This window comes from Lynx rufus, unplaced genomic scaffold, assembly GCF_022079265.1.
Source record: "Lynx rufus isolate CCGP_SWC_20201006 ecotype Redwood Valley unplaced genomic scaffold, mLynRuf1.p SCAF_1, whole genome shotgun sequence".
Classification (NCBI taxonomy): Eukaryota; Metazoa; Chordata; class Mammalia; order Carnivora; family Felidae; genus Lynx; species Lynx rufus.
Window position 1 is genome coordinate 199,674,112 of NW_025814823.1, and position 72,089 is coordinate 199,746,200.

Below are 72,089 nucleotides of genomic sequence, written 5' to 3' on the forward strand. Positions count from 1 at the left end.
GACAGAGAGAGACCGAGCATGAGCAGGGGAAGGGCAGAGAGAGGGGGAGACACAGAATCTGAAGCGGGCTCCAGGCTCTGAGCTGTCAGCACAGAGCCCGACTCGGGGCTCAAAGTCACGGAGTGTGAGATCATGACCTGAGCTGAAGTCGGATGCTCAACCGACTGAGCCACCCAGGTGTCCCGAGAAATTCAGCTTAAAGGGAATTGTACCTGGTCAAAGACTTAGACTACTTTAGTAATTATGATTTCTACTTCTCAGATGCTTTAAGGAATGACTTAAGCTGAATAATTTTTTTAAGAGGGTTCAACTAATGGGAGTAATGTGGGTTAGTGGATTAGGCAGGTAGATGGCAAATCTTTGGAGTGAAGAAATCTAGATACAGAAACCTACGTAATGATCAATTATGCTAAAACTGGGTGTAGCTATTCATTCCAAAAATATCTAGTGAGAGTTTACGATGTGCCAGGCACTGTTTTAGGTGTTGGGTGAGCTGTGATGAACAAGACAGGCATTGTTCTTGAACTTGGGAGTTTAGAATCTAGCAGATACTAGTATATTGAATAGAATGGTTGAGATGAACTTCTTAGTCTTAGCTTAGGTGACTAGAGTTTTGCTGGTACATGCAATGTTCCTTAGAGTGATGGCAAATAAAACATTGATTTACTTTCCTTTTTCATATTTCATTTGAAAGGAAATCAAGTTTTAGGTCAGGTATATTACATACTGTATCCCATAATATTTAGCTTCACAACGAAGGAAGTATGAAATCTCAAGTTCTTGGCTGGTTTGGTGTTTAAAGTACAGACTGATGTCTTGAAGGTTTGTTTAGATTTCTTTTCAGTCTAAATAATGTTTTATAATAGACACTTCTTTTTTTTAAGCTGTTAAAATTAGGCTGGGGGAAAGTGCATACTCTTTTTTTTATATCTCATCCTTCACACATTTCTCAGAACATCAGAAAAATATTTAAGTATTGAAAAAATATGGGGTGTTTTTTAAAATTATTTTTTAAGTCTTTAAAAACATTTTTAAAATGTTTATTGATTTTGGAGAGAGAGACAGAGTACAAGCGGGTGAGGGGCAGAGAGAGAGGGAGACACAGAATCTGAAACAGGTTCCAGGCTCTGAGCTGTCAGCACAGAGCCCGACACGGGGCTCGAACCCACCGACCACTACATCATGACCTGAGCCGAAGCTGGATGCTCAACAGATTCAGCCACCCAGGCACCCCTATTTTTTTAAGTCTTCATTCTTTGACTGAGACCCTTGGAAAACTAAAGTATTAAGACTAGAGTTAACTATGATGTTGAGGAAAGATGTTATATGCTTACAGCAAATAGATAACAAGTATCTCACAAAAACATTGCTAGTTTTATAATCTTTTTTAATAATTCAGATAAAACTCTATAGATATGACCTTCATTTGAATCTGAAGCATGTTACAAATCAGCACAGAGAGGAGAAATTCAAATAAATGTAAACATTTGGAAATTTAAGAATAAAAAATTCTCCTGTTTGCAGAAAACAGCCATTGCTTTGAAGTCTTTTTTTTTAGCAAGAGAGAGAGCATGAGCAAGGGAGAGGGGCAGAGGGAGAGAGAATCTTTTTTTTTTTAAGTTTATTTATTTATTTTTGAGAGAGACAGCATGAGTGGGGTAGGGGCAGAGAGAGAGGGAGAGAGAATGAATCCTAAGCAGGCTCTGCACTGTCAGCACAGAGCCCGAGGTGGGTCTTGAACTCGCAAAACTGTGAGATCATGACCTGAACCAAAACTGAGAGTTGGACACTTAACCAACTGAGCCACCTGGCACCCCAAGGGAGAGACAATCTTAAGCAGGCTCTAAGCTCAGTGTGGAGCCTGACATGGGGCTTGATCCCACGACCCTGGGATCATGACCTGAACCAAAACCAAGAGTCAAACATTCAAACAACTGAGTCACCTGATGCCCCTGAAGTTTTTTTTTTTAAGCAATGATCTAAGTAGAATCAAATATTTTAAAAATGAAGAAACCAAATGGAATTAACATTAGTAGGTGTATAATAAAAAATAAGCAGACATCAATTGTCTTTGCCAAGGGGGATCTGAGTCTAATAAGCAATGCTCTCCAGTCAATGGAAATGAAATAGTGCAAGTCACAATCGAGATGTAGAAAGAAAATACAAATGAAAATAAGGAGAACTTATAAGAAAGATAGTTGCCTTATTTCTACTTTCTCTAAAGAGAACACCAAAGAAATTACCAGATTATGGTCGGCATGGGAAGCAGCAATCCCTGTACAAGCAGAATTGAAGAAGACTGCAAAGTTTCCTCAAATAACCATAAATACAGCCAACAATGGTTGCATGTGTATTGAAGCCAATGCCCAGAATTTACCTCCCCTAGGCTAAGTCACTTTCATCCTTAACTGAGACGGTTCTCTCTGGCCTCCTCTACCTATTCCCATCCTTTCTCTTTCCTCCTCCTCCTCCTTCCTCCCCAATTCTTCTTCCTTAATTCTGCTGACAGTAGAATTTTTGAAAATCAAAATCTGATGATATCCTTGCCCTAACCAACTTCTTTGACTTCCAACTGGATAGAATTTTGGATAGAATTTGAAATCCTACGAATTTCTGCATATTCTGGTTCTTGCTCACCTCTTCAGCCTTATTTTCTACTTTCTTAGCCTCCCTCACAGAATTTCAAACTCAATGTCGTATTTGCCGTTTCTCAAATAAACCAAGCTCTTTGATCCCTCAGAGGATTATCAGCACCAGCTGTTTCTTTCTGTCTGAGAAGGTCTTCATCACCAGCCCCGTCCCAACCCAAGCCACCACTACTGGCTGGTTTCTCCTCAAACCCCAAGTCTCAGTCTAGGTTAGGTATATTTTGCCTTTACACATATTCCTTGTATAAGTAAAATTATTCAAACCAATACTAATTTAAATACAAATGTGATGAATGGTTTATTGCCTATGTTTCTCACTCAATTTTAAGGTCCATGAGGGTAGGGACTGTGTTTATCTTGTTTCTTACTACATTCTGTATGCCTGGCATTGTGCTTGACTCATAGCTGGTGCTTAATAAATATCTCTGGAATGAATAAGGTTATAATGTAGATATGACAGAGCTCAATGGGAAACCTTGTTGTTGCCTCTATTTTTGCCTTGAACTAGGACTCAGCTTTTTGTTTCCTCTAAAAACTTTAAATTGCCTAAGATGTGTGCCTGACTGGCTCAGTCATAGACTGTGTGACTCTTGATCTAGGAGTTGTGAGTTCAAGCCACTGAAGAAAGTGAATGATGTAGATTTTACTGAATACTTTTTTTGAGAGCTGAAAGAAGAAAAACATCACATATCTCACAGTAAAGCTTAATTGAAAATCCCTATTAGGAGGTGCCTGGGTAGCTCAGTCTCATGATTTCAGTTCAGGTTATGATCTCACAGTTCGTGCGATCAAGCCCTGTGTTGGGCTCTATGCTGACAGTGTGGAGCCTACTTTGAATTCTCTCTCTCTCCCTCTCTCCCTCAAAATAAATAAACATTAAAAAAAAAAAAAGATAATTCCTATTAGACATTTCCATTCTTCCCCTCAAGGTTCCTTTTTAGCTTGTTGTCTTACCTTTGACCTTCCAAGCAGCCTGTTCTGCTTCCTAGTCTCCTAGCCTTCGCCACTCTGATTTCACCATGCCAATGAGGGGCTTTCTCTATTTCTTTTCTAATGTGGAATATTTTAGCTTCCCTCCTCGTATTAGTTTGCTAGAACTGCTATAACAAAGTACCATAAACAGGGTGCTTTAAAGAAGAGAAATTTATTGTCTCATAGTTCTAGAGACTGGAACTCCAAGATCAATGTATCAGCAGGACTGATTCCTTCTCAGGGCTGTGAGGGTAAATCTGTCCCAGTCCTCTTGTCTAGTTCCTGGTGGTTTTGCTAGCAATCTTTGGCATTCTATGGCTTGTAGAAGAATCACCATGGTCTCAGCTTTCATCACATGGCCTTCTTGTGTGCATCTGCATCCAAATTTCCCCTTTTTGTAAGGACACAATTGGATTAGAGTCCACCCTAAATGGCCACATCTCAACTAATTACACTTGCAATGACTGTATTTCCAAATAAAGTCACATTCTGATGCATTGGGAGAAGGACTACAGCACATTGTTTCAACCTATACCAATTCTCCTACTCATCTTTCTCCATATGGAAAAGACTCTTAGACTAAGTCTATCTTCCTAAGAAAAGGGTTGGAGGATGTTTATAGCAGCGCTTTCAACAAGAGCTAAATTATGGAAAGAGACTAAATGTCCATCACCTGATGAATGGATAAGGAACATATGGTTTATATATACAATGGAATACCACTTGGCAATGAGAAAGAATGAAATCATGCCATTTGCAGCAACGTGGATGATACTGGAAGGTATTATGCTGAAATAAGTGAAATAAGTCAGTCAGAGAAGGACAGATATCATATGTTTTCACTCATATGTGGATCTTGAGAAACTTAACAGAAGACCATGGGAGAAGGGAAGGGGAAAAAATAGTTACAGAGAGGGAGGGAGGCAAACCATAATGGACTCTTAAATAGAAAGAACAAACTGAGGGTGGATGGGGGGAGGGGAAAATGGGTGATGGGCATTGAGGAGGACACTTGTTGGGATGAACACTGGGTGTTGTATGTAAGTGATGAACCATGGGAATCTACCCCAAAAACCAAGAGCACACTTTACACACTGTATGTTAGCCCTTTTGACAATAAATTATATTTAAAAAAAAAAAGAAAAAGAAAGAAAAGGAAGAAAGAAAAGGGTTGGAGGGAATTACAGGTAAGGGGAATTGTTAGTAGCAAATACATTTTGTCTGATCAAAATAATTTCCTCTTACAGGTGGCTGAAAAAGAAGCTAGTCAAGCTTTTCTACAGATTTATCTTTCAAAACTATAGATCAAGTGACACCATTCTCTTGCTCAAAAGACTGAAGATAGGCAACATCTTGTCTTTCTTGGTGACCATTGCATCTCTAGCACCTGGCTTACTGCCAGTCACATAGTAGATATATGTTGAATACAATTGTAGAACTTTAATGACTGCTTTTCACTTTCAGAACAAAGACCAAATTGCTAACCTTCAGCCATTTGACTCAACTTATCTTTATAGCTTATCTATTACTCTACTCCTTTGAACCATATACCTTTAGCTATCAAAACCATTCTGTTGTGGTTCTCTGAGTACACTCTCCACTTTCATCCACATTCTTTAATTCAAACTTTCCCCTTTGCCTGGAATGTGTTTCTACCTTCTAGCTAGCCAGCCTTTAAGGCCCAGATCAGACTGTCCCGTCTCTTCAGATAAGTCTTTTTCCTGTAGGCAGAATTAATCTTTTTTTCAGATAGCCTCATAACACTTTGTAAACTTTGGACAATAGAACTCATGGTAGAATTATTTAGAATTGTGTCTACCTCCCTCCCAAGTAGATTAGAATTCTTATAGGATGAAGGACATATCCTATTCATGTTGTTATCCTTCACAAAGCCAGAACACTCCTTTGTACTGTAGATATCAACCAATTTTAATTAGTGAGTATTATTATTATTATTATTTTAAGTAAACTGTATGCTCAACCTGGAGCTCGAACTCACGACCCCAAGAGCTAGAGTTACAAGCACTACCAACTGAGCTAGCCAGGTATCCCATAATTTGTGAATTTTAAATTATAAGACATGTTCCCCTAGGCTAGTTTTTAAATTTTTTTTCCAGTAGAATAACTCCTTCATAATCATATTTTTAGGCTTTCCTATAAAATTTTGTAATAACAAAAAAGATACTATCAATTCAATATTTTATTTTATTTTAAAGTTTATTATTTTTTGAGACAACATGCATGCGTGCATGCACAAGGATTAGCAGGGGGAGGGGCAGAGAGAGAAGGAGAGAAAGGATCCCAAGCAGGTTCCAAGTAGTTAGCACGAGCTGGAGTCTATGTGGGGTTGGAACTCATGAACTGTGAGATCATGACCTGAGCCGATGTTAAAAGTCGGACGTTTCACCGACTGAGCCACCCAAGCGCTCCTAAATTCAGTAGTTTAAAATAAATTTGTGTTCTACTTATCACCAAAACATCTACAGACATAGGAAAAAATGCGTGTTCACATTTTACCAGACATATTTCAAAGTTTGATGTGTACATGGGTTTGTAGACCCTTGCAAACTTAGTAGCTTACAAACTGCAAATACTTTTCTAGGAAATAAAGGCCCGTTGAAAGTTTTTGATTAGGTAATGACAAAAGAAAGTGAAACCACACAACAATGAGATACATTTATTTCAAAATACTCTGTCTTAGGGTTGCCTGGGTGGCTCAGTTGGTGAAGCGTCTGACTTCAGCTCAGGCCATGATCCCGTGGTTCGTGAGTTCAAGTCCCGCATCGGACTCTGTGCTGACAGTGCAGAGCCTGCTTCAGATTCTCTGTCTTCCTCTCTTTCTGCCCCTCCTCCCCTCATCAAAAATAAATAAAACTCTCTCAAAAAGAAATAAACATTAAAAAAAATACTCGGCCTTGGGGCGCCTGGGTGGCTCAGTTGGTTAAGCGGCTGACTTCGGCTCAGGTCATGATCTCGCGGTCGGTGAGTTCGAGCCCCGCGTCAAGCTCTGTGCTGACAGCTCAGAGCCTGGAGCCTGTTTCAGATTCTGTGTCTCCCTCTCTCTCTGATCCTCCCCTGTTCATGCTCTGTCTCTCTGTCTCAAAAATAAATAAACGTTAAAAAAAATTAAAAAAAAATACTCGGCCTTGCATTCATATCTTTAGTCATTCAATGAATATTTGTTCAGTATCTAGTATGTGCTAGCCAGCATTCTTGGTGCTGGGCATACAGGAGGGACCAGGTGGAGGTAGTCAGAGGTGATTGGATTCTGGATACATTTTGAAAGTGGAGTCAACAGGATTATGGGTAGATTAGATGGAGTAGGTGAAAGAAAAGAGTCAGTGATGACTCCAAGGCTTCTGGCTGGAGCAGTTAGAAGAACAGAGTTGCTATTTGCTGGACTAGAGAAGACTGTTGGAAGGGAGGTTTGGGGATGGAGCTAATCAGGAATTTGGTTTTGAATGTATTCAATTTGAGATGACTATGAGTCAAGAGAAGATGTCTGTAGATATACGCTAATGTAGGTACCTCCTCAGTAAATATAAACACAATTAGAGGCGTGTTAAAGTTGGCTCACACCAGCTCCTGAGAGGGGATCATTACATTTTCAGGAATTTGGTCAGCTAGTTGTTCAAGTTTAAGAAGCTGTTATTCAAAGTTAAGCTATATAAACGTATAAAGTGTATTAAATAAATTATAGTAAAACACAATTAATGAATTAATTCACTAATTATTTTGATTAAGAGAGAAAGTGATAGCGGGGTCGAGGCAATGAGAGAGGGAGAGAGAGAATCCTAAGCAGACTCCACACCATCAGCACAGAGCCTGATGTGGGGCTTGAACTCACGAACCAAACCATGAGATCATGACCTGAGCTGAAATTAAGAGTTGGACATTCAATTGACTGAATCATCCAGACACCCTAGTAGTACATATTTTAAAACTGATCACTTCCTAATTATTTTAATGCTGTGTATGATGATGAGGTTAAATCTTTTGTATCTATTCAGAGAGTCTGGGTTCAGTGACATCGCATTGGTAGCGAGAGATTAACATGATAGGATAGTTACCAAATGCCACAACTCAGGTCTTTTTCTCCCTGGAGAGCTGATTGTTAAATCACACTTACCAGCACAACACTGAAAAATCCTCAGTGGAAACAAATTGTCTCTTAACCTTTATATAACCTTCTATCATCATCATCATCATCACCATCATCATTATCACATTTGCTTATATCTTTCCTGCTATATATGTGAAAACAAAGCAATAAACCAAAAAAGTGGACAGAAAGTAAAGGGTTGGTGAGTAGCTAGCATAGGGCATCCAAAACAAGAAGGGTCTTACAAAGTAGACCAAGTTGTGGTACGTCTATGCAACTTAACACTTCGTCTTTAAATCTTTTTTATTTATTTCTGAGAGACAGAGAGACAGAGCATGAGGGAGGGAGGGAGGGACAGAGAGAGACCCAGAATCTGAAGCAGGCTCTAGGCTCTGAACTGTTAGCACAGAGCCCAATGTGGGGCTGGAACCCACAAACTGTGAGATCATGACCTGAGCCAAAGTCTAACACCGAATCAACTGAGTTACCCAGGTGCCCCAGCACTTTGTCTTTAAAAAAAAAAAAAAAATCACCCAGCTCAATACCAATGGGGTACAGTCTATAGGATATAAACAGTGAACAAAATAAAGTACACAATAGAATTTATAATATGATACTATTTATGCAAAACAAAACAAAAATACAGGTACATGCTGTTTATGCAGTAAATATGTCTCTCTTTTTTTTTTAAGTTCCTTTATTTATTTTGAGAGAGAGACAGAGGAAACAGGGGAGGGTCAGAGAGCAAGGGAGAGAGAGAGAATCCCAAGCAAGCTCTGCGCTGTCCGCACAGAGCCCCCGATGTGGGACTTGAACTCATGAACCTCGAGATCATAACGAGCCAAAACTGAGTTGGACGCTTAGCCAACTGAGCCACCCAGGCACCCCTATGCAGTGAATATTTCTGAAAAGTATACAGAAAACTGATAACATTAGTTGCTTCAGAAGAGGGGAACTTGGTGACCAGGGTATACAGGTGGGAGAGAAACATACTTTCCCTAAACATCTTTTTATTCCCTTTGAATTTCATAGCACATGTATGCATTTCCTAGTCAAATCAAACATGGCTTTAAAAAAGTTCTTAAGGGGCGCCTGGGTGGCTCAGTCAGTTGGGCGACCGACTTTGGCTCAGGTCATGATCTCGCAGTCTGTGAGTTCGAGCCCCGCATTGGGCTCTGTGCTGGCAGCTCAGAGCCTGGAGCCTGTTTCAGATTCTGTGTCTCCGTCTCTCTCTGACCCTCCCCCGTTCATGCTCTCTCTCTGTCTCAAAAATAAATAAACATTAAAAAAAATAAATAAATAAATAAATTAAAAAGTTCTTAAATGGTTTTAAGAACATGATGTGTAAATAACACAGTTTAGGGAGGGAAGAGGAGGAAAGCTCTTCCACTTTAAATTTGTACAAATTTTGCCTCATTTAAACTCAGTTGTGATTCCTTATACACATCTGTTAACATGATATACATCTTCTAAATATAAATGTTAATTTTTTGGTTAACAATCTTAACCTAGAATCTTAAGTCTATGTTAAGCTCAAAGCATGTTTAAGTATGCTTACTGTAAGAAACTGTATGTTAGGTGTGCCTGGGTGGCTCAGTCAGTTGGGCGTCCACTCTCGATTTAGGTTCAGGTCATGATCCCAGGATTGTGGGATTGAGCCCCGTGTCCAGCTCTGTGCTGAGCGTGGAGCCTGCTTAAGATTCCTCCCCTCCCCCTCTCTCCCCCTCTGCCCCACTCATATGCTCTCTCTTTCTAAGAAAGAAAAAGAAACTGTATATGTTAGAATACTTGTTATATAAAATTACATTTACTCAAAGTAATAAATATGTTTGTCTTACAATGTTAATATACTTATCTTCTTATGATAATGAACACATTGATATGATCTTACTGGTCTTACTGTAACTATCCTCTCCATTATGTAAATAGGATAAATTCCCTTGTTAATTATAAAATGCAGCAGATTCTGAGTCTAGACTTTTCTCCTCAGTTGTGCAAAGAAATAAACAGTGCTTATAGCGGACTCATTAGCAAAAACACAATAGAAAAACTTGTGCTTTCAAGCAAATTGGTACTGTGGTCCTGGAGACGAGTCTGAGCGGGGTGGGGGGGGGGTTGGGGGGGTGGAAGAGATTGCTTTAGTTCCCAAACTGGAGTGTGTTAATATAACGAGTAAACGGGCCACAATAAATGTCTGTTTTGGTTTTTGGTGGAAGCTGCCTGTCTTTGCTGCTAAGTCCCAATCCAAGAGCATGAAAGTACTGTGTTCACTAAATCAAGCACAAAAAACTAAATGCACACATTCAGGTATATTGCATAAGGATCCAAAGATTAGAAGCAGGGTCAGCAAAAGCAGGGTTGTTTTTTTTCCTGTTTTTTAAAATTTATTTATTTATTTTGAGAGAGACAGAGAGAGTGTGAGTGGGGGAGGGGCAGATAGAGAGGGAGAATCCCAAGCAGGCTCTGTGGGGTCAGCACAGAGCCCCAAACAGGGCTCGAATTCATGAAACTGAGAGTTCATTACCTGAACCAATATCAAGAGTTGGATGCTTAACCGACTGAGCCACCCAGGGGGTCCCAAAAGCAGTGTTTTTTTAATTGTGTGAAATGAGGTGGATCAAACTGAGAAGCAGTCACACCAGGCTGTGGTAGAGAAATTGTTTTCTTCCTCAGTGTCTTCTCCTTCCTTTTCCTGTATGAATTAAAGATTGCTTAACCGAAAATCGGGTCTGAAAAGGAAGTCTTAGATATCTCCCGTGTTAGTCAGGGTCCTGGCAAGAAGAGAGACTTCACCCCAGATAAGTTTTGTCAGAATGTATGTTCAGGACAGGACTGTGGTATGGGAAGAGGTAAGGGAGTAAACAAGCTATGTGAAGCACTTAGAAAGCCCTTACTTTCCCCACAGAAGGGACAAGGGAAGGAAGTAGAGTTTCTGGAACTCAAAGAGAGCTGGGAAAGTGTAGATAGGGCTGCCCTGCTTCTCGTGGATAGTCATGGAGGGAAGTGGCTACAGTCAGAGAGTTGATGCTGAAACGAGGAAGGAGCAAGGAATAAATAACCCCCATCTCTCTCCCATCCTCTGCTCTCTTCTCAGGATCTGGCTAAACTTAGAGGAAAACCAGCTCCCAAAGCGGGTATGAGAGATGCAATCCACAGGGTTCAACTTTCCAGGGCACAGAGCAGGAGAGAAGAGAATGAAGAGTGGATGGGGTAAAGAAGTGTAACAGAATAATTAGCACAGTCAATTTTCTGCAAAAATTCAAACGTGGAGCAAGATATGTGTTTCTCTGACAAGTAAGCTATTAGTAACCTTGGTTTGTGTAAACCCCAACCAGCTTTGGGTGATTATGGAAATCCTATATGCCAGGCAGATGCCCCCTTTTTTTAATGTATTATTTTTTAAAAATTAATCTCTATGCCCAATGTGGAGCTCAAATTCCCAACCCCAAGATCAAGAGTCACATGCTGTACTGATTGAGCCACCCAGGAGCCCCATAAGGGATCCCTATGTGATTTGAGGTAGGGTTTTGAGGAAAGATTCTCTCTGGATATCTGCTCATTATATATGCATATGCATCATTGCCATAGGATGTTGCATATCATATGTAGGGATATATAATTAATATTCTAGATAAACAACCAAGTGCTTGCATAAATTCTCAAGTTTTTTTTTTTTTGCCCAGAGGAATTGAATGATCATATTAAAATCTGGAGAGAAAAAAAAAAAAAAAAACACGCATCCAACTTTGACTAAAGAACAAGAATCTGAGTAAGATTGAAGAATTTTGTGAAAGATCATATTCAGGAGAAAAGAGATAGTTAATTCTTTCCTTCTTCCACATGCCAAAAAGGAAAGCTGCAATTTCAAAACTGTAATTTGTGAAAAATAATTTAAATTAAGGAAAATCAGCATTTGGATGGTAAGGTCTAATTTTGTATTTAGTTTTTTTTTTTCTTTTTTCAATTTTTCTACTTAGTTTCCTCTTTTTTGTTAAGATTTTTTTTCATGTTTATTTAATTATTCTGAGAGAGAGAGGGAGAGAGAGAGAGCACAAGCAGGGGAAGGGTGGAGAGAGAGAGAGGGAGAGAGAATCCCAAGCAGGCTCTGCACCACCGGCACAGAGCCCAATATGGGGCTCGAACTCATGAACCCGGAGATCATGACCTGAGTGGAAACCAAGATTCGGACACTTAACTGATTTAGTCACCCAAGCACCCTCTACTTAGTTTCGATGTGGAAAGTTAAAGCGTATTTATTTTGGATGTGAACATTTTTCTTAAAGAAGGAATTATTTGCTCTTATCAGAAAGAATGGTGGTGTATAAATATAGTTGCCAAAAAAAGTTGCAAACTTTTCATTTCTAAGATGCAGTACAAGTAAAAATAAAATATTGCAAAAGATTAAACTGTTCTATATGAATAATTATTTTTTCCAGTGATACTTTACATCGAAAACAGAAAGAAATAACTTCTGTCCTGGCAGCACACCAATAAGAAGCACAACATAAGGGGTGCCTGGGTGGCTTGGTCGGTTGTGCGGCCGACTTCGGCTCAGGTCATGATCTTGCGGTCCGTGAGTTCGAGCCCCGCGTCGGGCTCTGTGCTGACAGCTCAGAGCCTGGAGCCTGTTTCGGATTCTGTGTCTCCCTCTCCCTCTGCCCCTCCCCTGTTCATGCTCTGTCTCTCTCTGTCCCAAAGATAAATAAACGTAAAAAAAAAAAAAAAAAAAAAAGAAGCACAACATAATTAATGCTTTCAGACTATTTGACCATGTTAATAGCCAGGTGGGACCAAAATTATTCTCTCTTTTGGTAAAGTTTTTATATGAATTTGGTCATTGGTCTTTTAATTTGATGTTAAATGCTTTTAGTACAAAGAGGTATATAATAGGACTGGGATTTTTACCATTTTCCTAATCTGAAAATTTTCTTAGCAATATTAAAAGAAATGTACACTGGTAAAATAAATCTTTTTCTCCCCATAGAATTCTGACTCCTTTCCCCACCTTCTTTCTATTACAGGCGTAGTTATTATAGTCACAAAATGGTATGAAATTGTGACATATTTTTAATCCATGAAGATATTTAGTTTTTCTCCTGCTGAATATAAAAGGACTAAATTGTCTACATTTCTAATTTCAATGCTTGACTTAAATTTATCACCTTCAAAACTGGTATTTAAGAGAATAGAAATGTAGAGTAAATATCGTATAGAGTACACAACTAGAATGTGCTAAAATGTAATGATGTGTGTCTCTTTATAAACTGTAAAACTGAAGCAATTTTCAAGTGAAGTGGAACTATGAAATTCTTCCATTTAAATGATCTGGGTAATCAAAACAAACAAACAAACAAACGAACAAACTGCTTTACTAAGGATAAAATTCACCTACCCAGTCAATGTATCTATTTAAAGTCTACAATTCAGGGGCACCTGGGTGGCTCAGTGAGTTAAGCCTCTGACTCTTGATTTCAGCTCAGATTATGATCTCACAGTTTGTGGGCTTGAGCACCAAGTTGGGCACTGCGCTGATAACATGGAACTTGCTTGAGAGTCTCTCTGCCCCTCCCCCACTCACTTTCTTTCTGTCTCTCTCAAAATACATAAATAAACTTAAAAAAAAAAGTGTACAATTCATTGGTGTTCCTATATTCACAGAGCTGTGCAACCAGCACTGCAATCAATTTTAGAACATATTCATCCTCTGAAAAAGAAATCCCATATCCGTCAGCAGTCACCCCCATTTCCATACTATTCCTTCAGCCTCTGGCAACTACTAATATTTCTGTCTGTACAGATTTGTCTATTCTGGACATCTTGGCAAATTTTTAAAGGTGCAATATTTCTCTAACAAATTCTGAATTATTGATTATCTATTTTTATTTATTTATTACATATTGATATAAATTTATCTGTAGTTTCCTCCTCATTAACTATTGAAGTTTTGCATTAATTTAATAGGTCATATATAAGATTTTTGAAAAGCTTATAGTTGATCCCAAAACTGCTGTCATAAAATATAAATAAATGGCCCCTGTGGGTTTTTGTTGAGATGTAATATTGGCCCATAAAATCTAGAACCTTCCAGGAGAATTTTAAACAGATAATCAAGGAAGTAAAGCAACTTTTAAAATGTTATATTAGCCTATATTCATTCCTTCTGCTCCTGGATATTGGTGAAGGAAAATATTTATATATTTTTTTAATAATGTTTATTTATATTTAAGAGAGAGAGTGCGAGTGCCCACACATGTGTGGAGGGGAGGGGCAGAGAGAGAGGGGGACAGAGGATCTCAAGCAGGCTCCACACTGACAGCAGACAGCCCTATGCAGAGCTTGAACTCACAAAACGAACCAGGAGATCATGATCTGAGCTGAAGTCGGAGGCTTAAGTGACTGAGCCACCCAGGTGCCCCAGGGAAATATTTATTTTAACCTGTCCTTTTTGTTTTGTTACCTGGATCTTTGGCCCATGTTATCAGCACTGGAGATCTGACTTTCCCATATAAGGGTCTTTGCTAATGTCAGAACGTTCTTAGTTTTTCACCAGCCTTTGCTTGAGGTTGTGTTCAGACTCCTCAGTGATGTATTTATTTGTAAGCAGTAGCTCCTGCACTGTTCCACCAGAGGCTGGAGTTCAGGAAGCTTTCACTTGCAAAACATTATGCTAAATGTTAACTACTGTTTGTTCTTTGGGAAATTGCTTGTGTTTGTCTTTGCTTGATGTTGTTATTATCTGCTTTATTTCTCGGCCCTTCGCTTGTTCCTCTGAACCGTGCTGGGACAATGCAGACTGTTTGGGGACGGCCATCTTATTGGATGGGGCATTTGACTGGTACTAGATTGTGAATGCCTTCTTCGTCAAGTGCTTCTGAGAAAATAACCCTTGAACTGGTATTGATGAACTCTGTACTTTCCTTCTGGCTTGCAGTTCTACTTTTAACCACTTTATGCCTATTTCTGTTTAGACTAGTTGGTCGTAGGGCGCCTGGGTGGCTCAGTAGGTTGAGAGTCCACCTTCGGCTCAGGTCATGATCTCACAGCTCATGAGTTGGAGCCCCGTGTCAGGCTCTGTGTTGACAGCTCAGAGCCTGGAGCCTGCTTCGGATTCTGTGCCTTCCTCTCTCTCTGCCCCAACCCACTCGCATTCTGTCTCTGTCTCTCTCAAAAATAAATAAACATTTAAAAAAAAAAAAAAGATTAGTTGGTCGTATCTACCTGCCATTGTGGCTGCCAAGATCTTTGGGACACCCTCTCTACCTTATATTTCTCTCTACTGAATTCTATCCACCTTCCCAACTTAGAATTCAATCCTGCATTTCCCAACTTCTTTCTCAAGGGACTTAGTTTCACCAGTCAGATGTACTCGTGTAAGGTTTTGATTTGGAAGGAACCTCTGTGAGGAAAGAAGTGGGGTAAGGGGCATCCTTTTGTTCGAGGCAGTAGGTTTTATGGGCCTACTGTAGAGGTGTAATTTCTTTATCTTAGAAGAGAAAGTATAATCTGGAGCTCCATATGATGTCAGAACTGGTCATAGAGTTCTGCAGTCACTAGCATGTGAACTGCAGGGCAAACCATGATAATATTGGAATAGTGTTGAAGGTGCAGAAGACTGCACAGCCTGAAAAGCAAGGGAGTGGAGAATGGAACTCTTGGCCTACAAAGGGCAGTCAGAGCATATAGATGTGTGAAGCAAATCAGGTGAAGGACAATGGGGAAATGGGAGATGCAGTGAACTAGGGAAAGCACACCCATTTGAAGGAGAGAGTTGCCACTGTACGCTCTGTTCCCAGTAATTGTGCTGTGGTGCACAGGCCCAGTGATATCTGGATTTCAGATTTTTCAAGAGAAAGTAGAAATTCAGATTTTTTTGGTGGAATTTCATAAATTTTAAATATTCTCAATTAATTCAGAATTATTTTACAGGTTTGGGTGATCCATAAAATATAAGTCAGATATAGTCCACAGGTTGATGGTTTTTGATCTCTGTTACTGGTGAGAACACAAGCTCATAAAGAAGAATGGTGAGGGTGTGGGAATACAAAAGCCAGGGGGAATTGACAAGAGTAGAGTCTGGTTAACAGTGTATAAATCCAAGAGAGGTCTGTTAGATAAGGACAGAATAATGTCCATTGTGTCTATTGTATTGGGAGCTTGGAAGTCATTGATAACCTTTGTCAAACTTATTCAGCTGAATAATAGGAGAAAAGACCAAACTGCAGAGGGTTGAGGAATGAGGGAGGAGTGAGCCAATGGAGATGGAGTGAAGATTACTCCCAGAGACACAAGAAGGCTTATTTATTTATTTATTTATTTTGGAAAGCCTAGCCAAAGCTAAAGGTTTTTTACCTATGTGTTTGTGCAGGTATGTATATCTTTGAATGAGGCAAGATTTCCTAATTATATTATTTCAATTTTCTATAACTTTATTTGTTTATTTATTTATTTTAAGTAAGCTTTTTGCCTAACATGGGGCTTGAACCCATAAACCCGAGATCAAGAGTCACATGCTCTACAAATGGAGCCAGCCAGGCGTCCCTCTATAACCTTAGTTTTAAAAAGTTTATGAAGCATATTTATAGGTTCAGGTTAATAAAACCACTGTAGAGGGAGAAATTAAAAACTATGCAGGAAAAGCTGCTAACTGAATTTCTGGAGGAGATTGGGAGGGGGTGTGGTGGAAACACAGATACGAAAATGAGATTCTCTGGATTGGAGGGAAGACAATTAGAAATGGTTTGGAATCAGGCAGACTCCTGGGTCATGCTGGTGGATGTGGAGGAAGCTGAGGTAATTCTTTCCTACAGCAGCAATTTTCTAGTTATGCAGATGAAATACTGAAAGTGGGGAGAACGGGAGTGGATATGTTGTTTGAGCACAGTGGTGAGGGTTGGAAATGCCACAGAAGGGAATGGGAAAGAGATGTGTATATGAAATATTGTTTGGGAGGCTAAAGAACCCCATTTCAAATTAGATCCCATACTTGTGTAGGGGCACTAATTTGTACTTTTTGAGCATTTCATTCCTTGCTCAGCAGCATAAACATAAGTGTGAAGAAGGTGATTTCACTGATCCATAGTTAGGATTTTAGCCAGAGGACGTAGGTAAATGGGCTGGAATTCACAGAACCATGGTTCTGGAAGAGAATCATTGAGGTATTTGAAGTAGGAAACAATACGAGACTAGGAGGGAGTAAAATGGCAGGGAATAGAAACAGAGGTCATTCTACTCTTGGTTCAGGCTAGGAACCTTGAGACATTGCATCTGGATGTGTCCATCGGAGGATGTCACTTAAACTGTTTCAAGCTTGTATGTCTATTGCATCTAGTTGCTTAGATCTCCCTGTTCTTAGAAGAGGTGGGCCAGATGAGTAGCAGTTTTTGCTTTCTGATCCATGGATGAAACTGAAGTACTACTTGAAGAAGATGATGCAGAACTTCTGGAAGTTGCCAGCAAGTGCCCCGGAAGGGAAATGGACCAATGTCAATTTAAGGGAGGATCAGGATTAGAAAGTCAATACTATTCATTCAAAATTCAAGTCTCTAGGGGTGCCTGACTGGCTCAGTCAGTAAGGCATGTGACTCTTGATCTCAGGGTTGTGAGTTCAAGCCCCATGCTGAGCATGGAAATTTCTTAAAAAAAAAAAAAATTCAAGTATCTCCTGATAAACTTATTCCTTAACACATCTTGCTGGAAGGGATGGTGGAGACAAGTCCACAACTCTTAGCCAGCTCAGCTTAAGCCTCACTGGAAAGACCTCCCTTAATATAGTGGAGGATGAGAATATTAGGAAAAATGGACCTTGTGAATGTCTATGGCTAAGTGCTTTTATCACTAGTAGGCGCACTCCTGCAGAAGGCCACATTATGCGTGAGAATCCTGGCCAGGTCAGCCTGGGGGAACAGGGCTGATCATGGCTGCCCTGGAGTTCTACCAGAGACCCATTACACATGGGTTTTCTGGCTGCCTTTGGACCATCAGGTAGCCAGGGCTTACTTGGAACTTGAAATGATTCTGGGGCAGTAGTTCTCAAACTTCAAGATAAAGAATCACCCGAAGAGCTTGTTAAAAAATGTAGATTCTTAGACTCTAACTTCAGTGAATTTGGTTCAGTGGTTTTAGGGTAGCCCCTGGGAGCTTGTATTTGTAACGAGTTCCCAAGAAATGTTGATGCTGCTGGTCCAGGCACTACACCATTTATGTAGCACCAATTATGTTTGGGAATTTCATTGGCTGGATTCTGGTTACACATATCCAATGAATAAATTGCCCTAAGTCTATTTTGATGATGTCTCCTGGGTTTCTGATCCTGCAGAAGACTCTACCTTAGGAATTCTAGGTATTACTGGCCTTTTGAGTGATCTAATCCTTCTGTTACCTATTGTCATTGGGCCACAGATCCCAAAAGATCTCAAGAAACTATAGAGACTGGATTTTATGGGTTGTATCATGACCATGAAATTGTCCCATGAATTTTTTTGGTGCTGAAAAAGACAGCGATCTATCAAGATTTTTTCTTCAAACTTTCAAACTAGAAAAATCTAAAGCTCCCTCTTCCTCACCAGGATTGTAACGTTTCCTCTTTTTGCTTGCCTCAAACTCCTTTTTTTTTAAAAAAGTTTTTTTTTTTATGTTTATTTATTTTTGAGAGAGAGAGCAGGGGAGGGCCAGAGAGAGGGAGACAGAGGATCTGAAGCCGGTTCTTGCTGTCAGTGCAGAGCCCGATGCAGAGCTCAAACCCCATGATTCATGGGATCATGACCTGAGTCAAAGTCAGAAGCTCAACCGACTGAGCCACCCAGGCACCCCTGCTTGCCTAAAATTCTTGAGAAAAGCTTATACTCATCCTTTAGCCAGAAACCTGAGTCCTTAGGAAATGAATACAAGAGACTTTTGGTGGGAGTGTATCTGGCTTCCAACAGTACCAGTTGGTTCCTGGGCCATATTCTTAAAATAGAAAAATGACCAATTACAGCTTTGCCAAAACTACATTTGGTGTAATCCAGAGAATATGTTTTTAAGTGTCTGAAGGACTCAGCCACAGGAATCTTGATGGTACCAGCCAAGATATCTGAGGTCCAAGGATGGCAAAACCCAGGGACCATTTAGTACTCATGGGGGATTCCAGCTAAATAGAAGCTGGGATTTGGACATGTCTGGGCAGGTCTGCTGAATATGCAGGGCAGGCATGCCTGGAGTCTATTTACATGACAACTTTTGGCTGAAGAATGAGTGTACCCTGATCTGAATGGAAAGTGGAATGGGAAGAACAGAAATGTGTCTGTCTTAGGACTCAGGTTTTGATAAATGTTCTTTAAGAAATGAGTTTATTAATTAAATAATATATCATCTTTTTATTTCTTGGAATTATACAATTTACATTAGGATTTTTGATAGTTTGAAAATAGTTTATTGCTATCTTTAGGAGACTATAGATAGGGTAGGCAATCATATCAAAATGAAAGAAGATTGATTTAATTTAGTTTACTACCTGGGATTAAATTGGGTGTGTGAGCAAAAGGACAAAAGATATACATGTTTTGTGGCTTTGGAAATATTGGTGGATTAGTGAATCTTTAAAAATTTCTATAGGAAATAGTGTATTTAAACTTGCTATTTCCAACTGTATACTCTTTCTACACCACCTAGAACTTTGTGAATTTTGTTAAATATTAACATGGCTGAAGTACTTTACAATTATATTTACCTTTAAAAGTTTATTTTACATTTATTTATTTTTGAGAGACAGTGACAGAGCATAAGTGGGGGAGGGGCAGAGAGAGACTGAGACACAGAATCCAAAGCAGGCTCCAAGCTGTGCACAGAGCCTGACACAGGGCTCAAACTCACAAACCGTGAGATCATGACCTGAGCTAAAGTCAGACGCCCAACTGACTGAGCCACCCAGGAGCCCCTATTTACCTTTAATTTAAAAACTGTTCACAATTGTGCTTCTGGTCTTGATTAGTGCTATTCCTCATTCATTGCATTTTTAAGATAGAGTTTGGTTGATGAGCCACAGTTCCATCTTTGCTTTTAATTAGTAAGAATTATTATAATCTTAGAGAACGCTGATTGACTGACTTTTTAATGTGTCAGACACCCATCTAAGCACTTTACACATCGTATCTCATTTAAGCCTCACAGCATTATTATGAGGGAGACACTTTAATTATCCTGACTACATACATGGGGAAACTGAGGCACAGAAAGATTAAATTACTTGTCTAAATAACAGCTAGCAAGCAGTGGAGAAAACCAGGGCTTAGAGTGTTTGCGGTGTTTTAGCAAAGGTACTAATGACTCTAAATTTTAAGATCATTACAGAAAAGAAAAGGCTGTTTCTCAGTTTGGGTATGGTTTAGGTGCCAGGAACTCTCTCATTGCCAATTTTGATTCTTCAGGTAGCCTTGGTAAAGTCACTGGAATTATTTTCCAGAGACTTTTGTTCATACAAATGATTTTTTAAATGACTCTGAGCTGTCATTTGCTTTCCTAGAGAATGAGAGAAGCAATGTACTATGCACCTCTCCTTCTTGAGAATGATTTTAGATTTTTAAACTTTTTATTTGCATATAAGTTCAAACTTACAGAAAAGTTGCAAAAATAAAGATAGCATTAAAAATACCCATACACCTTTTACTCAAATTCTCTTTACTGTTTACATTTTACTCTAATTCTTTCCATTTGTGTGCTTTCTCTGAATACATATGGGGAAAAAACTAAAAAGTTATTTTTTTTCCTTTTAAATCATTTAAGGGTTAGTTACATACTTTGTGGCCCTTTCTCCTTAATACCTTGATGTGTATTTCCCGCGTATAGGGATAATCTCTTTTGTGACCACATTATAGTAATAAATTTTAGTAAATTCAACATTGATTCAATACTTTAATCTATGAACAGTATTCCAATTTGTCAATTGGCCCATTAACATTATTTATAGCATTTTCCTCCTTGGGTACAGGATCCAGTCCAAGGTCAGTTACTGCATTTAGCTGTCATATTTGAGAATAACTCTAATTATGCCAGATTTTATTTTTATCATATTCTAGAAACCATCTCCACACAGCATATAAAAATCTTAATTTAGGATGACAGCTGATGAAAATTAGACTTCTGATAGATTTTTTTGCTATTACTTGATATTTTAGAATCCCTAATGATGATTAGGATGTAGTCATACTAATTAAAACTAGTTTTAATGAGTTAACTAGCTACTAGCAACTGTTTCTATTATATTGTATGCCTAAGCTAAAGAAAGTTAGATTTTTTTTTAGACATTTTGAATCATAGTTGAAATTCTAACAATAGCTTAATGATATTGATCTAATTTTAAGTTTAGAAGAAACTTCTATTTTTTTGGTACTAATTAGTTTAATACAGGATTACTGAAAAACAGGAAACTCCAAGAAGGAAAATGTGATACTGTCTAGTGTCTGAAAGGAATGATTGATGCTAACAAATATAAAATATAAATTTTAAATAATCAGGATATTGTTTAAAAGGCAAGCTATTGACTTTATCACTCCCCCTTGCTAAGACACACATTGGTGCCTGTTAAATCTGACATTTTTACTCTGATCATCAATGGCAGCTTTAAAGCGTCTGTAGTATCCCAGGACAAAGTAACAAATCAACTCCAGGAAGGGCTGTGAAACTGTATCTGCTGGCTCTTTCCTTTCCCAAAAGCCCAACCCCAGTGGCATGCCAGTAGCTTCTGGGCACTGGAGAAGTTATGACCCTGTCTTCGCTGGGGTTAATGGCAGTCTGTTGGTCTTCTGCACCTCCCTTTCACCTTTCCCTGGGAAACTGGGGCTGAAGGCTAACAAACCCTACAGGTTCCCAGTCATTATATAAACTGCCTACCCAAAAGGCCTTTCTGCCTCCACCAAATTTGGTGATCACAGTTGAGAGCCAAGAGTCTCCTATAATCATTTTTAATAGTTATATTAAGGAGGGTTTTCACAAAAGGGACATTTAAAAAAAAATTTTGTTTTTAATTTTTATTTATTTTTGAGAGAGAGACAGAGCACAAGCAGGGTAGGGGTAGAGAGAGACGGAAACACAGAATCCAAAGTTGGCTCCGGGCTCCAAGCTGTCAGCGCAGAGCCCAACACAGGGCTCGAAACTACGGGCTGGGAGATCATGACCTGAGCCGAAGTAGGACACTTAACAGATTGAGCCACCCAGGCACCCTAAAAGATCCAAACTTAAAAGGATCTTGGGTCATGGTTTTTGAAAGAAAGATCGTTATCTACTTGTTGAGCAATGTTGGCAATATTGACTGTTCTTTGCTCTTTCCCTCCCACAGACCCAGTCCTCACTTCTTTGCATCTTGCATTCCTTTGATATTTTTAATATACTTAGGCAATGAATTAGCACTCAATGGATTGAAAAATTGTATTACCTTGTTATGTATTATGTGTAAGGACCACCAATTGATGCCAGTATGGAATCTTAGGCTCTAATAGTGGGACTCGTCTGTCTTAAAGTAACCTGCAAAATATTGACAACACGGTCGAGTGTCATTAATCCTGATGAACCATGCATGTGGTTGTGGAAATCCACCTCTGCCTCATCCTCACCCCGAGTCCCAAGAACTCCAACACTAATGCCTAGTTCTGTAGTTGATATTCTGATTTCTAGAATGTGCTTGTCAAATATTAGGCTATTTTCATTTTTCCTTGGGATGCACTTTGTTTTTTAAAGATCTATGATTCATTTTATTTAGATGAAGGAAGATAAAGAAAGGGTTCCCCTGCTATGGAGAAGACCATATAAATGGACAGGCAAGATGATGGTGCTTTTAGTTATGTAGTCACTCCTGTCAAGGGGTTGCTGGACCTCAGATCCCTTTATGTGTCAGACTCCACTGAGGTGATTTGCAATTTACCTTGCTTTGCAGCTTCTATTGTCCTGGCTCACTCTATTTCTTAGCAAATATATCATATGCACTTTAACTCAAAAGCCCAAACGACTTCTCTAACATCAACAATTGAGACCATTGGCTTTTTAAAATTTTTTTATTTTTTCACTCATCATTTATTTACAAATACACATTATAACTTTTATATACATTGCACATTTACATGGTAGAAAAGTACAAAACTATATATTTAAATGAATTTATATTTAACTTGCCATGTTTGAAAATATAAAATTGCATCAGAAAAAAGTATTATGAAAAGCAAGAAACTTGAACTGATAAAGCTTTGATATAACTTTTAGCGACACGTTGTTTGAAAAGGAACTAATTTAAAAGGTACAGCAGAGTAGCTTACAGGAAACACCTAACAAAAGGTTGAATGTATAGCATTCCCTTCCTTCAGTCTCCGGATACCCATATCAATTTCTTTGGATTTGTAACATCTTAAAAGTACATTATTAGAATTCTAACATTTCTATCACCCCTTCTCTCCCAAATCATGACAAGAGAACTGAACTAGGAGTTTCCTCAAAGATGTATCCTCTGTACCTTCTATTTGAGTCAGTTATAATGCCTTTTGGTCAGTCAAGATTCCTTGTAAACAAAACCCGAGGGATCATGTATGTACAGAACAGGCAGCAGAGAATCCAATAAATAAAAAACATGACAGAAACTGACATGCAAGTTTGTTAAAGTGGAAAAGAGTCTAACAACAGTGAGATGAAGGGAGACAGATGAGTGAGTGAATAGTAAGGAATGGACTTAAATGGTTTACAAGGAAAAAAAAAAGCTTTTACTTTACAAGCAAGAGACCTCACAATAAATAACAACTGCTCTTCCTTTCACGAATAAATTTCTTCAAAAACAAGGTGTACAGTCAACCAGACATTTTATGTATAAATTATAAAACATGACACAGTATAAATAAATGTCTACAAGTCTCAACTATGGGCCTCATCCAGTAGACCTCACAATGACTGCCTCTCCGTGTCCAATGAGTAACAAGGTGGCCTGGGAGAGAGCTCTAGGACAAACGTCCTTTATGTATAGTTTTCCCCCCAAATAAATAAGCATACACTTATTTACAGTATGGACAATATATTTTTTCTTTTCTTTTCTTTTTTCTTTTTTTTTTTTTTTTTTGCCCAAAGGCTATATCAACACTGAACATTGGTGGAGGGTTTACCACTCTAGAATGGAAGATATAGGAAAGCTGTAGTCCTGGTCTTCATCTTCCTCTTCCTCCTCGGTGTCTTCCGAAATGGCTAGATGGGGGAATACAGGGGAGCTGTTGTTTAAATATGGACAACAACAGCGCAGAAGCAGCTCAGTGTATGTTTTCAAAGCCCTCTGAGACAGCCATATTACAGCGTTGCATTTTTATGTGACTTGCAGTGAGATGCTTTGTTTTTGGCATCTGCTGTTATGCAATAAGTTTAAAAAACATTTTTTTTTAAACATTATCTATGAAGTCAAAAACTGCAGAAAGTTCTGAAGAATCAATGGCTCAGGTTTTACGGGCAGATTCCTGAAATTAGATAAAAAGCGCTCGTGTTCTAGGTATAACTGCTTTGGGTCCTTAATTCAGAGTTAGTAGAGGCAACTGCGAAAAGCAGCAGCCCATGTGTGGTAATATACAGCTGTCTTTGAAAAAGAAAAAAAAAAACAAAAAACTTTTGAAGCAGTTAGTTTAGATTCAAGTGTTAATAAAGCAAACGGCCAAGCACATTACTACAGCAAAAGAATTAAGGGCAAATGACTAGAGCTAGGTTTTTAGAGGCAAGCCCGTTGATGATCACTGGACAAGTCCTAACGCCGGGAAACATTCCAGGGAATTTTTCTGTGGACCACTGGATTGTTGGTGAAATTTAGCAGCTACCTAATTTAAATTTTTTTTTAACGTTTATTTTTGAGAGACAGAGACAGAGTGTGAGCAGGGGAGGGGCAGAGAGTGAGGGAGACACAGATTCGGAAGCAGGCTCCAGGCTCTGAGCTGTTAGAGCCCCATGCGGGGCTCAAACCCATGAACCCACGAGCTGTGAGATCATGACCTGAGCCAAAGTCAGTCTCTTAACCGACTGAGCCACCCAGGTGCCCCTAGCAGCTACCCAATTTAAACAGAAATGGGCTTATATTGGAAGGTTTTCGTGCTTTTGAGGTCTCCGTTCCCTAGGGCTTGCCTGGGAAGGCCTCACATTGCGGCGAAGGTTAGAAACTGTACTTACAGTTGCAAGATCCGGAGTGCTTGACTTCCAGCAGCACACCTGATGAACAGGCAGCCTCCTTCATGGCACACTCACTGGCGTAAGTGGCATTGTCACTGGCACAGACAGGCTCCTCGGACTTACTCTCGGGGCACAGCTCATCGCAGAGGGAACACCGGCCTCTGCCAACCTTGAAATCCCATAAACACTTTTTTCCACCAGTGCACTGGATATCTTCACAGGACTTTGCTTCTAGGATATAATACACCTGTGATGAGTAAATTGCTTTCCCTCCTCTCCCTGTTTTTCCCTTTCTTTAGTCCTCTGTCAGTAAAGACAAACATATAGCTTATGATTTACTAACAGGATAATGGAGATCTCATGCAAAAGTGCTTGATAATAAAACTGAAACTTAAACACACATGGCCCCTACACTCCCTACTAGTACACAAAAATAGTATTTTGGGGGAACAGGTTATCACAGTATCCTGGAATTAAATAAGGATTTCATTATTTCCCTCAAGTGAAATCTTTTGAAAAATAAAGAATTCCATCAGTATTAGAATCTGATAACAGATTTTCAGTAACTGTTAAGCAATTATTTCTTGCTTACAGCAAGTCTAGCACCTAAAAAATGTGTAAAATTGAGTGAATTCTAAGTTTTCCAAGACAGAAAGTTGTTTCCCATTTCTTGCTGGCATTTCAACATATATGCCAATGCTTCCAGAAGATAACTGTTTCCTTGAGGAATGCTGTGGTTACCACAGTTTACCCAAACTGGAGACTAGTTCCCCCTTCGGTGAAACTATGCATTATGGGGCGAATTTGGGCTTATTTGATTGACCTCACAGCTTTACCAGTAGAACAAGCCTTTCTGACCATGTTTCCACTTTTCCTTCCTTAATCCAGAATACCTACTGATACACTTTCCCTCATAGGCTAATCCAATCGATCTGCCCAGTAGGCAGGTAGCCTTCCTCAGGTGGCAGGCACTGGAGTAGGTCACTCCATCATTCCCACAGAGATACTGTTCAGAGGAGGTGGGCTCTGGGCAAATCCGGTTACACGTCACACAGTAAGCATTGTTAGTCTGGTCCACCACGCATGTGGAGCTGCCTGGACAGAAAACATCCCGACATGTCTCTGAAATAAAGAAGGAAAGAAATACACATTAATAATAGGTACTTCCTGGCTGTTCAGGAGTGAGCATTTGATATTATCAAGGAAATCATAAAAGGAAGCACCCAGCTTTTCAACAAGCACTTTGGGAACCCAGTGGTTTCAAGAGAAAATCTATGACCCTAGGTTGGTCCCGTCTGAGTTCTTAAGAAGTCTTCAGAACATTAAAAAAGTCTGCTTTGTTTTGCATCATCATCATTATTAGGCTCTTAGGGTGGACAATACCACACCCCAGGGGTCTTCCAGTGGGTCCACCTCAGGTGGAAAGCTAGAGGGGGGGGGAACCAGGGAGGACCTACTTTTACATTTGCCCTGGTACTGGACTTCCAGTTCCGGCTGCTCTTTACATCTGGCCTTGAGGAGTGCACATTCGTTGCGGTAGGTTTTGCCATCCAGCCCACAGACTGGCCCTTTCCAGGTGATGTTGGAACAGTCTGGGGCGCAGACGCAGCGGGGTTTGTTCTTCTTGTTCATTCGGCACTTTTTCCCGGGGCCACAGTCCACGTTCTCACATGTTTCTAAGGGTTGGAAAGAGGGATGGATCAAAGCCAGGGCCAGGCAGTATGCAAGTCAGCCAGGAGGGCTGTGGAGGCCTTGCAGGACCCACCCTGTGGCCAAGAGTTCCCGCCAGAGGGGTCCAGCTCTCTCCTAGTAGTTGAGGAGGGGGTGGGGATGGGGGTGGGGTCAGTGGTCGGCACCCTATACTCAAATCTCTCTCAAAGAGTGCGAGTTGGTTGGCTCCACCACCACACTTGGCCAGTTAAGTCCAGGAACCTCTGGCAACCATGTTTTGCCGGCAGTGTGTACCAGGCAAGATTCAACCCGAAAGTCTTACCGGGACTGCCGGAAGATAGAGGGAACCCACGAACGCACCCCAGCTGGGCAACGGGGAAGGTGAGGATAAGACGCCCTCTACTGAGGGCCTGGAAACTGGGGAGGAAGAGTCCTACCTTTACAGGGGATGCAGTTGGGGGCGCCCCCGTTGAAAATCATCCACTTGAAGAGCGTGTTGTCATTTACATCCTCCTCGGTCCACGAGGTGCTCAGGCGGCCGGTGCTGCAGCACTCCTCCTTGCTCAGTTCGGTCTTGTACAGGACCTGGCAGCGGCCGTTCTTCGCTTGGCGGAGCCAGCAATTCCCAGCTGCGAGGAGACAGGGGTGGGGAGGTGGGTGAGCGAGAGGAGAGGCGGAGTAGGGGGAGGGAGGGGGCGAGGTGGCGAGCTTGCGAGGGAAGGAGGAGACCCAGCGGGGATGGGGCGGGAGTGACTGTGGAGGAGTAGAGAGACATGGGAGAGAAAAGCAGAAAATAAATGGAAGGGAGTGAAGGGGTGGGGAAAGGGGGGCGGGGGAGACGGTTGAAGAGGTGGGAGGTGGGTGAGGGGGAAGGAGAGCGAGAAGCCAGAGCGCCCCAGCCATATCAATGTCAGTTACCAGTGACCCAGACACAACACGTGCAGCTTGCATTGACTTTTACTAGACTGTTTACTTTTATTCGTCCCATTTCATAACCTGCAGCGACTCGAAGAGCAGATTAAAGAACCTGACAAAAACAGGATGCGACGGATGTTTTTACATGTTGGTTTCATGTAGGCGGTACGAGTATTATTTGTGACAGAGGTTAAGAGAGTAGGAGAACTTGAGAGAGGGAGAGACCGACACAGACACACACAACAGGAACAGATCAAGCAAAAGGCACTTGTGAAAAATGAAAGCAAAAAAGCAGCCGGGCCCTGCCCGGAGCTGCCCCGCGCGGCCTCGAGGCGCAGCCCGCCCGCCCGGCCCGTTTTGCAATCCGCCAGACCCAGAGGACGCCCGCGGCCACCGCGGTCTTTCGAAATCTCCGAGGGCAGCTTTTCTCGGCGCCCACGTCCGCGGCACCCAGGCAGCGCCTCGCCCCGAAAGGTGAGGGCGGCGAGGGGGCAGTGCCCAGGGGGACAGCTCACAACACACTCAAAACGGTAACGCTAAAGAAGGAAAGTTACACGTCTGTCTCCAGAAAAGTGTAGGGGAAAAAAGAACAGGGGAGGGGGCGGCTTCCTACTATTTCACGGCAACATATACCTAGCTCATACCTACCGAGAGAAATCTTTGCAAGTACTTTCCCCTCCCCCCCCTCCCCCCGCCTTCCCAGGTTCGCGTTTGGGTCAGGAAGTCTTCTTAGGAACCATCAATACAATTTGAACAATCATTGGACCGCAAGCTGCTATTATTATTATTTTTAAAAATTGTGTCCGAAGACTCACTGAAATAAATTTGATTAAAAAAAAAAAACCCCAAACTTTAGAAATTTGCTCTTAATGCATCTCAGAAATTAAAGAAGTTGTGAGGTCCTTCCTCGCTGTCCTCCATAAAGTTAGTCGGAGGAATGAGGCACAGAGAAAAAAAAAAAAATGTGAACTACTCAAAACACTCCGGGGTAAATTTTTTTTTTTTTTTTTTTTTTGCGGGGTTGGGGGGAAGGGGTTGGAAGAAGCATCCACTAGGCAGAAAACTACTTCCCTCTAAAATTTTCAGCACCCACATCTCCAAGTTTGGGCAAAGTTGCTGAAACCACGTCCCCCGGCCACTGAAGAAATTTCAGTATCTACCCCCATCCCCCAGTCATTTTTTAAAGTATCCAAAAGATGTGGGAGGGAAAGAGGTTACAGTGCAAATGGATCGACTGAAATCTCCAGGCTACTGATGCCTGTCCCCTTCTTCAGAGCCAAAATAGGGGAGATAACATCTAAACTCATTATGTCCAGAACTTGGAGCATCTAACCCTAACTACTGAGAGAGGCTCCAGCTTACTCCCTTTCCTTTTAAAGGATAACCGCGCTCCCAACTCGGCTGGCAGTCCGAAAGTGTCACTGCCTTCAGTTTTCCCACTCCACTCCATCCCGGAGTCGCTAAGTTGGTCCAAAATCTTCCAAGAGCAGCGTTGCTTAGAACAGACCCGGTGCAGACGACAGTAAAGTACAAACCCCTGCCCGCAGCCGAGCCTCCCAGCGCATCCCCCCTCGCTTACCCTGGGCGCTGCGGTCCTCCATGAACTGGCAGAGCAGCAGCAGCAGGAGGCACAGCCCGCCGGGCTGGTGCCTGGGACCGACCATCGTGGGGGCAGACGCGGGGCGAGGAGTGCGGCGGCGCGGGGAGCGGGCGCGGCGGCGGGTGGCTCGGGCGAGCGGCGCGCGTCGCAAAGGCGAGCGGCGGAGGGCGCAGCGATCCCGGCGCAGCCCCGCGCTCGCCGCCGGCCGCCCGCGCGATTCAATGGACGTCAGAAGCCGGGCGCAGCCGCGCTTTAAATCTAGACGGGGGTCTCCGCGGTTTGCGGTGGGCGGTCTCCCAGTGTGTGGGGCAGTGGGAGGGCGGCCGCGAGCAAGGGTGTGCGCGGCTCCTTGGGGGTGGGGAGCTTTTAAAAGTTCAGTGTGAATCAGGTGACATTTCCCACCTTCTGGAAACCCTTCCCAATTATCTGTTGGAGGTGCCCGAAATCAAAGCGGCAGGAGGGGAATCGCCGAGTTCTTATTTGCGTAGGAGGGAGAGGGAGGGGGAAGGCGGCCGGGCGGGGGGTGGGGGCGACGCTTCGGGGGTGGGGAGTGGGGAAGAACACCCACTTCCAAGTCCTGCACGCCGCCGCTCGCAGGCAACGCCGGCGCGTCCGGGGTGGCGTGTCTGTGTGAGTGTGAGTGTGTGAGAGTGTGTGTGTGTGTGTGTGTGTGTGTGTGTGTGTGTGTGTGTGTATGCAGGGGGGCGCGGTGGGGGCGCTGGAGGAGGAGGCGGCGGCGGCGGCGGCGGGCGGAGCGGAGCGGAGCTGTGGTGGTGGTGGGGGGGAACCCGGGAGTTTGTCTCTCCTCCCGCTCCTCCGCTCCAGAAAGACTTTGCAAACGCCCAGAGAGCCCGGAGCTGCTGAAATACCCGGGTGGCGGCCGGGTCGGAGCGCGCTGGCCCCGCCGCTCCGCCGGGGCGCGCGGCAGTTTTAGGCCCCCGCAGCCTGGGCGCGGGACCGGCGAGGTTTTGTGTCTGGGTCTGTGCGTGCTTGACTGTGCGGCCACCCCCGGTCCGGAGTTGGGGCTAAGAACCCCAGCGCCGGCGCCTTCCACCTTGGCTGAGCGGGGCCGAGACGCGGCCCTCGGTCTCGACGAGTCACAAGCAAACAAAAATGTTTAACACCTCGGGCCCGGCCTCCCCCCCGTCACAGTCTCGCCCTCTCCCTTTCTTTTCTCCCCTTTCACTTCGCGGCGTCTGGAGTTGGAGCCTGGAGCGGGGGCGCCGACGTAGGCGGTCTGCCCCCCCTCCCCGGCTCGGAGACTCCCCAGTTTCTGTCCTGTGTGCCTGTCTGTCTCTCTCAGTCTCCTTCTCAGCTCGCTCGCTCTCCCTCTCTCTCTCTCCGTCTCTCTGTCTCTCTCTGTCTCTCTCGGTTCGCGGAATAAAAAAGATTGCAACATCGATAATGAACTTCTGTAGCCTCAGTTTATTAAGCACAGTGCCTGGCATTCTTCGCTGAAAGTTGGCGGGTCTCTCATTTATAACATTTTTGGCACTGCTGAATGAAACTGAGGAGGCGATATTTCCTTTTATATAAAACGATTACTTCACGGAAAATGCTATATTGTTTATTCCAAAGCTGCCTTTTAAATTTCCATTCTTTTCGCTTCTGGAGCCCGAAGGACAACAGACAGCGAAGTATGCAGACAAAATTCTTGGACATTCGCAGGTCACTGGGATTTGTTCTTCCACGGATTTCAAATCCGCCCCTCTTCGCCCTCCCTCAAGCCTCCCCCCGCCAGACTGCCCCCCCATTCCTGCTTTCGCCCTCCCCCCACCTAACATCACCCCCCCCCCCCTTTCCACAACTGCAAATAACTCAGTGATAACAGATTTTTTTCCACCAACTGCAGGAGATAGTGCTAATCTTTTAATAAAAGATCCCATTACAATGGGATCTGTCTGGACAGACTATAATAGATCCCGAAATACAGCCGTGCTAATATTAGAAGACAGTTGTTTGGGTGCCTCTCAGACGGGCCCAAGCCCCCCTTTGAAAGTGGGCATGAATCACAAAGCCCCGCGGCCGCCGCACCTGCACCGCGCGCATTCGGTGCAGCAGGCTGGTAAAAACGGGTGACCTCGCCGCTGCTTTTCGCTTTATAATTACCGTCCTGAGGACGGGAGAGGAGGGGTGCGGGCGGTCTGGGGGTGGGGGGCTGGCTTTCTGCTGACTTCAGACGGCTCTGGGGTCTCCACATCCTTCTTAATATTTCCAGATTTATTCTTTCTCTCTCTCTCTCCTCCCTCTTCTCTCTTTCCCTCCCGTCCGCCCACTCCTTCTCTTTTCTCTTTCCCTCCCTCGTCCCCGAGTCTGCTCAGACTCCCCCCTCCCCTCTTTCTTTCCCGTCTTCCTTTCTTTCTTCCCTCCAACGCAGCATTAATGTAGAGTTGTTTAGTGCCCTCTAATGGCAGACGACATTAACAATTAATAGCAAACTGTCCCCATTGCGGGAGCTGCCCCTCAATGGCAGAGTTCCAAAGTTGAATTTATTTCTTCTTTATTCAGGGAGGTGGATATAGTGCTTATATATAGTAAAGTGCTGGAGGGAAACTTTGCTTCCTTCCCTTCAAGTCCTTTTCCCCAAGGCTAACAGCCGGAAGAAAGGGGAAAGCTAACAATTACTGTTATTTGACTTTTGTGTGTGTGTAAAAATTTGTCTTAATAGCAGCAAGAGACACAGCTTTTGTTTTAGCTAGGTTTATCAAACCATGTATCTAGAATTGGAAAATAAGTTAGATATTCTGAATACATAGAAGATCTTGGATGGTAGATGGTTGGATCTTATAGCAGTGCTTTACCAATAGCCATTGAAAAAATTTTAAGACCCAGAAGTAATTATACGAATTTGTATTTGTCCCCTGTTTAAAGACATTTATTGTTCCCAAATCTACTCTAGTCTCTTAAAGCTTGGAAAATCTAATTGCAGTTAGATTTTATAGCCTAGGACCATACAAAACATTAAAATGTTACTTGTGGTTGGTCATATATGAAGTCATCTTGCTTAGAGGAGTGTAAGATAACATTTTAACCCATGGTTTGTTTTCCCCATCCTTTTGGTAAGGTGATTCTAGAGACCATCATTTCTTCATATTTTATAACATATAACAATGTAGCTTGCATGTTCTTATTAGATTTAACTTGTTCAATTACATGTACATATACAGTATGTTAATATAAAGAGAGCATAACACCTATATGCAATATGGCTTTTTTGGGGGGATCTATGTGACTAAATAAAACTTGTAATAGAGTCAGTTTTGGGGGGTTTAATAAAAATATTTATCTGGATTCTTGAGCAAAAGTATTTGGTTTATGTAGGTAGTTAATTTATACATAGAGAGACAACTGGTGTAGTAAACACTTTCTAAATTCATTTAATCCAAGGTGTGTCTACACAATTCCGTATGATGGGTAAGAAGTAAAAATTCTGTTTCCATTTTATTTTTTGTCTACGTAATGCCAAATACTCGGACTGGTCATTTGACAAAATCAAGTGCATTGACTAGTTGCTTTGGCATCATGTAATTGTCTAGGCTGGCCAAAACAGACACAGGAGCTCTCCTTGTAAAAAAAAAAAAAGAAAAAAATGTCACCTCTCATAAGAGTGCTCCAGTACTAGAGGCGGACCCAATACAGGATTACTTCTCGCCCCAGTGAGGGTGGCCCTGCAGGTCAGGGTTGAGGTCACTAGCAAACACACTGTGGAAAACACAAATGCTGTGTTGCTTTTGCCCTTGTGAATAAGCAGCTTGGTGTTTGTTTAATGATACAAGCTCATCCTGTTTTTCAGCTGCACCTTGGATAGTATTGATCTGTTTGGGAGAATGTCTGCTCTGAATCGGCACAGATCAGTCATCAGAACTCTTGTTGGTCTGGGTTATCTTCTGGCCAATTCAAGGAAATGAGACATAGGTCAATACTGGTTCCATATGGGCCTCCTATGGGCATCAACAAGAGACCCGTCCAATTTCTGTGGTATGAAATGCTATCACACCTGTTCAATGCCATCACAGAAAAACAGCTGCTATTTTTTTTTTTGCTGTTTTATCTCCTGTAAATGTTAAATATTGGGTTTGTGGATGTCTAAATGTCAAGGGGACATTTTAAAATAAAAATGCCTTCTTTCATTTTTGTTGTATGCCTCTAAGTTTGACTTCTTATTTTTTTCCTTTCTGCTCTGCCAAAAAAGTAAATGTAAATTATGAGAAACACAATAGGACCACTTTGTAACTGACTTTCTGGGCAGCACACAAAAAGACTGCTGTTCTCTGATTGTTTTTTTGTCAGCTTCAAAAGCTGTCTTCCTTCTGAAGTTTATAAATTTAAAATATTAGAGTTTAGCAAATGATTCAATCTAGCTCTGAAGATATCTACTTGAAATCATATGATTGTTGTTTGAGACCAGAACTGACCTGGTTAAATTTCAATCTCTAATAAGGGAATATGTATGGAGGGGGTGGGATGAAGTTATGTATGGAAAATTTGAAAGTCATAAGCTGTGTAGCTTTTATTTTTTGCCTTAAAGTTAAGTGTTCAATTTTTTTGAAATTAGGTGTTTTGCAAAATGAATATTAAAATTTCAAATGCAAATAAATAATCTTGTAGAATTTAAACACTTGATAAGTAGGCTGAAGTGATTTTAAAATCAGATTTTGTTCTTCTAGGTACATAAACATCTACTTAATGCGTCATGGTTTGAAATTGTGCAACTTCATAGGCTAGAATGAGGATTTGAGGTAGGGTGGGGGATAATAGTTCTGTATTAGCTGAATTGTTGCAGAACTAAAAAGTTAAGAAATGTGAGTACATACAAGCAATATTTATCCAAGATGTCCAAACCAATTGATTAAGTTTTTAAAAAAGTCGTTAGAATATGTTTTTAAAATAGTGCTGAGAAAATAATTGATTACCTGAACTTTTCTCTTTTCACTATTGCTTTGATGTTATGTAGAGCCAGTCATCATGGACATCTCGTTCTTTCTGATACTACCTGTCTCTGTATAACATTTTTTTTAAAGATTTTTTTTGTAAGTAATCTCTATACCCAACATGGAGCCTGAACTCACAACCCTGAGATCAACAGTTGCAAACTCTACCCACTAAGCCAGCCAGACACCCCTTTGTATGACATTTTTAAAAAAGTTTATTTGTTTATTTTGAGAGAGAAAGAGAGAGAGAGTGAGGGAGTGCATGCATGGGTGAGGGAGGGGCAGAGAGAAAGGGAGAGAGAGAATCCCAAGCAGGCTCTGCAGTGTCAGCACAGAGACCCATGTGGGGCTTGAACTGACCAACCATGAGATCATGACCTGAACTGAGATCAAGAGTCATGCTTAACCAAATGAGCCGCCCAGGAGCCCCTAGCACTTTAAAAAAAATTTTTTTTAATGTTTATTTATTTTTGAGAGAAAGAGAGAGAATCAGAAGCATGCTCCAGGCTCTGAGCTGTCAGCACAGAGCCTGACATGGGGCTTGAACCCATGAACTGTGAGATCATGACCTGAACCAAAGTCGGACGCATAAATGACTGAGCCACCCAGGCGTGTCCCCAGCACTTTATTTTTAAAGATTTAAAAAATTTTTATATTATTTTTATTTAAACATTTTTTAAAAAAGATTTTGTTTATATTTTTGAGAGAGAGCATGACTGAGGGGAGGTGCAGTGGAGGACAGAGAGAAAGAGAGAGAGAGAGAGAGAGAGAGAGAGAGAGAGAGAGAATCCCAAGGAAGCTCCATGCTCAGTGTGGAACCCAACATGGGGCTTGATCCCATGACCTTGAGATCATGACCTGAGCCAAAATCAAGAGTCCAACACTTAACTGACTGAGCTACCCAGGGGCCCCTAATGTTTAGCACTTTTAACCCCTGATACCATTTACAGGGGAGGAGGAGAGCAAATAAGTACTTGCTGTTTTGTTTTCTTACTTTATGATTGAAACAATGTATCAATCAAAGTAGGAGCCACTTTCCTGGATTCTTCATTGGCTGAGGGTGAGTTGGCATGCTGTAGTTATGTATATTTTGGTTTCTGTTACCTCATTTAAGTTTCCATAGAGTGGCAGTGGTTTGCACATTTAATAATTAGGTGTTTTGTTTTTTTTAATAAATGTCTTTTTTTTTTTTAAAGTTCATTCCTCCATCCTGAGAGATAGATAGATAGATGATAGATAGATAGATAGAGCAGGGGAGGGGCAGAGAGAGAGAGAGAGAGAAAGAAAGAAAGAGAGAGAGAGAGAGAGAGAGAGAGAGAGAGAGAGAGAGAGAGAGAATCCCAAGCAGGCTCTGCACAGTGTGGAGCCTGATGTGGGGCCTGAACCCATAAACTGTGAGATCATGACCTGAGCCAAAACCAAGAGTTGGATGCTCAACCGACTAAGCCACCCAGGCGCTCCAATAATTAGGGTTTTTTTTTAAGTGTTTTCCTATTTAATATTGCAGTCAGTAGTTGATGATTGCTGTCTGATCATCCATGTTGTCATCTCTGCTCATTTTTTATTTAACATGAATCCTATCTCATTTCCGATGTCAAATTTGCCCCAAAAGTAAAATATTATGTTTATGAAAGGTCCAGAGTTCACAAGGCAGTTTATACATGACTTTAGACATCCTATTGCGTCTTTATATAAATTTTTAGTTAGTCATCTTTCCTCAAAGGGGAATTAATTCCAAATCCATTTTGTGTTTTGCCTTTGCACCTTTATAAAAAATGAAATGATCTCATATGTGTAGATCTATTTCTGAGCTCTTTATTCTGTTCCATTGATCTGTTTGTTGATTTTATGGCATACCACATTGTCTTGATTATTGTGACTTTATAGTAAGTAATGAAGTCAGGTAGTATGGTTCCTCCAACTTTGTTTTTTTTCAAGATTGCTTTGGATATTCTGGCTACATTTTCATATATATTTTAGAATCTGCTTGTTGAATTCTACAAAAAAAGCTTGATGGAATTATGACGGGGATACATCAATTTGGGGAGAAATGAAATTTTAACAATATTGAGTCTTCAAAACCATGAGCGTGGTATATCTTTCCATTTACTTACGTTTTCTTTCATTTCTCTCAACTATGATTTGTAGATCTGTTTTGTATTTTGGCTGTCATTGAAAAACATGCTGAAGGATGATAAATGCAGTTTTCAGCTCTTCCCCTCAAAATAGCTCAATGGGTTACAAAGATTTTCTGGTGCAGGCTTATGCTTGTCTCATTTCCTAAAGTTGATTGTCTATGACCAGTCAAAAATGTATCTAGCATACTTCCCAGGAGTGGTATGCTAACTCATTAAAATCTGTTGCATGGATTCTTTTAGTGTTTCTCTTAGATTATAGTCACTTCTTTAAATGACCAATTTCTGTCACAATGACATTTACACTTAAAGAGTGTTAGAAATCAAGGTGCCTGGGTGGCTCTGTGGTTAAGTGTCTGTCTTCGGCTCAAGTCACGATCTCATGGGTTTGTGAGTTCAAGCTCCACATCGGGCTCTGTGTTGCCAGCCTGGAGCCTGCTTCAGATTCTATTCTCCCTGTGTCTCTGCCCCTCCCCTGCTCTTGCTCTGTCTCTCAAAAATAAATAAAACATTAAAAAAATAAAATGAGTGTTAAAAATGATCCTCTAATGGTTAGTGTTTTGTTGACTATTATTTTATCATTTTTATGCGAAAAGACTCAAAGTATCATTATTCTTAAGTTTAAGCAGTGGAAACATGCAGTTGCCATTGAGCCAACATTTGGGTAGCAGTGACTTTCTGCCTTTATTTTTTTATTGGAGCGTTATGGCATCTTTTCATTTGTCATTGCTCTCCCTGATTCATTCATCCTCCCCATAGTTTCCTTTCCTCTTATATCTCATTTTCCACCCACCAGAAGAAGTAGTACTATAACCTAAAATTGTACCTTTTGCAGCATGTATTGGTTTATTTTTTTTTCATGTAAATGTTACATTTAAAAGTAAACTATACTTTGTATTGTTTATCCAACCGTACTATTAAATATTTAACAATGGGTTGAGGTCAAATGGTGATGACACAACATGTGGAAATACGGGACAGATGATGCATTAAGTGTTGAAATAAATTATTTCAACACATGGCGAGACTTGCTATTTTTTGGATTAGAATATGAATATATATATTATGAACATTTGTAAAGGAATGACTTAGAGACAGTCTTGGTCAATGTGTGCTTAATAATCTCCCACCAATGGCCACTCTTTAGCAATATAAAATTGTTAGTATGTAAAGAAGACTCATTTATTTGGTTTTCCAATACATGAGATAAATGATTATTCTGAACTGGTCTCATGCATTTTCCTTGCAAATAAGGATATGAAAATCATCAACAGGAACCATGTGTTAATGGCTCACATGCTGGGCAGATGGAAACACAGTGTAGAAGAACCATTTAGTTGAGATCATTTTGGCCTCAAGACTTCTAATCTTTGCTTTAGCAGAAAACATTGCTTTGGCCAGCCAGATGACACAACCATCACACTGTCAACATTTTCATTTTTGCCAGAGCACCAGATTTCCTGAAGAAATGTTTAGGCAGTGATTCCTAACTTTTTCTTATTCACAGTCCCTCTGAGAAGCTATTGGAAGATATGAACCATCTCCCCAGAACAGTGCACAGACACAAACACATATACACCCACCCAAAATTTTGCCTTCATTTTTAAGGAGGCCATAAACATTTAAAAGTCCATGCATAGATCCTCTAGGGTTCCATGAACTCCAGATCACAAACCCTGATTTTGAAAGATTCAACTGCTAAATGGGCTGATTATTCTGCCAGTATACCCTAATCAGTCTACTTGCTTTTCAAGAACACTTCAGACCTCAGTCAGTGTGCCTTCTCTGGAGCAATTCCATGTATTAGAGTGTCTTACAAAATTAACCAATGTCACCATTATAGCAACTGTCTTGAGAGAGTTCAAAACAGACACACATACTCCAAAATACATCTGTCTATTATTTCATTCTTTAATAATATGTATTAAGTGCCTATTCCATGCCAGGCACGTGCAATATATCATCTCAATTTTCTTAACTATCTGTTCAGATAGATATATATATATTTTTCAACACTGTGCTATGAGACTCATTCATACTGTTGTGTGTAACTGTTTATACTTTTTCATTAAATGAATGTATCACCATTTATTCATTCTGTTCTTGAAGTTCATTTGACTATTATGATAATGTTGATATAAATATTCTTGTACTGTATTTGGTGCACATATAAACACTGAAGTATATACAGTTAGGTTTATGCCTAGGAGTGGATTGTTGAGTCAGAGGTTCATCCATGTTGTTGTGAGCCAGTAGTTTATTCCTTTTTATGGCTAAACAGTATTCCATTTTTGTGAAAATACTGCAATTTGTTTGTTTGTTCACTTTTTGGTGGACATTTGAGTCATTTCCAATTTGGGACTATTGCAAATAAAACTATGAATATTCATCTTTTTGTGAACATATATTTTCATTTCTCTTGGGTGGCTGTGGAATATCTAGGAGTGAAATTGCTGGATCATAAAATAAGCATGTAGTTAACTTTATAAGAAACTCAAATGTTTTCTAAAGTAGCTATGCTATTTTATACTCTTACCAGAAAAGTAGGAAGATTTTAGTCGCTGTGCCTCCCCACCAATATCCTCAGTTTTCCCAGTTTTAAACATTTGAGTGAGTGTGAAATGATATATCATTGTGGGTTTTTTTACATTTAAAAAAATGTTTATTGATTTACTTTGAGGGAGAAAGAGTGTGTGCATGAGCAGTGGAGGGGCAAAGAGAGAGGGAGAGAGTGAATCTCAAGCAGGCTTTCTGCTGTCAGTGCAGAGCCCAATACGGGGCTCAGTCTCATGACTGTGAGATCGTGACTTGAGCCGAAATCAAGAATTGGATGCTTAACCAACTGGGCCACTTAGGCTCCCCAACATTCTGGTTTTACTTTGAATTTCCCTAAATGACTAGGTGAGTACCTTTTTACGTGTTTACCGGCCACTTACATCGATTCTGTTGTAAAATGTCTGCCCAAGTGTTTTGCCCATATATTTTATACCAGGTAGGTATTATTATCACCATTTCCTAGATCCCTCCAGAAAACATAAAAATGGCTGAGTCAGGAAAACTCTATAGCCCAGCATTTAGGGAGGGATTGTTACTGTAGGATTTCCAAGGAGTAATGAGAAAAAGAAATTGCTCTGTGATTACTACTGTATTCTAAGCAATTTAACATAATTTTACAGATAATTTTTTTATACCTAGATTACTCATAAAATCTGCACTTGGAGCACACAAAATATGTTAACAAAAATAGCCCCAAACCTTTTTGTGGCTTAGTTTCCAATATAATTTCAACACATATTTATTAAATATCTGTTATATTCTCCAGATCCTGTGATGTGGATGGAGGAGCAAATATGATAAATCTAGTTGCAGCTTTCTTGGAATTTTGGAATAACAGAAAAGGCAGATATTAAATCAGTATGTGTAATAAATTGTGAAGAAGATGGCAGGGAAGATCTTCCTGATGAAGTGACATTTAGCTGAGACCTTACATTTGAGGAGGGGTTGGCCAGGAGAAGGTGGTGCTTGAGGGAGATAGTGGAATAATATTTGTAAAGTTCAGGAGGAAAGAGAGGAATCATTTGAAGAACTAAAAGAAATTTGGTGATGACCAAAGCACATACTTTGAGAGGAAGAGTGGAAATTGAGGAGATGGAAGAAGTTGATGGCACAGATTACGTAAACTATTGTAAAAACCTTGGGTTTATTGGTTTTCCAGAGGAAATCTATGGGAATATTTTAAGTAAGGAATATTTAAGTAAGTGCCATTTTTCACTTAAAAATGCTCTCTCTGTATGAACTATAGAGATAGATTTAGAAGGCACTAGCCATGGAGAAAGGCCACCTTTTAGAATGACATCCCAGTAGCAGAACTCTATCAGGTGGTGAGACTTGGGTTAAAGACAAAGATTCATGACATGATTAAAAGGTAGAATCCATAGGTTCTATTGATTAACTGAATGTGGGGGATAAAAGAAAAGGAGGAGACAAGGTTGACTCTTGGGTTTCCAGTATGAATAAATGAGTGAGTGGTGGTATCATTTCCGGAGATAGATGATAATGGAGAAGGGGCAGGTTTTTATTTGGTACTGTGTTTAAGGATCCTATGGGACTCAAGAAATTTTGAATGCTCTAGATTGCCAAGCTTATCTTTTTTTTTTTTTAATGTTTATTTATTTTTGAGACAGAGAGAGACAGAGCATGAATGGGGGAGGGGCAGAGAGAGAGGGAGACACAGAATAGGAAGCAGGCTCCAGGCTCTGAGCCATCAGCCCAGGGCCTGACGTGGGGCTCGAACTCACGAGCCGCGAGATCGTGACCTGAGCTGAAGTTGGACGCTCAACCGACTGAGCCACCCAGGCGCCCCCCCCCTTTTTTTTTTTAAGTTTATTTATTTAGAGAGAGAAAGAGAAAGCACAAACAGAGGAGGGACAGAGAGAGACAGAGAGAGGGGATGCAGAATCCCAAGCAAGCTCTGCTCTGTCAGTGAGCCCAATGTGGCGCTTGACCCCACAAACCATGAGATCATGACCTGAGCTGAAACCAAGTGTTGAATGCCTAACTGACTGAGCCACCCAAGTGCCCCGCCAAGCTTATCTTTATGAATAAATCTATTATGGGTAACAAAGATTAGTTTTCTTTTCTCACCCTGGAAACAGCCAGATCTACCTAGATATGACTAATTATAACCAAGAATACAAAGCATTTTGGGATGAACTAACCAAACAAATGAATGAGAATGGGTGGTTGTTTCATAGACCAATACCCAAGAAAATACATATTCCCCTTTGCACTTTTTTTAAAAACCATTTTTAAAAAATGTTTATTTATTTTTGAGAGAAAGAGAGTGCAAGCAGGGGAGGGGCAGAGAGAGAGAGCGGGAGAGAGAATTCCAAGCACGGTTCCCACTGTCATCACAGAGCCCAATGTGGGGCTTGATCCCACGACCCTGGGATCATGACCTGAGCTAAAATCGAGAGTTGGATGCTCAACTGAGTGAGCCAGCCAGCCCCTCCCCCAAACGCCCACCTCTTTGCACTTTTTAAGTACTAACTTTAAAGGGTAGCAGCAACTCAAGATACAAGACTTATACAAGGATAGGATGAAAGGGGACCAAGCACCCTCTCAAGATATACAACTGTGTGGGAATCTTTGTCCTGTGTAAAGTGATCTCAGTCTCCAGTAGGCATTACCATCTCGGATGCAGTGCCTGGAGTGGGGATGTAGAGAATGGAAGATGAGAAATCCATCTCCAGCTATCTCTGACATTTATTCACACATTAAACAGTATTTGTTGTGTGTAAAGAATTAACTGAGTATAATTGAGTACCAATTGACAGTGAAATCATTAGATGTATGATTGATGGGGAATTGACATTTATATGGTGCCAAGGAAATCAGACAAGTTCCTAATTTAAGAGAGAAACCACAGCAGAATGGAGGATCAGGCTGCTGTCATCCAAATCCCCTTGTGAATCTTTGTATCACAAAGGTAGGGCAATCAGCTATAGGTGTATCCTGATGTAATGGAATGCAAAGAAATAACATCACCTCTGTTGAATTATAGTCCAAAATGTGTAAATCAAATGTGATCAAGATATTGGCTCTAAATCATCATTTATAGGAGATTCAGGAGCTAGAAGAATTATACCTCCAGGATACTATCAAATTCAGAAGGTGAGTCGTTCTACAAAACAACTGACATGATATCAATAATGGAAGATTACAGATAAATACCCCCCTTCCATCCCCCAGATAGCTGGTCCTGAGAAAGATTTCAGATTATTCTGTGGGACTGAGCAACTAGTCACAGTAAAGGTGATGTCAGCTGGATAATGCATCTTTGTATAAACTCTCCTTTCCCTCTCTCTTCTATCCCTCACTATTCACTCCTGAACCACACTCTCCACTAAAGACCTTGGACTTAAGCCTTCTTTCAGGTTTTGCTTTCTAGGGGACCCACACTAAAACTGAGAACAAGTGAAACACTGCTAACAGGTTTAAGGAACCAATGAGGCCATTAGACTATATAGTATTTTTTTATGTATTCAACTTTTTGGCTTAGTTTGGATGATGTTTACACATATACACTTCCTAAGATTATAGGACAAAGATGACAACTAGGTAAATTTGATTTAACGAGAGCTGAAAAGGATTCTAAGGCTATAAACAATTAGCAATATCTATTTTGGCTACCACATGGAAGTGTGTCATTTACCCATGTTTGTCATCCTTAGACTAAAAGATAAAGGTGATTAAGGTGTCATACAAATCCACTGGGATGAGAGGTAATTATATACACTGAGAGAGGGGAGAAAGGGTCACTGTTTTCAGGTGATACAGACAGTGTTTAATGGGCATTTTCCCCCACAGCCTCTTTGACCCCATCATCTAATGTTCTTTATTTCTCCACAATCTTACTGGTTTTCAAACATGCTCCTCTCCTACAATCTTTACATTTGTTGCTCCTTCTACCTTTTACTGTAGAGATGTGCATGGCTTGCTCCTTTACTCCCTTCTGGTTTCTGCTCAAATATTAGGGAGAATATCTATCTATCTATCTATCTATCTATCTATCTATGATATATAACAAAAGTTGATGATAAATTATATGTATTTATAAGCAGGGCTATTGATTATTTTGAAACCTAGTTTATACTGCAGAGGCAGAATAAATGCTTATGTTTTCCTCCTTTACATTTTTTTCAAAGTAAGGTGTTGGTCAAATGGCTATTTCAAGTGATGTTGATGATTTCAGATTTTTTTTTTTTGAATTTTTTTTTCTTTCTAAAAGATTAGTTCTCAAAGAATATATTTATGAGCTCATGAATAGTCATAGATTTGGTGATTTTCCATCAACTGCAATCATTGTTTTTTTACAGCTTAAGTCATCATAATTTTGGTCAGTGGAAGTCCCTTCAAGGTAGGTAGCCTCTGTTTCCTTTTCATGCAATCCTATTAATCTTGAAAAATTTATTTGCTTTATGGCACACATTGTCCTAGACCTTATATCTTTGCTGCTGTGTAGGCATGGAATCAGTCTTTCTTTAAGGAGCCCTGTTTTGTTTTTTAAATATATTTATTAATTATTTTTTAAATTTACATCCAAGTTAGTTAGCATATGGTGCAATAATGATTTCAAGAGTAGAATCCAGTGATTCACCCCCTATGTATAACACTCAGGGCTCATCCCAAAAGTCTTCTTTAATGCCCCTTGCCCATTTAGCCCATGACCCCACCCACACTCCCTCCAGCAATGCTCAGTTTGTTGTCTGTATTTAAAAGTTTCTTATGGGGGCGCCTGGGTGGCGCAGTCGGTTAAGCGTCGGACTTCAGCCAGGTCACGATCTCGCGGTCTGTGAGTTTGAGCCCCGCGTCAGGCTCTGGGCTGATGGCTCAGAGCCTGGAGCCTGTTTCCGATTCTGTGTCTCCCTCTCTCTCTGCCCCTCCCCCATTCATGCTCTGTCTCTCTCTGTCCCAAAAATAAAATAAAAAATGTTGAAAAAAAAATTTAAAAGTTTCTTATGTTTTGTCCCCCTCCTTGTTTTTATACTATTTTTACTTCCCTTCCCTTATGTTCATCTGTTTGTTTTGTTTTAAATTGATAACGTTACTAAGGGTGAAAATCTGGGTGCTAGATGTGCTCATTGCTATGACAGTGACATTGGAAAATTTCTAGGAGATTTCAATGGATAGAGCTGAGAAAAAAATTTATAAGTTAAAAGAATACCTTTATTTTGATATTTCCTATGCAGTTTAAAAAAAATAATGGTTTCATTGTGGTATAATTCACTTATCATGAAATTCACTCTCAAAGGGTACAATTTTGTGGTTTGTAGAATATTCACAAACGTGACTATCATCTAATTCCCAAATGTTTTTATTACTCTAAGAAGAAACTCTGTACCCATTATCAGTCACTCTTTTTCGTCTTTTCCCCTGGCCCTTGGCAATAAGTATTCTACTTACTGTCTCTGTGGATTTGCCTATTCTAGACATTTCACGTAAATGGAGTCATACTATAGCCTTTTGTATCTAGATTCTTTTACTTAGCATAATGTTTTCAAGGTTCATCCATATTGTAGCCTGTACTGGTATTCCATTACTTTTTTATGGTTGAATAATATGTCATTGTGTGGATATGCCATATTTTGCTTTTCTATGCATCAGTTGATAGACATTTGGGTTGTTTCTGCTTTTTAGCTGTTACTTCTATGAACATACTCATACAAGTTTTTGTGTGACACATGTTTTCATTTATCTTGAGTTTATATATCTTGGAGTGGAATTACTGGATCATACGATAACATTATGCTTAACTTTTAAGATGCTACCAAATCATTTTCCAAACAGTATTTTTTTAATGTTTGTTTATTTGTTCTGAGAGAGAGATTGGCAGAGAGAGAGGGAGAGAGAGAACCCCAAACAGGCTCAGTGCTGTCAGCGCAGAGCCTGACCCAGGGACTCAAACTCACCAACGGTGAAAATCATGACCTGAGCCGAAATCAAGAGCCCGAAGTTCAACCAACTGAGCCCCTGAGTATTTTGGAAACTGTTCATACCACTTTATATTCCACCAGCAGCGTATGAATGTCCCAATTTCTCTACATGTTCCCCAACATTTGTTATTAACTGTCTTTTGGAATATAGCCATCTTAATAAGTGTGAAGTAATATCTATGTCCCCGCTCCCCTCAATAATAAATTCCTTTTGAAGCTAAAGTCATGTAAAGAGATTTTGTAGTGAGGAAACAAATGACAGCAATCTACAAATTTCAAAGTAAAACAATTTAAATGCACAAGAGTGAACTTTGGTACTGGTGGATGCAGCTGGGAAAAGTAGCTTGTAGAACTTGCAGCACAGCATAAATAATCCATTTCAGGAAGAAATATATTTTTCAGGTAGAGTGAAAAGCTGTGAGATTACAAGAAGGTAACCTCCTATCAATACAGAAATATCCAAGTCTTGCAACTAAGGCATTGGAAGAATGAGTGGATAGGTTAGGATGGAATGATTTCTGAAGTTGAAGGTCATTTGGTTTTGTGTCCTGCTTTCTCATCTTTGTGGCTTTGATTTACATTTTCTCATTCAGTTTTCAAATTACATTACATTAGGGGTGCTTGGGTGGTTTAGTCTGACTTTGACTTGGGTCATGATCTCACGGTTTGTGGGTTTGAGCCCTGTATCCAGCTCTGTGCTGTTAGTGGGAAGCCCACTTGGGATCCCCTGTCCCCTTCTTTCTTTGCCCCTCCTCAACTCATGCTCTCTCCCAAAAAAATTAACATTAAAAATTACATTACATTAATTTATTATTTTGTAAATTTTAACTTAAATTTTTATTTTATAATGTTCATGGTACCATGAAAATCTTGATTCTTTATATTGTTAATAAATCACTTATCTTCCATTTCCTATGTTATAAAAAGTTTCAAAGTCTTACTTTTTTATGTTACAAAAGATTCTAAAATCTTTTTTAAAAAAAGTTTTCAGGGCACTTGGGTGGTTCAGTTGGTTAAGTGTCTGACTTAGTTGGTCAGACACTTAGTTGGTTAAGTGTCTCAGCTCAGATCATGATCTCACAGCTGGTTGGTTTGAGCCCCACAACGGGCTCTGTGCTGATAGCTCGGAGCCTGGAGCCTGCTTTGGGTTCTGTGTCTCCCTCTCTCTCTCTCTGTCCCTCCCCCTGCTCACGCTCTGTCTCTCTCTCCTTCAAAAATAAATAGACATTAAAAATAAATCAATCAATGTTTCTTTTAGAATTGGTTCTTAGATTTTGGCCTTTTTTGTTGTGGAGAGAAAGTTCTTTTTCACCAGGCTAGATTTGGAAAAGAGAAAGGAGAATTTACTGAAGCAGAAACACAGGAGAAGGGTAATGGTATATCTTGGTAGTTTTAAGCAAAACACATTTTTCCCCCTCAGTACAAAATAATATGTTTTACGGCAGAACATGTGGAAATATTGTAAAGGAGAAAATTAAAATCATATGTTTCCTTACCACCCAGAGATACTGATTATTAATGCTTTGGTGTATGTTCATCCAGAGTTTTTCGAAGTATAAAAGCAATAATTCAGAGCATCACCAATACCAGTCCAATCAGGCAGGCAGAACTTTGCCAACAAAGATCTAGGCATTCTGGAAATACTTCTGATTTCCCAAGATTCCTATCAATATGCAAGGTCTAGCTCTGAGAAGGAAGGCTGGCAAGAAGTAGTGTTCAGGGAAGGTTCTCAGCCTGCAGACTGAGTTTTGAGCAGGGTTCCAGGTCTGTCTATCAACAAAGAAAATATGGAGGACAGGATGGAAGGCTCGTGGGTCTGAGGAAACTGATCTATTGCCAAGCTCTACAAGAATGGTAGGGTTATGGCTTCTATGTGCATCTTTTTCCTGATAGGGCTATCTCAGGAAAGCAGACAGACTTGGCCTCTACCCATGGAGCTCATCAGAGGTTCCAACCTTGGATTCTGAGGAAGAGAGACAGGCAACTAAAACAAAGGCTAACATTGTGCAGGTTGAAAATGAGTATTTCTAATTATATTACACATTTTCTGGAAAAAAAAATCTTTAAAAGTATGTACTAACATGGTGACTTTTTTCATCTCAAGCTATTAGTGGGCTTAGTTGAGTATGTTAATGACTATTTTTAATGGTAGAAGCAGAAAATTGCATTGTGTTATGGGAAGCAATTGGAGATATTTGAGGAATGTGTGTTCTTGTTGCCCTTATAATAGCTAAAGAGCTTTTAGGTTTCAGCCAAAGTGTCCCCCCTCCCCCCCTCCGCCCCAGAAAATTCTAATAAGATGCAAGCTATACATCAGTGGAGAGCCTGGTCCAGTGGTGGGTGTTCAATAAATATTAAACACCAACAACAATCGTTGAAGTTTCCTATGTTATGTCTGCTCCAGAAAGGACTTCTTTAGCAGAACTATGGATTATGGATAGCCTGGAATTGCAAGAAAGAGAGACATAGAAACTTTGCCCACAGCCTAATCCCACACACCAATGTGTCAGAACAAAAGATTAGTATATGGCAGTAACTCCCGCAGTCCTCCTGACACACTGAGCTGCCTTTTCTTGCTATTGGCCTTTTATGAATAAGCAGTTGAATCAGCCTGTGATAAGGCAACTGAGAAGTGCTGGCATTTTGAAAGGGATAACCTGTGAATATGGTCTTGGGTTTTACTTACATATTTACATCTCCCCAGGTCTAGCTGCAACTTGAGAAGAAGTTGGAAATAAGGAGATAAGTATTCTTTGGCCCAAATGAAGGGCAGAAGTCAGTCTCCCTTCTGATCTGCAGTCTGGATCTCATATCTGCCAGTTGAATCTCTATTGCATGCAGGACAAGTGCAGATTGTGCAACAGAGGGCCCCTGTGTGCATCTGACAGGAGAAGTTTGTTCCGAGTGTCATAGTGTTGCTTTCATCTTGATAGACTAGCACAGTCTGGGTGAAATGGTTGGGGGAGGGTGCTGGGGCAAAGAAAAATGCTCAGGTAGCTGAACAATGAAAGCTTACATGCTACGTGGACAGAAATGAAAGGAAGCACACAGATGGTTCAGTGAAACCACTGGTTAGCTGAAGCAATTGAGAAAGTGGAGTGGGGATTTCAGGAAAAAGAACATTTGTGAAGGCTGAAAACAATCAAGGGGATCAGGAACATGTACTAGAAAAGTGATGGGAAATACAGTAATGTGTCCATTAACCACAGCACCATCACCATCAATCATCTTTAGTCCATGATGAAAATTCAACTCTAGAGAGACCTGTCTTGGCTTGTGTCTATACTTCATGTTGAAGTATTTATTTTTGTTCTTAGTATTAGAAGATGCTGCCACTGACAGCATTACTATTCATGTGTGTGAATGGGGCTCAAAGCCGCTCCATTAATGACACATAGTCACATCTTGTCTAAGTACACATGTAGACAGTCTGTCTATCACCAGCGGTGGCTTTGCCTCTTCACCTGTGGGGCTGCATGAAATCTTGGTTGACAAAAGCTTCTGTACGTTTGAAGTGTGCGGCATCATTTATCTGTTGCCTGCTATGGCTCCCGGGAGTCGGAGGATATTCGGCATCGCTAACTGTTGAACTTCTACACATTCTTCCCACTTCTCTTTTGTTGACCCTGCTTCTAATCAAGCTTCTTTGGCTTGTGGTGGGTGCAGCTGCTGTGGTTAATGCATGTGTCCAGGGACAGAGATTCAATGAGCACAGCTTAGACCCTGATGGAGTGACTACATTCTGGATCTTTGTTTTTGGCACTCATGTGTTTCCACTGATGTTAATTACGTCCCGTGAGTGATGCTGTGGAGATTGCTGGGGGAAACAAGTGAGAGTCAAAGTTACTGCCCTTCCTTTGGAGGGATGCTTACTGTGCACAGGTTTACTTTAGTTGACAGCTTGGTGCCATGCCTTGGTCCTTTTGAGGTGATGTCTATAGAAAGGAATTTTTTGAAGGTGTCTTTTTTTGTTTGTTTGTTTGTTTTTTAAAGGCTACCCATGCATCTCTGAAAAAGTTGCCTAGGAGATGAAATTTGCATTTAATTCTTCCAGTGGATTTCTGGAAGTTTCCTTCATGAGGATGGTAACATCACCTCAGGCTTCAGATTACGTTTTTACATTGGTATGATTTTGCATCATCTAGGACAAAATTCCATGGAATTGAATGTATTTTCTTGCACATTGGGTTTAGAAGTATAGTCACTGAATATATAGAAGTTCCTGAATGCACCAATGTTGTATGATACTGCCTTCTGTGCTGGCTTGATATTTAAGAGGATGCTGGGCATAGTCTGATTCTGGCTTTTAGAAACGTGGTTTTGTCTAGCACACTGCACAAATAGATGTACCCAAATTCAACTGGTGGTGGAGAGCAGATTTCATAGCTGGTGTAAAGTCTGCCACCAAATCTAACATGCTGGCTTCATTATTATTTTAGGAGTTTAGGGAAATTTTCTTGTCAGGATACCTACTTGTTAAGAATCTGGTGTAAGAATCCGAGTTAGGCTAACAGAATACCTTGAACCGATAGTATCAAAGATATTGAAATAAAGTGGGTCAGGATTAAGTTTAAGAATTAAGTTCTGTGATTTTTTAGGATCATCTCTGATACCACAGAACTTGGTCCTCTTGCTTCACTGAGGAAAAGAACATGTCTATAAGACAGATGTGACATTTGGATATTTGTTTTCTTTACCATATTCCATATTCTGCTTTAAATGAACTGTAATTTTTAATTGAAACTGTAAGTTTCCATATAGGTTTATATGGCTTGGTCAAAATAAAAATAAAAGAGATGAAGTATAGATAAAGGAAGATTTCTATTATTTATTAAGTAGAGTGGTTGATATGGGTGTAAAAATTAGAAAAAGTATATATGAATAAATATGAATAAATATGAAACATTCAGTGTATATAGAAATGAAATGTCTTATACATTTTGCAATAAATTGCAATATTAGGAAATTAAAGAAGGATATGCCTCCCTACTTTTAGGTATTATTTGAATTTTTGTAATCAATATATTAATTTTGTAAAGAAAAAAATACATATGTTTATAAATTATCTTTGGTTATCTTTAAGGAAACCCCAAGCCCTATATAAAGTGAAGCAGCATTTTTTATGGATGCTCAGGTGCCTAAGGATAAAAGACACTTTTAGGCAGACTCTTGGTCAGATGAGAGAACCCTGAGTATTGGGGTTCATCAATCCTCGGAAGTACAATTGAAGAGAATAAACACTAAGAGTTAACATGTTTAAATAAAAAATGAAGGTTGCCTATGCTCACAAATATGTGGCTATTCATTTTATTATACACATCTATTGTGACTCATGCCTTTGACCCACAAGGAAACAAAAGAAGACATAGATGTGATCTCATCCCTTAAGGATTATCTAATTAAGGTAGAGAGCCCAGACCTGAACAGCAATGGACTTCTCCCAAAGCAACCTAAAGCCGAGTGCATAACAATGTGGTGAACATGATACACATAATTCAAAGGAATTCAAGATAGGAAAACACTTGGTGTGGATCTGTTAGCTTTATTAATCATGGTCATCACGTTTCCAAGAAAGGATCATTTGAAATCAACAAATCTAATTAAAAAAATAAACATAAAGATGAATAAATCATAGTGTTCCCCAGAAGATTATAATTTTTATAGTCTCTAGAGATAAAATGCTATGGGAGGATGGAGGGATCAGTAATTAATTTTTCTGAAGACTTTCAAGTGTTATAACATATGGAAAAGACCTCAAAAGATGGGAATTACTTTATTACGAGAAGAATGGCTACGTGAATATTCCGGGCAAAAGCACAATAATAAGCAGTATAAATGTATGAAGAGCACTGGATTGCGGCGTAGGTCGTTGATTGGAGTTTGGGAAGATTAAATCGTGCAGGTACTAGAATGACATATTAAGATATTTAGACTCAGATCCTTAAAGTCATTAAAGGCCATGAAACACGACTACATCTGCAATGGTTACTATGAAGTACACACAAAAATTGTAAATCGCAAATTAAAACAACAGTTCCGGCAGGCGCAGGCGCAGTCCTGCCTCAAGGTACAGGATGCGCGCGCAGCGTTTTTGGCCGCCGCGGAAGTTTCCGAAGGGCTACTGAGAAAGACGCTTCTTGGTCAGGATGGAATTTCCAGCCCCGTAAATCTGAGGGCCAGACCATGACCTGGTCAAACACGATCACCTTCTGTCTAGACTGGCAAAAGTATTGAAGCAGCATTCAAATTCCGCCCCCATTGCGGAACTTTGCCTTCAGAGATGGTGGAGCGTCCCAGACCTTTGTCACACTGCTTGAGTCATCTTTCGAGGCTCAAGGAGAGAGCTTAACGCTATTTCTGAAATTTCTAAAGACGATGAAATGGACCAGCTCTGTCACCGTTCTTCCATCATCCCTCTTTTGAGACAGTGACAGTTATGAATCTGAAGATACCTTCTTCAGTCCCTGTGGGACACACCGAGAGATTCCTCTGGGAGCAGACTCCCCAACTCGAAAAGCAGCCTGCAGATGAGCAGGCGAAGCCCCTCAGACGCAGAACAGGAGCCTGATGACCACCTGGCTTGAGGCTTTGCCTATCGGGATGGTGCTGATGGAGAAGAGTGGACAGCACTGGAAGCTGGGATTCCTCCAGACCAGGTGACTAGGGCATTGTCTATAAAGGTACACGCCGTTCACAAAGGTGAGCCAGGCCATCTCCGAGTTACGGCAAAGGGAGGGGAACCCCCTTTTGAGAATAGGTAAGGAAGCCATAGCCCAGCTGCAGACCAGCCCCTGGACAGTTTTCTCTTAGACTGCAGGCAAATCTCTCCACCTACAGGGGTAATTAAGACACAATTAATATAACATAGAATTCACCATTTTACAGTGTACAATTCAGTGGGCTTTAGTATATTCATAATGTTGTGTAACCATCATGGATATCTAATTCCAGAGCATTTTCAACCCTGTACCTTTTAGTAGTCAGTTCCTAGTCTCTCTTCTCTCCAACCCTAGGCAACCACTAATCTACTTTTTGTTTCTATGGATTTGCCGATTCTGGACGTTTTATGTAAATGGAATCATACGATTAAAAAAAAAAAGGCAAAACAAAACAAACAGAAAAAAAAGCCCAGTTAAAGAAAGCCTATAGAATAAACTCATAGCTTCTCAAACAGTTGCTGTTGACATTTCAGGCATGCCTATTTAATCACACCGCAGATCATTCTGACCAAAAGACATTACACAGTTTTTGGCACGCCAAACCCTTTCCTATATAATGCTGAAACCATAAATCTGAAAAATAATAGTTTAAATAGTAGTTTTATTTACAGTCACAGCTTTTTGCTAAATGTTGTACAAAAAAGAAAACCCCCAAAAGAAACATAAAAACGAAACAAAAGGCATAAGGAACAAGAAGTTCGCGATTTTACACAAAAGCTTTTGCTGGCTTCTATTATTATTATTATTATTATTATTATTATTACTACTACTACTACCAGTTGCTCCTTAGCTTTTATTGAGTTCCTGCTAATGGGTTATATATCTATCTTTTGAAAATGTTTTACTCTAGAGAGAACACTAAAATGTAAAGATCTACCTTTTAAACAAACGTTTAAATGTATAATATAGTTGACTATAGGCACAATGTTGTACAGCAGATCTCTAGAGCTTTTTTATTTTGCTTGATGAAACTTTATGCCAGTTGATTAGTAACTCCCTATTTCCTCCTCCCTACCATCTTCTGGCAAACACCATTCTGCTCTTTGATTCTATGAATTTGACTCTTTTAGATCCTATGTAAATGGATTCATGTAGTATGTGTCTTTCTGTGGCCTTATTATATTTAGTATAATGTCCTCAAAGTTCATGTTGCTGCATATTGCAGAGTTTCCTTTTTTTTTAAAGGCTGAATAGTATTCCGTTGTGTGTGTGTATATATATATATATATATATATATATATATATATATATAGTATATATACATATATATACTATAGTTTCTTTGTCCATTCATCTGACATTTAGGTTGTTTCTACATCTTGGCTATTGTAAACAGTGCTGCAATGAACATAAGCGTGCTAATATTTCCTTGAGATCCTGATTTCAATTTTTTTTGGATAAATACCCAGAGGTGGGATTACTGCATCATATGGTAGTTCTGTTTTAATTTTCTTGAGGAACTTCTATACTGTTTTCCATAGTGGCTGCACCATTTTTGCATTTCTCCCAGCAGTGTACAAGGATTCCACTTTCTCCACATCCTTGCCAGTACTTGTTATCTTTCATTTTTCTGATAATAGCCATCCTGACAGGTGTGATGTTGTATCTCATTATGGCTTTGATTTGCATTTTCCTGACCATTAGTGACAGTGAGCATTTGTCATATACCTATTGGCTATTTGTAGGCCTTCTTTGAAGAAATAATGATGCAAGCTCTTATCCCATTTTTAAGTTGGGTTATTAGTTCTTTTTTTACTATTGAGTTGTGAAAATTCCTTATATATTTTTGTTATTAGCCCCTTATCAGCTTGATAGTTTGCACATGTTTTCTCTCATCCTATATGTTGTCTTTTTATTCTATTGATTGTTTTCTTTGTTGTGCAAAGGCTTTTTAGTTTGATGTAGTCCCATTTATTTATTTATTTATTTATGCCTGTGCTTTTGGTGTCAAATCATTGCCAAGACCAATGTCATAAAGCTTTTCCTTTATGTTTTGTTCTAGGGTTCTACAGTTTCAGGTCTTACATTTAAGTCTTTATTTTGAGTTGATATTTTGTGTATGGTATAAGATAAGGATCCAGTTTCATTCTTTTGCATGTGGATATCTAGTTTTCCCAACAACACTTGTTGAAAGACTGTTCTTTCCCCTTTATGTATTCTTGGCACTCATGTTGCATATCAGTGGACAATATATGCATGGATTTATTTCTGAATTCTTTTGTCTATTCTATCGGTCTGTATGTCTGTCTTTATGATGATACCATTACTGTACTTTATAATGTATCTTGAAATCAGGAAGTGTGATACCTCCAGCTTTGTTGTTTTTTCTCAAGATTCATTTGGCTATTTGTGGTCTTGTGTGGTTCCATATGAATTGTAGAATTGTTTTTTCTATTTCTGTAACAACTGACATTGGAAGGGCGTCTGGGTGGCTCAGTCGGTTAAGTGTCCAACTTCGGCTCAGGTCATGATCTCATGGTTTGTGAGTTCAAGCCCTGCGTTGGGCTCTGTGCTGACAGCTCAGAGCCTAGAGCCTGTTTCATATTCTGTCTCTGTCTCCCTGCCTCTCCCCTACTCGCTCTCTGTCTCTCTCTCAAATATAAAAAATAAAACATAAAAAGAAACTGACATTGGGATTTTGATAACAATTACATAGAATCTATAGATCGCTTTGAATAGTTTGGACATTTTGACAATATTAGAGTAAGTAAAGTAAGTCCATATACTATTCCAAATGCTTTACCTATAGTACTATTTAAAATTTTTTCTAATTCTAATTTTTACTTTTTAAATAAACTGTTTATTGTAGAGTAGTTAAGATCTACATAAAAGTCACAAAGATAGTACAAAAAGTTCCACTTACCTGACATTTAATTTCCTCTATTATTAACATCTTAACATTAGTATGGTGCATTTGTCACAGTTAATGAATCAATATTGATATGTTATTATTAACAAAAGTCCATACTTTATTTGAATTGCCTTAGTTTTTTTTTAAAAAAAATTAAGTTTATTTATTTATTTTTGAGAGAGAGAATAAGTGGGGGAGGGACAGAAAGGGAAGAAGAGAGAATCCCAAGCAGGCTCCACACTGTCAGTGAGGGGCCCAACACAGGGCTCAAACTCACAAACCATGAGATCATGACCTGAGCTGAAGAATCAGATGCTTAACCAACTGAGCCACCCAGGGGCCCCTGAATTTCCTTAGTTTTTATCTAATTTCTTTTTTCTATTCTAGTACCCACCTAGGATACCACAATACGTTTAGTCATCACATTTCCTTAGGCTGCTCTTGGCTCTGACGATTTATGGTAGTGTTCTTAATCATCACAATAATTCCATGTGGTAGGACTGTTATTCATTTATTTTTTTTACAGATAAGAAAGCTGAGGCTAGGGTCATACGGTAAAGGGAGCCAACTCTGGAAATGTGGGCCAGAGCCCTGACTCTGAACCACTGCACTGCTCTGTACTACTTCTGACATTGGCTACTCAGTACAAGGTAAATAAATGTACAGCTGCACACCTAGATCATGATATAAGGCAGCATGTGATAAGTACTTCGCAGCCCCCAAAGGTAAAGGTTATTTCTGGTTTGTAGGAGTAGCGGAATTTGAGAAAGATTTTAACAATGAGATGATATTTGAGCTAGGCGCTGAGAATTGGGAGGAATAATTATATAATATTTTATAGTTCTTTTTAAATATGTTAGAATCCCTATTCTAATTTGTTTTTTTAAAAATGTTTATTTATTTATTTATTTTTGAGAGAGAGAGCTTGTGAGCGGGGGAGGGGTAAGAGAGAGAGAGGGACAGGAGACAGAGAATCCCAAGCAGTCTCTGGCTGTCAGTGCAGAGTCTGATGCGAGGCTGGAAATCACGAGCCATGCGATCATGACCTGAGCCGAAATCAAGAGTCAGATGTTTAACCTACTAAGCCATCCAGGTGCCCCCTAGTTCATTTTTGCAGCATCTCCAGGGATAGATGAATGGATTTCTCCTGGAGCGAATGGCTTGAAGATGAGAAGTTTTAGGTCATGGTTTGATAAACTTTCAATATCTAAACAAAGTCATGTTATAGAATTTCACCTCTAAAAGGATAAAATTTAAAAAAATATGTTTTTTAACCTATGAATACTTAGTCTTAGAATTAGTTTGATCACATTCCCAAAATCCCAACCAATTGAAGATGAAGATGAGGTCAATTTTGTTTGATTAATGCATTGTTGATTCTTTTACACCATTCTGGCACTAGAAAGTATTGAATAAATATTTGTTGAATGAGTGAATGAACCTGATTCAATTCAGAGAGATGTTGGAAGATTTCTTGGTAATAATAGTTGGCAGGTGGAGGCTACTCACAGTTTCCCTTCTCAGATGAAAACACTGTTAGAGAATCCCAGCATCTTTTATGACTTGTACATATTCAGATTCTGTGGAGTCTCTAAAAAGGAGTAACAGAGAAGTTCTAGAGAGTCTTTACCCTTTTGCTCTTCCCACAGCTTTCCCAACTAGAAGCCTAACTCTCTGAATTTGTAAAAATTCATTCTCAGGATGTTCTAACAATATGTTCTATTAATAACTTTTCTAAAAGGTAAGAGGTAGGTCTTAGAATATAAAGGTTATTTATTTGAAATGAAATCTACTGAGCAATTATTTTTAAATGGTAACTAGTAGCCTTACTTTGTATAAATTAACTGTGTTCACATGGGGTGGTAACAAGTGATTCATGATTGGTTTTATAAAGTACACTTTTAAAGAAAGTGCATTCTGGTTCAGAGGAGAATGTGATAGAAATGTCATATACTTGATCTTTAGAGGTTTTGGGAAAATAAACAAAATTTCCAAATTTGGAAATGGTAATTTGATCAATGACAGGTAGGATTGAAAATATGCCCTATGGAATTATGACCCCTCCCCTCTGCCATCCCTTCCCCAACTAAAGGGATATGTTTAAAAAAGAACAATTAGCCAACTGAAAGTAGTCTTGGCTGATTAAATCTAATGGGGCACGAACCTGGAAAACTGCCCTCTAGTGGAGTTTATTGAAATTTAGGCCTAGAGGGTTCTAATAGAGATTTGTCTTACAGTCAAGGGTTCAATAAAATTCCGTATCTTTTCTCAGATTTCTCTAAAGCAGTGATGGAAATGGCAGAAAGAATAGGGGTGCCTAGGTGGCTCACTTTGTTGAGTGTCCAACTTCAGCTCGGATCATGACCTAGAGCTGTGAGTTTGAACTGTGAGTTCAAGCGCCCATCAGGCTTGTAGCTCTCAGTGCAGAGCCTGCTTCAGATCATCTGTCCCCCTCTCTACTCTGCCCCTCCTCTGCTCTCTCTCTCTCTCAAAAATAAATAAACCTAAAGAAAAAGTAGAAAGAGTAAAGGTCAAATGTGACCCATAGAATATGCATTTAACATTTTATTATTCTTTCTTTTTGGTTATCAGCTCATGTTGGTTAAGACCTGTGTTATACAAGTGGTTATAAATGTGTAAAAAAGATGTTATAACTCAAAATAAAATTAATAAAATAGAAAAAGGTGTAGGTAATTAATCTTATGAAGAATAGAGGTATGGTCATTTACTATGTGGTGACTGGTTTTGATGTTTGATTTTGTCTGTAGTTGTCTAGACTACTTTGGACAGAATCTCAGGGTGGGGAGATGAATAAACCATAGTGATTCTTTTACCCAGTGAAGTTCTAGAATCTCTGAAATGATACAATGAGAGCCCTCTGAGAACAAAACCCTTTAGAATACAGGATAGGCACCTGAGGAGGACAAAAGAATATTCCGTGATGAAGGAGAGCAGAGATTGGGTAAATGGGGGATATCAAGCTGAACTTCAGGCTTTTCATGATTCTCCCCAAGGTCAGTCCCTAGAAGAGTTAGTGTTATTATGGTTAATGACTCTATGACTAGTTTCCCTCATCAAGAAAATGAGAGACATGAAAACCTTTTGGAAATGGCAGTACTAGCCCATTAGAATGCATTGAAAAACAAAGAATTCTCAGAGATAAACTCTCTTAACTGAGCCCCTAGGGGTTTCATTTGTGCTCGCTCTAGTGACATGTGGTGTAGATCCAGATATGTCCTGTGCCTTGTGATTGCAGTCTTTCTTTTGAAAACAGTTGCTGACAATCTGTCACTCCTTTGTTAGGGCTCAGTCCGTTTGAAAATGCTGGGTATCAGCTGCTGTTGCTGTAGGTCCATTTCTGTTTTCCAGCAGGTGGGTGTGTCTGTTTCTTTCCTTTCATCTCCATCCAGGCTTTCTTCTTTCAGACACTTTCCGGTTTGTCAAGCCAAGTATGCCTGTCATGTTGGAACCCAGCCCTGGGACACTCACCAACTTCTCTTTGTGTTAGTATCTCTCTTGACTATGTTTCCACTCTTCCTTATCTTCCTAAAGCCTACCAGTCCATTCATGTGGTCACCTACCTGTCCTATTCTCCTTAATGTGGGTGCTCAAAAACTGCCAGTTACCCTTGTAACCTCACCGCCTCTGTGTTTTCACTTCATTTAGACTTGCCTTGTGCTTTTCCACCGGGTCACTTTGGCCATTCCCTTTCTTTTCTTCTTCCTATTGTTTTCTGCATCAAGTCATACCAAGCCCTTCAACAGCTTCTCTGAACTGAAACTTTAGAGTTCAGTAGAAGACAGTAGGTTTCAGGCAGGCTGGGATTGGAATCTTACTTATTAGTAGCCCTGAAAATACTCATTCTGTCATAGAGTTGTAAAAAAATGGATTAGATAATATGGAAATATGCCAAGCACAACCCCCATAACCATAGATGTTTAACACAGAGTAGCTATTATTATTCATATTATTTTTGCATGAAAATGTTCCATGATACTATAGCCCACAATGCTTTTCTGCCTTTGTATTTGTGTGGATTTTTTTGGATTTAGGGTTCCAAGAGAGGTGGGAGATTAAGATACAGCCCTTACTCATGTGACCCTAGAATAAGGGGACCATAAGCAAGAAGAAGAGCTGTGATCTATAAATATGCTATCCACTGCCTACTCAGGAGGGGGTTTCTCTCAGGATCAGGCCCCTAGTGATCTTTACCTGAGTGTTGAAGTGGTTCCCTCTTTGAGCCCAAACCATCCCCAGAGACATATTCTTGCTGGAAGGCACATGGTTCCTTCAGTTCCACTTTGTTGGTTTAAAGCTTTGAAGTCTCAATTGGACCAGCTCAGAATGTCCTACCTGGTGGGACCATGGAGCTTCTACCATATTATGGGTTTTTGCTATGTCTTGGACCTGATGCCAACATAATTCTCCAGCTTTCTGATATGCTATTCCATTGCTGCTAATTTCTGCTGTTCTGCACAAGAATTCTCTAGATTGAGGAGTCTGTTGATAATTATGCTCCTGGTTTGTTAATTTCTTTTTTTTCTTTTTCTTTTCTTTTTTTTTTTTTAACATTTATTTATTTTTGAGACAGAGAGCATGAACAGGGGAGGGTCAGAGAAAGAGGGAGACACAGAATCTGAAACAGGCTCCAGGCTCTGAGCTGTCAGCACAGAGCCTGATGCGGGGCTCGAACCCACGGACCACGAGATCATGACCTGAGCCGAAGTCGGACGCTTAACCGACTGAGCCACCCAGGCGCCCCTGTTAATTTCTGAGATCCCCCAGGAATGAACTTCTGGTATAGTCTACTCTTCCCTTTTCAACTTCCAAACTATAACATGAGCATAAATACTTACACCTAGGAATCTCTGATTGATGTCACCCTACAAGCCACAGCCTCTCACATATGTTCTAATCCAGGGGTTCTCAAAGTGTTACCATACAGGGGAGCTTTTTCCATGAAATTCTTCTATATCCTACCTTTCACACTCTCTCTGTTAAAGGTTACTATTGGGAACCCCAACAGACTTTAAGAATGTTGAGAAGGAACACAGATTGATTAGAACTCTTTGATAGAGTGAGAAAAAAGTTTCTTATTTTTCCAGTTTTGTTGAGATATAATTGACATATAACATTGTATAAACTTAAGGTGTACAAAATGATGATTTGATACTTGTAAATATTATGAAATGATTGTCAGAGTAAGGTTAGTTAACACCTGCATCACCTCACATAAATACCTTTGTGTGTGTGTATGTTGTGAGAACATTTAAAATTTAGTCTCTTAGCAACTTTTAGATATATAATACAGTATTATTATTATAGTTATATATTAACTGTAGTCACCATGCTGTACATTAGATCCACAGAACTTACTAATCTTATACTTGGAAGTTTTTACTGTTTGATGAACATCTCCCTATCTCCCCAACTCCCATCTCCTGATAACCACCATTCTACTCTCTGTTTCTATGACTTTGGCTTTTTAAATATTTCACATGTAAGTGATACATGCCATTTGACATTCTCTGTCTGACTTATTTCACTTAGCATAATGCCCTCAAGTTTTATCCATGTTGTTAGAAATGGCAAAATATCCTTTTTTCTCCTCATGGCTCAATAATATTCTATTGTATGTATATATTCCACATTTTCTGTATCCATTCATCTGTAGATAGACACTTAAATTGTTTCTATGTCTTGGTTTGTTCTAAATAATGCTGCAGTGAACATGAGAGTGCAGATACATCTTCAAGATCCTGATTTCATTTCCTTTGGTTATGTACTCAGAGGTGTTATTACTGGATCATATGGTCATTCTATTTTCAATTTTTTGAGGAACCTTCATACTGTTTTCCATAGTGGCTGCACCAATTTACATTCCCACAAACAGTGCACAAAAGTCCCTTTGTCTTCACATCTCTTCGGTATTGTTATCTATCGTTTTAGTAATAGCTATTCTAACCGTTGTGAAGTGACATATCCTTATGGTTTTGATTTGCATTTCTCTTGTGATTAATGGTGTTGAGCATCTTTTCATGTATTTTTTGGCCATTTGTATGTTTTCATTGGAAAAATGTCTATTCAGATCCTCTGCTCATTTTTTAATTGGACTGTTTGTTTTTTTGCTGTTGAGTTGTATGAGTTCCTTATGTATTTTGGATATTAACTCCTTGTTAGATAGATGGTTTGCAACTATTTTCTCTCATTTCATAGATTACCTTTTCATTTTGTTGATTGTTTCTTTTCCTATTCAGAAGCTTTTTAGTTTGATGTAGTCCCATTTGTTGAAATAAATCCATGCATACATACCCTGGACATATTGCAGGTTTGGTTACAGACTATCCCAATAAAGTGAATATTGCAGTAAAGTGAGTCAAATGAATTTTTTGGTTTCTCAGTGCCTATAAAAGTTATGTTTACACTATACTATAGTCTATTAAATGTGATAGCATTATGTTTAAAGAATGTATACATCTTAGTTAAAAATACTTTATTGCTAAAGAATGCTAACCATCATCTGAGCTTTCAGGGAGTCTTAATCTTTTTGTTGGTAGAGGGTGTTGTCTCAGTGTGGATGGCTGCTAACTGATCAGGGTGCTGGCTGCTGAAGGTTGGGGGTGGCCATGGCAATTGCTTAAAATAAGACAACAATGGAGTTTAACTCATTGATTGACTCTTTCTTTCATGAATGATTTCTTTGTAGCATGTGATGCTGTTTGATAGCATTTCACTCATAGAACTTCTTTCAAAATTGGAGTCAGTCCTCTCAAACTCTGCCATTGATTTATCAACTAAGTTTAAGTTCTAAATCCTTTGTTGTCATTTCAACAATCTTTATAGCATCTTCCAGGAGTAGATTCCATCTCAAGAAACTACTTTCTTTGCTCATCCATGAGAAGCAATTCCTCATCTCTAAAAGTTTTATTATGAGATGGCAGTCACATCCTCAGGCTCCATTTCTAATTCTAATTCTCTTGCTATTTCCACCACACCTGCACTTACTTTCTTCTGTGAAGTCTTGAATTTCTCAAAATCATCCATGAGGGTTGGGATCAACTTCTTTTAAACTCCTGTTATTTTGATCTCTTTCTATGAATCACGACTGTTCTTAGTGGCATCTAGAATGGTGGTCAATCCTTTCTAGAAGGTTTTCACTTTACTCTGCCCAGATTCATTAGAGGAATCACTATCTATGGCAACTATAGCCTTACAAAGTGTATTTATTTATTTTTTTAATTTTTTAAATGTTTATTTATTTTTAATGTTTATTTTTGAGAGAGAGAGAGAGAGAGAGCACAAGTTGGGGAGGGGCAGAGAGAGAGGGAGACACAGAATCCGAAGCAGGCTCCAGGCTCTGAGCCATCAGCACAGAGAGTGATGTGGGGCTCGAACCCACAAACCCTGAGATCATGACCTGAGCTGAAGTCAGTCGCTGAACCAACTGAGCCACCCAGGCACCCCTCTTTTTTTCATGTTTATTTATTTGACAGAGAGAGAGAGAGAGAGAGAGAGAGAGAGAGAGAGAACAAGCAGGGGAGGGGCAGAGACAGAGGGAGTCACAGAATCCGAAGCAACCTCCAGGTTCTGAACTGTCAGCACAGAGACCACTGTGGGACTTGAACTCTTGAACCATGAGATCATGACCTGAGTTGGAGTCGGACACTTAACCAACTGAGCCACCCAGGCACCCCCAAAGTGTATTTCTTAACTAAGAAGACTTGAGAGACAAAATTACTCCTTCATCCATGGGCTGTAAGATGGATGTTGTGTTAGCAGGTATGAAAGCAACATTAATCTTACTGTACATCTCCATCAGAGCTCTTGGATGACTAGTTGCATTGTCAGTGAATAGTAATATTTTGAAAGGAATCATTTTATTTGAGCAGTAAGTCTCAACAGGGGACTTAAAACATTCAGTAAACTTTGCTGTAAACAGATGTGCTGTCATCCAGGCTTTGTTGTTCTGTTTATAGAGCACAGGCAGTAAATTTACCATAATTCTTAAGGGCTCTAGGAGTTTTGGAATGGTAAATGAACATTGGCTTCAATGTAAACTCACCAGTTGCATTAGCCCCTAACAAGAGAGTCAGCCTGTCATTTGAAGCTGTGAAGCCAGGCATTGACTTCTCCCCTCTCGTTAGATGAGTCCTAGATGGCATCTTCTTCCATTAAAGTCTGTTTTTGTCTGTGTTGGAAATCTGTTGTTCATTGTATTCACCTTCATTAATGATCTTAGCTAGATTCTCTGGATAACTTGCTACAGCTCATACATCATCACTTGCTGCTTTACCTTGCACTTCTATGTGATGGAGGTGGCTTTTCCCTTTAACCCTGATGAAACAACCTCTGCTAGCTTCAGACTTTTCTTCTGCAGGTTTTTCCCTCTGTCAACCTTCATAGAATTGAAGAGAGTTAGGGCTTTGTTCTGTATTAGGCTTTGGTTTAAGGAAATGTGTGGCTGGTTTGATCTTCTATCCAGACCGCTAAAACTTTCTCCATATCAGCAATAAGGCTGTTTTACTTTCTTATTTGTGTGTTCACTGGAGTAGCACTTTTATCTTTTATTACTATTTTAAAAGTTTATTTATTCATTTTGAGAGAGAGAGTGTGTGAGCAGGGGAGGGGCACAGAGAAGGGAGAGAGAGAATTCCCTGCAGGCTCTGTGCTGTCAGCGCCTGGAGCCTGATGTGGGGTTCCATCTCATGAACCGACCTGTGAGATCATGACCTGAGCCAAGATCAAGAGTCAGATGCTTAGCTGATTGAGCCACCCAGGGGCCCCATGGAGTAGCACTTTTAATTCTGTTTAAGAACTTTTGCTTTGCAGATCAACTGTTATAAGAGCCTATGTTTTGGCCTATATGAGCTTTCAACATGCTTTCTTCACTAAGCTTAATCATTTCTAGCTTTTGATTTAAACTAAGAGCCACCTAGGTGGTTCAGTTGGTTGAACATCCAAATCTTGATTTTGGCTCAGGTCATGATCTCACAGTTCGTGGGATCGAGCCTTGTGTTGGGCTCTGTGCTGACAGTGTAGAGCCTGCTTGGGAATCTGTCTCCTCCTCTCTCAGCCCCTTCCCCTGTCTTTCTCTCTCTCAAAAAAAAAAAAAAAAAAAAAAAAAAAAAAAAAGAAAAGAAAAGAAAGTAAGAGGCATGTGGCATGTGACTGTTTTACTTGAACATGTAGAGGCCATTGTAGGGTTATTAACTGACCTAATTTCAATATTGTTATGTCTTAGGAAATAGGAGTGCCTGAAGAGAGAGAGAGAGAGAGGAATGGGGAGCAGCTGGTTGGTGGCGCAATCAGAACACACACGTTTATTGATTAAGTCTGCTGTCTTTTCTGGGCATGGTTTGTGGCATCCCAAATAATTACAATATTTACATCAAAGCTCACTGCAAGAATCACCAAAACATGACATGGAGACAAGAAATGAGAAAATGCTGTTGGAAAAATGGTGCCAATAGACTTGCTTGACACAGAGTTGCCACAGACCTTCAATTTGTAAAAAAAACACAGTATCTGTGAAGTGCAGTAAAGTGGAACACAATAAAATGAGGCGCCTGTGCAGTTGACCAATATATGACTAGGGAGCCAGGAATACTCAGGGGGTAGGGATAGTCTCTTCAATAAATGGTGTTGGGAAAACTAGATAATTACATGCAGAAGAATGATATTGGATTCCTATCTTCTACCACTCACAAAAATTAACTTGAAATGGATTAAAGACTTAAAGCATAAGATCTGAAACCATAAAAGTCCTAAAAAAATAGGGGGAAAAGCTCCTTGACATTGGTCTTGGCAATGATAATTTGGATGTGACACCAAAAGCACAGGCAAAAAGAGCAAAAATAAGAAAAATATTTCTTTTTTTAATGTTTATTTCTTTTGAGAGAGACAGTGAGTGAGCAGGAGAGGTGCAGAGAGAGGGGGAGAGAGAGAATTCTAAGCAGGCTCTACACTGTCAGTGCAGAGCCCAATGTGGGGCTTGAACCCATGAACTGTGAGATCATGACCTGAACTGAAATCAAGAGGAGGATGCTCAAACGACTGAGCCACCCAGGTGCCCTGAGAAAAAAAAATTTCTTAAACAGTAAGTTATCTGTCAGAGTAGACAATATAGGCCTTTTCTTTCTGCTTCTTACTCCTCTCCCAACATTACAGTTATATAGATAAAATATATCTGAAAAACAATCAACCAACCAACTAACCAAAAAAAAAAAAAAAAAAAACCTCTCCCCCAAATCTCTGAATCTTTCCAAAAGCCAGTTTTTCCCCCACCCCTTTCCTGTCCTTCCAGATTCTGTTCACCAATTTTGGACTATGTTTACCTTCAACTTCCTTTTTATGTCACCTTTCCCATCACTGACAGCTCTGTCCCTGTTTCTGGCCACTTCCCAAACTTCAATCTCCTCAGGATCCTCAAGCAGTTACTGTTTGTGCTTCATTTGATGCTGCTGCTTAGTAGATGTGTGTGTGTGTGTGTGTGTGTGTGTGTGTGTGTGTTTAATTAGTAAGACTGTTTGCTTCTTTTTTTTTTTTTTTTTAAATTTTTTTTTTCAACGTTTATTTATTTTTGGGACAGAGAGAGACAGAGCATGAACGGGGGAGGGGCAGAGAGAGAGGGAGACACAGAATCCGAAACAGGCTCCAGGCTCTGAGCTGTCAGCACAGAGCCCGACCTGGGGCTCGAACTCACGGACCGCGAGATCGTGACCTGGCTGAAGTCGGACGCTTAACCGACTGCGCCACCCAGGCGCCCCAAGACTGTTTGCTTCTTGACGGTACTATAGGTTATACCCTCTAGAGAAGCTAGAATAATGACTTCCAAAAAGCATCTGCTCAATAAAAACATATTGTCTGGTTATTGATTTTTGCCTTAGTTATGCTTCACAATTTTCCTGCTTCCCAGTCCTGCTTCTGGCCAACGTGGGATTATGTATGGCACCTGGAGACAAAGATGGCTTGGAGAACTAAAACCTAGAGATAATCCTATAAGCTCATTTAGAACAAAGGTTTAATTATCCCCCTATCAACTGAGCCTTTTATGTGAGCTGAGTTGCAATAAGCAACAAATTGGTGAGTTTCATTTGCTCTGCTTACTTTGGCTACTGTGAATAGCGTAAGGAACACAAGTCAGAGTGAAGGAGAAGCAAAGAACCTGCACAGGACAGGTAGCTTTTGTTTAGCCATGTTGGCCAAAGAGCAACACATGTGAGGTGTATCATTGAATATGTATTTGACCTTTCTGTGTGGGGAAACAAGCATCGAGCAATTTGTTTCATGATAGGCTAGAACTAGCCTGGGAACGTTACTTTCTTTCTTTCTTCTTCTTTTAAATGTTTATTACTTTTGAGAGAGAGAGAGAGAGAGAGAGAGAGAGAGAGAACGTAGGGGAGGGGCAGAGAGAAAGGGAGACAGAGGAGTTGAAGCAGGCTCCGCACTGACAGCAGTGAGCCTGATGTGGGGCTTCAACTCAGGAACCGTGAGATCGTGACCTGAGCCAAAGTCAGATGCTTAACCAACCAACTGAGCCACCCAGGTGCCCTGGGGAGATGTTACTTTCTAACACCTAATTTTCCTCATGTATAATCCAAAGGCTAAGTGGTGCTATCCCTGGCAATGGAGATGGCCAAGTGCCAGTGTGGGGAATAGAAATAAGAAAGAGTGTGACTGTTTACTGCTGCCATATGGGTGTGCTCTTTCTTCTTTCTCCTGTGTCCTTACTACTTTCTAACCCCTGATGGTCAATAGCCAGAGGAAGCTGGTGACCAGTGGTAAAACCTGTTGGCATGCTGAATGGGTATCAGCTCTACTAGGAACTTCTTCAATACATCTACCTCTTTTCATCTCTACCACTACCTCCTTAGCAGTGGATTTATATTCAAAATATTTAATAGGTGGCACAAGGCACTGACCTATCAGAATGGAAGCTGGTTTTAAACAATCAAAATAGTTATACTGTCAGTTCTTTAATTTGCAATCTAAGGTCCAATTGCCTCTGGCCTGGACCCTGTAAGGGCCTCCTAACACTGCAGTGCACCCTAATTCATTGCACAATAACCAGAGTAGTCTTTTCAAGTGCAAATCTTATCTGGTCATCTCTCTTCTCTCACTTCCTAAAACTCTTCCATGGCCCTCCATAGCTCTTAGGATAAAGATAACCTCCTTAATATGGTCTTTAAAGCCTCACATAATTTGTCACCTGTCTGCCTGTAATATAATTGATAGCTTATTTTCCACACAAAACTGTAAACTCTATGAGAGTAGGGACCATATTTGCTTTTTCCTCACAAGTGTTGCCCCAGCTACTACATAGTACAGTACCTTGCACAAAGCAGGAGCTCATTAAATATTCCTTGAATGAATAAATAAATCATGAAACAATCCAACTTTTCCAACATGTATCTTCATATCTAGTCCAGGATTTTTTGTATGTATGTGTGAATGTGTGTGTGTGTGGTGTGTGTATGTGTGTGTGTGTGTGTGTGTTTAAATGTCTATTTATTTTTGGGGTTGGGGAGAGTGCAAGGGGGGAGGGAGACAGGATCCTAAGCAGGCTTTGTGGCTCAACCTCACAAACGGGGAATCATGACCTGAACTGAGTCAGATGCTTAACTCACAGAGCCACCCAGGTGCCCCTGAATATGTTTTTAATAAATAGTATTATAGAGGATTCTTGTTCATATTTCTTATATTGTTGAACTACAATAGTATTTTCCTAGTGATGGATGTTGGACATGTGAGAGCTATTCTAGTCTGCCCTCTTCTGCCACACCCCGAACTAAATAGTCCTGTGGCACTATAGTTCTATTTCCCAAAGATTCTCCCAATATTCCCCTTCTCTTCAGCCCTTCGCTATTCTCTGGTCCAGGTCTCATCATTTCTTACAGTCACTTTCAACCTGATCTCCCTACTTTCTTTCTTATTCCCCTTTAGTGACTAGATGTCTAAAATCCAAATCTAGTCATGAATTCTCTTGCCTTAAAATTCTTCAAGGTACCCTACAGAGGATCAAGTTATAGCACAACATATAAAACCCTTTGTAATTTGGGACTTCTCTATGCTTTGAGATATTGTTCATTTAATAAATAGTTATTGAACACCTACTATATGACGGGATCTTTTGGAAACATAGTGAATGAGGTTGTATTTTCTTTGCCCTTATTGATAATACTCTCTACTGGCAGGTTCACCCTTTGAAACAACCATATATAGCTAATATTTGTAGTTTCTCAATTTGTGGTTTCTGCTACATCCTCATATTTCTTTTTTTTTATATCATTTATTGTCAAATTGGTTTCCATACAACACCCAGTCCTCATCCCAACAGGTGCCTTCCTCAATGCCCATCGCCCACTTTCCCCTCTCCCCCACCCCCCATCAACCCTCAGTTTGTTCTCAGTGTTTAAGAGTCTCTTATGATTTGCCTCCTTCCCCCTCTGTAACTCCCCCCCCCCCACTTCCTCTCTCCCCTGATCTTCTGTTAAGTTTCTCAGGATCCACATAAGAGTGAAAACATATGGCATCTGTCTTTCTCTGCCTGACTTATTTCACTTAGCATAATACTCACTAGTTCCATCCACGTTGCTACAAATGGCCAGATTTCATTCTTTCTCATTGCCAAGTGGTATTCCATTGTATATATAAACCACATCTTCTTTATCCATTTGTCAGTTGATGGACAGTTAGGCTCTTTCCATAATTTGGCTATTGTTGAAAGTGCTGCTATAAACATTGGGGTACAAGTGCCCCTATGCATCAGTACTCCTGTATCCCTTGGGTAAATTCCTAGCAGTGCTATTGCTGGGTCATAGCGTAGGTCTATTTTTAATTTTTTGAGGAACCTCCACACTGTTTTCCAGAGCGGCTGCACCAGTTTGCATTCTCACCAACAGTACAAGAGGGTTCCCGTTTCTCCACATCCTCACCAGCATCTATAGTCTCCTGATTTGTTCATTTTAGTCATTCTGACCGGCATGAGGTGGTATCTCAGTGTGGTTTTGATTTGTATCTCCCTTTTGAGGAGTGATGTTGAACATCTTTTCATGTGCCTTTTGGCCATCTGGAACATCCTCATATTTCTTTATCATGGCTTGGGTGCCCCTTCTGTTTCTCACCTTTACTCACATCTACCTGAAAAATTCCTATTTATTTTTCAGGGCTTAATTTAAGAACCATTTTTCTTGTGACACTTTGTCTAATTTCTTTTTGTCCCCCAGGTTTTACTGTTCTTTCCATACTCTATCAAAGTATTGGTTACATTGTATTTCTTTAGCCATTCCACACTAGTCTATAAATGCCACATCACATGATATTTTGTTTTAGTCATCATCATCTCTCCAGAGAATAGAAGGGTACCTGTTAAGTGGAAGTTAATAGTTTGTTGACTAAGAAAATGTTTCCTTGGAATGTGGGACCCAAGAAGATATGGTATATATTATGGGTCCTTCTGTGCCAAACAGATTCAAGTTACTAAGAAATCATAATTTATTGGTATATTTTAAAACTTAGTATATTTTAAAATATAAGGCTCCATTTTATTCAGTATTCTTTGTTTAAATGGAATCCAGTTGTAAACTGACCTCTTATAAAGCTTATTATAAACTATGATAATTAACTTGCATAACTTGAATGATACACACAAAACTCTGACAAATCTCATTAGTAAAAATTTTTGTTTGACCCTTTCCTACTTTGGTTTATGATTGATTTACTGGTAAATGTTGATATTACCCCTTATTCAATTTGTCAGATTTTATTCCTACTTATGGGGATAGAAATTTTAGTAAGTCATTTTTAAGCTAGGTCTGTCAGTCATCTCTTTTTCCCTGGACACATATTTTTATTTCCGTCTCTTGGTTATCCTTCAGCATAAAGTCAACGTTAAGTACTTTCTGTGACAACAGACCCTGGTTAGAGCTCTCTGGGGTCCAGGGATTCTAGTGGAAGGTTTTCTGAGATGGGACTACTAGGGATTAATCTTGTCAATGAACAATTATTTATTAAGCACGTGCTCTGTGCCCATCTCTCTAGTAAGGTACAATTATTTCTGTTCTATTCTCCACCGTATTTCCAATATCTAGTAAATGCTTGATGAATATTTTTTTAATGAATAACATTTGGAAAATATGGATTCTGTTTATGGAGGGGTTGGGAAGAAGAGAGGGAGAAGATTATCCATTATGCTCCTGTGAGATGCCAGGCCCTGTGTTCACACTTGCCACACACTATGAGTTTTACAAGAACTCTTCGACATGGATGTGCTTATTTTATTTTTCATTTATCCCTTGTTTTCCCAGTTACAGAGCTAAGGGGTAAAATATGAATCATATAAACAGTATCATTGTATTCTTAGTTCCGTACTTAAACTGCCTCTCTTGACAGACTTTAGTTCTTCCAACCCCCCCACCCCAGTTTTATGGAAAATGGGGGTATCCCCTAGTACTCATGAAAATCATCTTGCATTTGCCACTGCCCTTCCATTTGCCACATTGTGTCTACCATTTTCTCCTCCCTCCCCGCAACCAGTCTACTGCTGTGGATGTTTACACCTCCCCATGTCTCTAGGGGTTGGGCTTGCAATACTCTATGGCACTGAGGCTATTCCATTGTCACATCATGACCTGGTTTGTCCACAGATGCAACAGTGCCATTGATCTTTGAGAAAAACAACTGGGTGTCTAGATTATCTCTCTCCAGCAGAGGATAAAGCATCTGGAGGGAAGGGCTGATTTAGAGCACGGCACTCATCTGATGTGCTCTTACATGTGGTTTGGAAATCAGAGGCATGGAAATTACTGCTGTGCTGCTAGTAGAGGGAGTGTAGCTGGAGCTTCGGGAGAGAGTTCACTGTCTGCCTCAGTGTTTTCTGTTAAGATAAGTCTTCCAACTCTTCAGGAGTAGGAGAGAGGTAAGAGAGATTTGGGATCTGATGGAAAATGTCCCTGGGGGAACATGCAGTATGTTCTTATTTGTAAATAACCACCAAGGTAGAAAGTATGGCAGGAACAAAAAAATTTACCTGCTAGATACTGTTAGCCTTTTCCTCTTTCTCTGCCTTTGAAGGGAAAAGAGTTTTTTGTTTGTTTCTTTGTTTGTTTTTGTTTCAGTTGTCCCAGGAACTGGGGTTTTGTTCTGATTAATGTCTGGGGTATACTATTTGAAGGAGCCCCAAAGTCTAAATTGATATCCAAGACACAGGGCAGAGAGCTATTCAGGAAGAAGAAGGGACCCTGAGAGAAATAAAGCAGGAGTACAGGCTAGAGTTGTAAGGGTAGAGAAGATAAGTGAGAGGAAGAGAGAAGAGTGATTACTGAGCAGCTGTGATGAAGACAAGAGACAATGATGTGAAAAAAGGATCTTAAGGATATTTGCTGTCTCTTTGAAAAATTTCAGTAAAAATTTAAGATATTTTAAAGTATGTCTTTGAGTTTTGGACTTCTGTTTCTGTTGGATACAGTACTAAGACTGGTCATGAGAACGGTTCAGCTTTCTTTCACCATCTTACTGGGGAGCCACAATGAAGCCATTAAACCACTGGCAAACAGAACGATGGACTGTGAGGTGCAGACAATATGTATTTCCAGAGACCAGACAAAGCAGGAATTAATATGGACTGTGGTTGTTGGTGAAGGTTTCAAAGAGTTTAATGGAACATAGCTGGGAGTCATATCTCAAGAAATGGACAGGATTTGCACAGATAGAGAGAAGGAAGGCCATTTTTAGCTAGTGGCAGTACACCTAAGTAAAGGCAGAAAGTATGAATGAGCATTGTATCTAAGAGGGGCTGGTCAAAAGTCCAGCCTAAGAGGAAGAGAAACGAGCAATGAGTAGTAATTGGGAATTTGAATGTATCAGTAAAGTGGGGTCAGGTTATGGAGGGTTTTAGAGATTATACCAAGGAGGCTGTATGAAATTTATAAAGGATAACATGTATTCTGTAGAGTGATGAAAACAAGTTTTAAAAAGACTCATCTGGAGAAAGTGATTGAAATGGAGGGAGCCTAGAGACTTTTTGTTTTAAATCCATGTGTGTGTTAGGCATTTAGGGTTTAGATTTAGTGGATAGGAAATGTAAAAAGGACAAATCATAGGACTTGCAACTAATTAGATGTTCAGGACAGATGAGAGATCAGATTCAAATATAATTCTAATTTTTTTGGTCTAGAGGTTTTGAATAATTATGGCTTCATTCTTTCATTTATCCACTTATTTTTTTCACTTATTGAACAAATATTTATTGAGTACCTACCATGTTTTTCATACTGGGATACAGTGAACAAAAACATTGAAAACATTTTGACTTTATGGAGCTTACATTCAAGAGAGGGAGACACATAATAAAAATGTAAAAAGTAAAACATATTGCATATGAGCTGGTGGTAAGTTCTTTAAAGAAAAATGAAGCAGAGAAGGAGAATGGGTTGCGATTAGGTAAAGAGGTTACAATAATAAGTAATTGAAGTGGGGGGTGTTGGAAAAAGAACTAGTTGTCAGGGAAATGTGGGATTTGGAACTACAGTGGCATTATTTTCTGAGAAATGTAGGCAAGTAATTCTTATGAGAAATTAGGATTGGGAATGTATATTGGGGAGTCACCAGCATAACTCTAGTAATTGAAGCTTTTATTTAACCCTTAAAGACGTAGGAATTGATGAAAGCCTGAGGTCTTAACCTTGGGAGCTGGGTTAAGGAGGAGTTGTCAACACAGAGCATGATGCGGGGCTCAAACTCACGGATTGTGAGATCATGACCTGAGCCAAAGTTGGAAGCTTAACTGACTGAGCCACCCAGGCACCCCTTCTCTGGCAATATCTTAAGATAGTTTCTACAAGTATCTGGAAGCTTGCTGATTGAAAGAGCAAAGAACCAACTTTGTTGCCCAGAAATGAAT

The 72,089-nt window shown here is 40.0% G+C and overlaps 1 protein-coding gene across 2 annotated transcripts; it reads right to left on the minus strand.

Moving 5' to 3' along the window:
* Positions 1-22,734: 22,734 nt before the first annotated feature.
* Positions 22,735-27,594, minus strand: FST (follistatin). 2 transcript variants are annotated; one of them, XM_047092683.1, is made up of 5 exons: positions 26,982-27,594; positions 26,331-26,549; positions 25,771-25,995; positions 24,874-25,101; positions 22,735-23,913 (listed from the first exon to the last, which is right to left on the minus strand). In XM_047092683.1, exons 1-5 carry the CDS (start codon positions 27,493-27,495, stop codon positions 23,831-23,833), a joined length of 1,269 nt encoding a protein of 422 aa, XP_046948639.1. In that variant the 5' UTR covers positions 27,496-27,594; the 3' UTR covers positions 22,735-23,830. The 2 variants fall into 2 exon arrangements, with proteins under 2 accessions (XP_046948639.1, XP_046948630.1); XM_047092674.1 differs by having other exon boundaries at positions 24,874-25,104.
* Positions 27,595-72,089: the final 44,495 nt, after the last annotated feature.

What these genes read in the sequence shown, in the direction of transcription:
- FST (XM_047092674.1), bottom strand. Translation starts at nt 27,495, where the DNA reads ATGCAAGCTGCACGTGTTGTGTCTGGGTCACTGGTAACTGACATTGAT. An exon ending in GTACCAGGGCAAATGTAAAA is followed by an intron (nt 25,996 to 26,330) that starts GTAGGTCCTCCC and finishes TCTTTATTTCAG; the next exon opens with AGACATGTCGGGATGTTTTC. An exon ending in GCACTCCGGATCTTGCAACT is followed by an intron (nt 23,914 to 24,873) that starts GTAAGTACAGTT and finishes TCCCCCATCTAG; the next exon opens with CCATTTCGGAAGACACCGAG.